Raw genomic sequence first — 72,089 nt, 5'->3', positions numbered from 1 at the left:
ATGGCCCAGCACACTGGTAGCTAGAAATAGATTAGGCAGGAAGACTAGGAATCATTTCAAAACCATGTTGCATCTGGATGTAAACTTACCAGTAATGCTAAAGTGTCAGCCTACTCGTCCCAGAGACCAAAGTAGTACAGGGGAAAGTATATCCCTTCGGAGTTGGAAGCCAAAGGAATGTTTGTACTTGTGTTCCTGCTATATCTTTGAAGTACATATCCCTCTCTAAAAGCTAATTGATGGTAATTAGCTAAATGAGACTAGGGTTGTTGTTGTCCATTCTCAAAGAGGACCAATGACAATACGAAGGTGATGTCTTGACATGCTTGGGGATTGGATTTAAGTGAGGCAGAGCTGCCCAAAAGTCATCAGCCTCACTCTTTCCTCCAGAATCGTTGGAGTCTAGTGGCAAGACAAAAGTCAAGAGGACTGGTGATGGCCCTGGGACTAGGGGTCATTCATGGTTGGCTATCAGTGTGGTAGGGTAGAACACAACTGGTAGCAGTTTGAATCAATAGAATTAGAGAAGAGATACACATTCAGCCCCTTGTGGTACCCCCTCAAATCTTAGGGGGGGAGCATATGTAGCCTCTGAAAATGAAACTCAATTATACTAGCTGCATTAAAAAACAAAACAACACAGAACTTTTTGGGTTGTTCTTAGCTTCTTCTGAGCTTAAGCACTCCTGATACTTTTTTGCAGGTCCCTGATGCATTTTTGTATCCAGCCTCTGTTATCTGTCTTCGTTTTCATCTTCTACGCTTGGCTTTTAAAAATCTGAGTTTGTTGGTGAGTTCCTTGTAGCATCCACAGTTATCTTGAAACAATTTTCCTTTCTTTGCCCTATCAGAATTGTTGTTCTTTGTCTTTGTTCTTAGGAACTTCCCAACCATCATGAGCTAACTTCTCTGTAAAATTTTAGCCCGTGGGATCCTACCTGTCCTGCCTCTGAACCCTTTGAAATTAACAGCTCCCCAAATCTAGGATGTATGTCAGATCTCCTCTATCACAAATTTAAGATGGTATGTTTCCTTCACTGTTCCCATCATTTCCACCCTAGCAACCGGCTCTTTCCTGTGGGTAAGAAACAGATTCAGAATAGAATCTTCCCTTATTGATTCCTTCACAGTTTGAAAGATGAAATTATCATTGAGGAAAGTCAAGAAATTAGTAGCTGCTATGCTTTGGCAGCAGAAAGTGCTCTAGCAGCTGTTCAAATAATTGAAGTTTCCCATCACTACTATCATGACTCTATGCCAAGCTCGTGATCTGTTTCTCAAGCTCATTTATTTCCTTTTTCTGTCCACATATTCTGATAACAATATGGCCTCTTTCCATGCCTCCATTAACAATTACCCAAATTCCCAACACCATTTTAATATGCCATGACACTCCACCCTGCCCTTTTGCCTATCCTATTCCTTTTGAATAAATGATGCCCTCCAGTAGAAAGACATATTCCAATCATGGATCTCATTCCCAAGTCCCAGAGACGTTTTTTTAGGGGAGGAACTTCCTCCATCCAATGCACATCATACTTTCTTTGTAATTTATAGTCTTAGAGAGCTACTTAGGGCAGAGGTGTCAAGCACCTACCCCTTGGACAGTATGAAACCCACAACATTCCCAAGTAGGCCCAAACCAGATTAAAATATAAAATTAAATTAAATTAAAATTCAACAAATCAAATAAATAAATGAATTCAATAAGACATATAATATCACACATCAAAACTGTCAATAATGTGACCCTCAGGGATTCTTATGTATGGATTAGTGATCCAGTTTCTATATGAGTTAGTCAACACTGGCCTAGGGCACAGAGGTTCAAAACAGTCAGAACACGTCAGAGGAAGGACTTGAAACCTGGTCTATCCTTACTCCAAGGCCAGCTCTCTCTCTTCGGGACAATGCTGCTTCTCATTGACTCATAGATCAAATTTGCCTCCTTTCAATAAGATCTTCAGTTATTTATTTTTAACCAAATTTTGTACAATTGCGTATAGACATCTAAGGCTGTGAGTCTCGTCACTAGCTCCTTTCTTGGATTTTGTTTCCAGTGCACATATTGAGTGTATTGCATACTATTTTTCTTTAGACATGATTGCTATTCTAGCTTGTCGGACATACTTAAATACTCAAATGGGTCTATGATCTTCTCATTTATGGAGATTCTTTCCAACAACTCAGATTGCAATCCATTTATATCTGTCCATCCTATGCAATTCTTATCCATATTCTCTTCTAAGTTTACCACAGGGTATCCACACAATGCTTCCTTGATTTCTCTTGAAATGAAGTGCCTAGGAGCAAGTGGACGGAGTTGTTCACTGGGTAAGAAGGTGAGAAGATACTTTCACTACATGAGCAGCCCAACTTCCGGAGCATTGAAATTGACAAACATCCAAAAGGAAGACAGAGAGGGGTGTGGTGGGTGTGAGCAGCTTGCAGCATATTAAAAATAAAGAACTACAAAGAATTATAGTAATATATTAACTATAGTGATATTATCAAAGAAAAGTGTACTCAAAAAAGGACCTTTGCTTCTGAGGCAAGTCTGAGGTTAATGAAAGAAGTTTTGCAGTTTCCTGAAAGTAATCCAGCCCCTTTTCTTCCTTTTTTTTTTTTTTGTCTTGGGTTGAAGTCATTTATCCACTATGTCTTCTGATATTAGAGACCCTTATATTTCCTGTGAGGTGGGGGGAGGGGCTCTTCTCCCCCTTGGCAATCTACAGTAGCTACTCAGCAGTGGCATCAAACCCAGCTGCCCAGGTAAGCTTAAACTTACATCTCAAGGTACTGCCTCTTCTGCTTTGGGTTTCTTTCCCTGAGCATCAGCAACTGAACAGAGACCGTAAGAGGGACCTTCAGCCTTGGAGGCAATCCTTGTTAGTTCAAGAACTGAAGAATATCTGGTTCCTCCTGTTAAACCAGTCAGAGGAGTTTTTTGTAATTATACCCTTCTCAGAGAAAAAGACCAATGACAGAAAATGAGCCCAACCTATGGCCTGTGGCTGAATAGGAGAAATGGACCTTAGAGTGTTGTTTGGACAGTGCAGAGCTAAAGTGAAATAGCTATTCAGAAATCTTGCAAAATGTTTCATGTTTTGATGTTTTAAATATCGTCCTCCTGAGATAGTGTAATAGGAGTTTTATGTCCTGTTTTAAGGCTTTATCAGTACAAATGTGAATATGCTCTGGCCCTCTCTCCCAGAACCAGACAGGCTATAGCTGCCTTTCATGTTCTAGGGCAGTGGTATCAAACTCAACTAGTAATGGATCCCTACTGGCCACACAGTGACTCAGAAAACCACAAATTAACATTATCTATATTTTATTGGATTTTTATCTTGTTAAAAATTTCTCAATTACATTTTAATCTGGTTTCAGGGTACTTGGCAGGCCACATGTGGTTCACAAGTCTGACATTTTTTATTCTGAGAGGTTTGGGGGAATGTCTCTCTACTGCCATTAGCTTAAGTTTTCACCAGCTGTGTTGTCCTCCCACTATTAAATGCCAGTCACTTACTCCCCAGTTCATTTTACCACTTACTAGCTTTTACAAAGTGATATTTATTTCAAAGATATAATAAGAATAACACACACATATTTCCTCCCAGAACCTCACTGACACACTCTTGGCTCAGTTCCTACATAACATTGGTTCATATGCAGATGTGGCCTGACTCCCAATTGAGTCCTCATCTCATCTTCCTTGGCTGGTCTGCATCCAGATGGTCACTCCTGAAGGTCATTCGATTTAGCCCTTTGTGGCATTGATGCTGTATTAGCTATAGAACCCAGATTCTGGAATGCTAGGATGCCAGAGCACTGCTTATTTCTTGGGGCTTCATTGCTTCGATGGGGAAAAGGCCCCAACTCCTCCCCCTTACAGCATTGTGTCTCATCAGTCTCTTCACCAAGTGTTTCGCCAATGCAATATTCCTTTTTTTTTTTTCTGGAGTGGGGAAGGCAGGGTAATTGGGGTTAAGTGACTTACCCAGGGTCACACAGCTAGTGTGTCAAGTGTCTGAGGCTGGATTTGAACTCAGGTCTTCCTGACTCCAGGGCTTTCCATACAGAAGACAAAAGCAAAACATTTATTCAGACACCAGAAAGCCAAATCCCAACACCAGTAAGCTGAATCCATCATAGCAACAAAGAAGTTAATACACATTATCACAGCAGATAGCAATTCTATCCCAAAGCCCTCCCCCCTCTCCGTCCTTCCCTCAAACAAACACTGACAATCCTAACTGCCTTCTTGTCTGCTTCGGCTCTCTCCCAGCGCTGTAACTGCTCTAACTCTCTGACCTCACTTCCTCTTGGCTCTGTGCCACCCTTTCCTGCTCCACTCCCAAGTTCCTCCCACCACATGTGACTTAGGCTTCCATGTGACTTAAGCAGGTCACATGGGCCTATTAATGGATGGGAAAGATCTTCCCGTTAAGCAAAAACACATTAACAGTATACCAAGACCCCAAAAGAGTACTGAGGCAGAGACCAGATCAAAGTTAACTCAGTCTTTTTTGGAAGACTCTCCCAGTGAAGGCCATGTAGCCCAGCACTTCTTAAACTTTTTCCACTCATGACCCCTTTCTGCCTGAGAAACTTTTATCCAACCCCAGGTATATAGGTATATAAAATAGTTATATAAATCAAACATTTACTGATAATAAATCATAAAGAAATTTATTTTAAAACAATTCTTTCGTATACAAATAATTTTACTATTTATTGAAGATGAAAGCAAATTTTCATATTAATGAGATGGATATGGTTGTTTATTTTTACATAAAGAATTAAATCTTGGTAGAATATTTGATACCACAGGTCACAGAGCATCTATGATGTTTTTCAGAGTTGATTGATATTTTGATTTTATAATCATCAATGTGGAGAACACCACTTCATATAAATATGTTGTACAAAATGGCAGAAGTATGTTTAGGGCCATTTCAGAAACTGTTGTAAATTCTGTCCTAATCCCAAGCCAAAATTCATTTAATGATTTTTTTTTTCAGGAAACTCAAGTTTTATACCTGTGTTGCTTGATAATTCAGTAAATTCTTCTTGAACTTTTAATGGCAGACAACTGACATTTTTAATTTCAATTGAGTATTGTTTATGAACCTAACTTAGTTTTTTAGACTTAAATTTCAAAGGGAAGTATTTCTGAAACTGTGTCTCCAGGCACTTCAGATGATCAATTATAACTCATAATTAAATCTTTGGGAAGGTTATTTTCAATTATAAAATCATCTGTAGCTGCAAACATTTCTAAAGAACTATTTTCCACCCTGTTCTTCCATATGTTAACTTTTTTAGTAAAACTTTCAATTTTATCTTTTACCATAAATATGTTACAATTTTTCCTTGAAATCCTTTCCTTTAAATCACTGAGTTTTTTTAAAAATATCCAACAAATAACAGTTTTGAAAGCCATAAGTCATTATGAAAAAAATTAACAAAATCAGATTTCTGCTCAGTTAAAAATATAACAACTTCATTTTCCAGTTTATCTATTTAATACTTTCTATTTAATACAATGTATTTAAACTTTGCCCTCTTGAGAGCCACCTTACCTCTGAAAGTAGTAATAAGCTTTTGTAATTGGAGTCCATGTCTTTCCAAAGGTTTGAAAACAAACAATTGTTAAGGGCACAGCTTTTAATGGAGTTAATGAGTTTGATAGTATCATGAAGCACATCTAACTCTGGTGATTTTTTTTGGCTACAAGTGCTTCCCAATGTATCATGAAGTGAGTAAAAGTGATATGTTCATTGCCACCAGCTTTAACTTTTGCTACATATCCAATATCCTCAGCCATCAGTGCTCCTGCACCCTCTGTATAGACTCCAATGCAATTTTTTCTACTGTAAACCTTCATTTGTGAAAATTTCATCAACTTTAAGATATATATCTTCCTCTCTTGTATGTCCTTCCAAAGGGTGACAAAACAGTAATTCCTCATGTATACTTCATTCATAAACATATCACAACTGTGCCATGTTAGAAATATTAATTGTTTCATCTAGCTGAATTGCAAACTTTGGGCTGCCCTTCAGCCTGGTAATTAGTTGATACAAGTGGTCATTACGAATTTCAGAAATTCTTTTGGAAACAGTATCATTTGATAAAGGAATTTTACGAATTTCATCCCCATCCCCCCCCCCCCCCATGAACTATTTCTGACATTTTAATAGCAGCAGGTAACACAAGATCTTCTCCTATTGCATACTGCTTTTTAGTTTTTGCAATTAAATAAGAAATTTTTAAGATGCAAGTAAATACTTTTCATTGACAGTAACAAATTTCTCAAAACTTTTTTTCTTATTTCGAAGATTTTAAGGGTAATTCAAAATATTCCTTTGGTTTATTGCAGTATGCTACATGCTTGGTATTAAGATGTCATTTTAGTTTGGCTGGTTTCATGCTCGCCACAGCCTAAACTTCATCACAAATTAAACAAAGAGGCTTTTCCACACCATCATCATTATTGGAAGTAAATCCATATTGCAAAAATGATCTGACATTTTCTTTTTTTTGTCAATCTAGGTGTACTACAACCTGGTAGTGAAGACTCTGCTGCATTGTCATCAGTATTTTTACCTCTTCTGCTAAATTTAGCCACTTACCCAGAACTGAAAAATATTTTTGTTCTAAAATATAAATAAATATTGCTAATAGTTTCTCAGATAAATACTAGCTTTAGTTTGTGAAATTACATTTGTTTATGGTTAATTTTAAAAATTGACATTCACACTTACATACACATATAGAGGTGATGGTGGAAAATATCATTAAAGGGCTTTTGTCTTTACTTGCTGAAATTAAACACTCATGTTTCTGTAAAAGAAGGAGATAACAGCAATTCTAAAAATCAAACCTTCTAACATAGTGCAATCCAAAGATATACTAATTTGATACATGCTGAAGAATGATAGTAGGACAATATTAAAAGTCTTCATTTTCCATAGTTAAATTATTATATTTCTGTAAGAGCAGAAAATTTTGTATGTGTAACAGAAGGCAATGATAACAATGTAGATGATAATTGTCAAAATGCCTATGGAGTTATGTACTGCCAAGTATACAAGAGTCTCTACATAGAAGGTAGAAGAAATAAACCATTTATTGAGACACCAGAGAACCATATCCCACAAGCTATTTATCCAGTCAGTCCACTTCATCATAACAGCAAGGAACCCAAAACATTCAATACACAATATAACAACCTGGAGCCTTGCCATCCCAAAACCTCTCTGACCCCCTGCTGGGGTCTTCCCCAAAACAAACTCACAGTACAGCTAAGTCAGCCTGTTCAGTTCTAACAATCATGAGGGTGGCCATTAAAAGCCATTAGTAGCCATAATACCCACCCCCTCTCTCTCTCCCTCTCTCTCTCTCTCTCTCTCTCTGTCTCTCAACATTTCCTGTGACATAACTTCCTTTTCCTGTCAGGAAGCTCCTCCCACCACATATGACATAGGCTTCCTGTGATGTAAGCAGGTCACATAGCCTATTAATGGGTGGGAAAGATCTTCAAATCTAATTGCTACTACAGCATGTACAGTAAAAATGCTATAATTCTTAACATAAAATACTCTTGAATCTGAGCTGAGGTGTTTCTGGCAGCGTTCATTGGGATTGCATGGTGTGATGGCACGTACAGTTCAAAATGTGCATGTTGTGTGTTCAGAACCAAGGCTGCAGTAAAGTTGCATGATGCAACATGGGTAAGCACTGCCAGAAACACCTCGTTACACATTTGTGGATTCAGAAACCTTTTACTGTTGACAACTTTTTCATGACGCCCACATTCAGTTACACAACTACATTTGGGGTCCTGACCCACAGTTTAAGAAGTGCTGAATTGTAGCCAGTCAGAAAAGCCTCCCACTGATCACATGGGTAGCAGAGTGGACCCAGCTATATAATGTTTACATATATTCCATAGTCTACACAAGGCATTTCCAATTCCACATTATTACAACTCTCCCGGAAACAGGCCTTGCAGCTTTTCCACATGGTAAAGACAATGTCCCAGAGGCTCTGAGCATTCTCCAGACCCCATCACAAACTCTTATTTTTGGCATTTTAAACATTTCTTTTGCATAGAGCAAGGATGGGGAACCTGCAGCCTCAAGGCCAGATGGGGCCTTCTAGGTCCTTGGATGAGGCCTTTTGACTAAATCTAAGTTTTATAGAACATATACTCTTGTTAAAGGAATTTGCTCTGTGAAGTTTAGATTCAGCCACAGGTTCCCCAATCCTGGTGTTGGGAAATAAATAGTTGTCCAAATCTCGTGAGAGACATAATCCAAACCTAAGCTTTAAGAGATTTTTCTTAGGGTAGTAGTGTAAGGAGCCAAAATGTGTAACAAAGAGGTTCTAAATCCTCTCTTTAGAGTCTAGGCTCCCCTAGGACTAACCTGGTCCACCTGAGCTCAGAAGGTGGGACCCTTTAGTAAGAGAGTGTGTCTCAGTCCCCTGTTGAGCCAGCAACATTGTCTGTTGTTACATAACATTCTTCAGCTTGGACTCTGCATTGGATTTCCTTTGTGACACTGGCAAACACCCTCAGCACACATATGTGCCCTGCTTTATGTCTCACCTTATGTTTAGAATAAGAATCATAGAACAAGATTATCTTTATTTTTATATGCAGTTGGAATATTGAAAAATTTTTGTGCATAGAATGTTGGAAGAGAATCCTTAAGGTAGCATCTTGTTCTACAGGGTCGAAGATTTTATTATAATCTGTAAATGATAAGCACAATTGGATCCCATGTTCTCTGTATCTTTTAGTCAGTTGTATAATGGTGAAAATGCTATCTACTGTGGAATGTCAATTGTGAAAACCTTCCTGTTCCCTACTAATTCTCTTACCAAAGATTCCCTCAATGTATACATAGATTTTTTATATAAAACCATTATCATGTGAAAATAGGCATATAGATGATTAGTTACTCATGTTCTTTCTATCACTGGTTTCTGGGTTTTTCTTCTTTTGGTATCAATAGGACCTGAGATGTTTTCCATGCCTTTATTATTTTCCCCTGCCTCAGGTGCCTTTTTAACACATTCATCAATGCCTTCCCAGTTGTGTTGCTTCCAGCATGGATCTTCTCTCTGTATTTTTGTTCCAATCCATCCTTTTTTCCTGTTTTTTTTCACTCTGTCGTTTCTACCTCCTCTATAAGCATATCTGGGGCAGCTAAGGAGCCCAGTGAATAGAGAACTGGGTCCAGAGTCAAAAAGACCTTGAGTTAAAATCCAGCTCCAGACATTTACCAGCTGCGTGACCGTGAGCAAATCACATGACCTCTGTTTGCCTCAGTTTCCTCAATGATGATAATAATAGCACCTACAGCCTAGGGTTGCTATGAAGATCAATTATGAAAACTGCTTAACAGTGCCTGGCACATAGTAAGCACCACAAAAATATTAGCTAATATTATTATATGATGTTGGAGTCCAAATATGGTAACTCTGATGTCTTCGATGGTGAAAAGAAATTTCTATAAAAATCTTTGCAGATTTTTTACCTTTCTCTTCTGTATGTTGCTTTCCTTCCATTTTCATCTTTAAATAATGTTAGCATTTATAAAGCACTTTAAGTTTTGCAAAGTATTTTACAAATATTATCTTATCTTTGCAATAACCCTAGGTATTATTATCCCCATTTTATAGATGAGGAAACTAAGGCAAACAGAAGTTTTATGATTTGCTCTAGTCACACAGCTAGTAAGTACCTCAGGCCAGATTTGAACTCAGGTCTTTCTGACTCCAGGTTCAGCCTATGTGTCTTGTGATAGCTTTGCTTAGTTGTATCTCTCAAAAAGTTTTTTTCCTTCAGTTTCTTTTTCTTCTCTTATTACTATAGCTAACATTTCTAGTAAAATATTGAATAATGGCAGTGATAATGGGCATCCTTGCTTTACCACAGATCTTATTGTGAAAGCTTCTAGCTTATCCCCATTACAGATAGTGCTTGCTGTTGGTTTTAGCTAGACACTGCTTATCATTTTAAGGAAAGCTCCATTTATTCTTATGCTCTCTAGTGTTTTTAATAGGAATGGGCATTGTATTTTGTCAAAAGCTTTTTCTACATCTGTTGGGATAATCATATATGATTTCTGTTGTTTTTTTATAGATATGGTGAATTATTCTGATAATTTTCCTAATATTGAACTAGCCCTGCATTCCTGGTATAAATTCAACCTAGTCATAGTGTATGATCTTTGTGATATATTGCTGTAATCTCCTTGCTAGTATTTTATTTAATTTTTTTTGCATCAATATTCATTAGGGAAATTGGTCTGTAGTTTTCTTTTTGTTTTTACTCTTCCTATTTCAAAAAGCTTTAAAAACAGTTTTTACCTTCTACTACTTTACTCTGTTTTATGAAATGATGCTGCTCATAACCTTCCATCATCCTTCTCTGTAACATTTTATAATTAATTTATATTCTAAGCTAAGTCCTAGATTACCACATCTTTCCACTTGGTAATTAAGTCCAATGTTTGATAACTAAGATACTACTTAAGGCTCTTTTGTTCTCCTTTAACTGATTAACAGTGACTAAACTTCTGTAGTTCTGCACAGGCAGTAATGGATAGAGTTCAGGCACTAGCTGTAGGAAAGCCTGAGTTTTAGTCCCACCCATGGCACATATTGGTTTGTGTGACTCTGGGCTTAAACTCTCCATGCCCCAGGCTACTCTCTAAGACCATAAATTGGAGAGTAGGTTCCCATCTGCATTAGTGGAAGGAGTTTCTTCAGCAGGAATTCCCAATTCTAATGAAATCACAGGTCTGAAATTTTTTTTAAATGCATGAAATTATTATAGTTTTTTCCTTCCATTTTTAGCCCATTTTATAAATTTGGTTAAATTGTTTAGGATGGAATAATTTTAATAATATGCCATATCTTTTTCTCATTCATATTCTTCTAGCTTTGCATTGATTTTGATTTTTGTTTTAACAAGTTGGTAGTATGACTGTACACAGATAACCAATTCAGGAATAATTCCTGCACCATCAATGAGTTGTTTTCTCTCTATTGAGATTAAAATTAATTTCATTTGTACCATACTGTTAGTTGTTCCCCACTTGCAGAGACTTCTGATTCTTTTCTTAAAAAAAGTATGCATAGCATATAAGCATACAGTTTCTTTGTAGTCCACAAGCTCTGGTCTCTTTTTTTATTCCTGATCCATATTTACAAACCTATTTTTCACTGTCCTCATTTAGTCCAATCTTTGCATTGAAGTCACTGAGTCTCAAAAAATATGTTCATTTGATTTAGAAGGTCTGATCATGCTCTTTGTAGAATTTCTTTACCTCTTCATCCTCTGGAACAGAGAATAGTGAGTAGCAATTATTTAACAGTGGTCTTTTTGCAACTATTTATCATGAATACTGCAATTCATGATGGACAAATGTCCCATGAAAAGTTGTTAATCTTCACTTTTGACTACATGACAAAACCCATTCTACCTGCTCCTTTATTTGCCTCTCTAAGTAGAACCTATGAATCATCCCTTCCACTGAGAGGCAACTTCTTTATTTTGATTTCATTTAGAGCAAAAATATCAAAATTTATACCATTCAGTTCTTCCCATAGTATGTCTATTCATTAGTGAAGGATCTCATCGTGAGAGTAAAAACAGCTAAGTGAGTGTTGAAAGATGGTCTTAACGTTGTGTGATTCTCAGGACCTTCTGCTTCTTTTCTTTTTACTCTGCTACTATCTCTGTAGAAGGACACATAATTGATGGCCATTTCACATTCTTTGCTTCATGGATTGCCATGGTTAACAATTTCATCACCAAGGCTGAGTTTACTTGTAATGATAGTGAATATGTACGCATTTTTCTAACTCCCTGTAACAACAATGTTGCTTGCAGCTGCTGTGGAGGTGTAAGGCCAATAACCAGCAAACAGGAAGGCTGCTAGCACAAGTTCTTTGATCTGCTTTTCTAAGGAAAGCAAAAACAGAGCAAATAATACAAATCAACAGACAGGACTTCTGTCTGTGCATAGCAATACATACATAGTTACCAGAAAGAGAAGCACCAACATTTGGGTTTTCAAAGCTGGGGGGCTCCTTAACAGCTACCCAGGGTCTTGTCTGGCAAAATCACAGGAACTCTCTTCCAATGAGTGAGCTCCCCAAAGCAAAATGCTAACTTTAGAGTATATATACACTTCCTCAGGGTCAGCCCACAAAGGGTGTCACAACCATGTAACTTTAAGAAAGTTTAAGAAAGTGTAAGTTTAAGAAACTCATGTGACTTAGGCTTTCTTGTGACTTCAGCAGGTCATCAAAGACTCTTGATTCAATCAAAGGCAATGCTCAATTAAAGGCACTTGATTGCCTTAGTGCTGAGAAGCACTCCAAAAGAAAAAAACAGCGAAAAGTCCCACTTTGCTTGCCATTACGCTCCCTTTTCCTTTTCAGTTTTGAGCCTTTTTTATTAGATTTATGATGCCAAAAATGTATTCTTTTTATATTTTCTTTTTTTATTATGAACTTAAGATCAGCAGTTGATGGTAACCAACATTTACAAAGAGTTTCACATAGATTATCTCATTTTGCTTCACACAAGAACCCTGTGATTTAGATGTTATTATTATCATTGCCATTTTGCAGAAGTGTAAACTGAGGCTCAAAGGAGGGAGATGACTTGCCCAGGGTCACAGAGATGCTAAATATTCAAGGCAGGATTCAAACTCAGATCTTTCTGACTTCAAGCCCAGTGTTCTATCCACTGTACTGCCTAGCTTTCTCATCAACAAATACAAATATTTCTACATACACAAATAGAAAAGAAGAAAAAAGGGATGGCATATTAAATCCTGAAACTCTGTTGCGTATGGCTTGTTTTAAAATATACATAAAGTTATAATTCCACCATTGCCCTGCTTGTTGTTCCCTTTTGAACTTCTTTCTGCCACCTTCTGTGTTATTTAAATTTTTTTCATTGACATTTTTTCTTTTCCTTTGAGTCACAATCACTTTCCTCCCCCCAAAAAAGACAAAAACAAAAACAACAGAAAGAAAACCAAGCTTTTTCTTGTAATAAGTATAGTGAAGCAAAAAAAAAAATACATGTTGATTATGTGTAAAAATGAATGTCTCATTATGCATCTCTAGGATCCAGTATCTTTCTGCCGAGGGATGGAAAACATGGTTCAACGTCAGTCTTTTGGAGTCATAATTGCACATTGCATTAATTACAATTCTTAAGTCTTTCCCATTTTTCTTTATAATGTGGTGGCTATTGTTTAAATTGTTCTGGTTCTGCTCACTTCACGCAAATTTTTCCAGGTTTCTCTGAATTCATCCATTTCCTTATTTCTTACGGTAAAATTACATTCTACTATATCATAGTATTCTGTGAATGACTTAGGTAGGTTTCCTGGTTGCTTGCTGCCACCGCCATCCCTGCCCTGGGGCTGGGGCTGAACGGTGCTCTTCTCTCACCCAGCTCTGACAGACCTTTCCTACTGACCTTCTGAGTTGTCTTTGGCATTTGTGGGTTGAGAAGTCTGGAAAATGTCACAGCTGCCAGTGATTCAGTCCCCCGAGGCCTGCTCCAGCCCCATCTGTGCCAGCGTGGCCCTTGCTGGACTGTGTTCCTCTCTCAGACCTGGTGCAGTCTGCATTCAGAAAGAATGAGATTCTCAAAATCGAATAACTAACAACAGGAGGTTTGCTTAGCCATAGCAGGGAAAGATGTTTAGAGTACAGAAGGGATGTTCATCCAGGATAATAATAGGTAACATTTATATAGCACTTACAATGTGCCCGGTGCTTACAATCATTACCTCATTGGATCCTCACAATATCCCTAGGATGCAGGTGCTATGAGTATCCCCATTTTATAGATGAACAAACTGAGGCAGACAAAAATCAAGTGAGTTGCCCAGAGTCACACAGCTAGCGTCTGAGGCTAGCTTTGAACTTAGGTCTTCCTGACTCCAGGGTGATTGCTCTATTCACTGCTCCACCAAAGCATTGATTAAGGTCAATATAGCTTCCCAGTCTTATTCATGCTGCTAGTCTATGGTATGAAGCCTCAAGTTGGGGTTACAATCCCTAACATCCAGGTGTTTTTAAAATTAATTTATTTTTAGTTTTCAACATTCGCTTCTACAAGATTTTGATTTCCAAATTTTCTCCCCATCTCTCTCCTCCCCCCACCCCAGGACAGCATGCATTTTGATTACCCCTTCCTCCAATCTGCCCTCCCTTCTATTACTCCTCCCCCCTTCTCTTATCCCCTTCCCTTCTATTTTCCTGTAGGGCAAGATAGATTTCTACGCACCATTGCTGTATATCTTATTTCCCAGTTGCATGTAAAAACAATTTTTAACATTAGTTTTTAAAATTTTGAGTTCCACATTCTCTTCCTTCTTCCCTCTCCACCCACCCTCATTGAGAAGGCAAGCAATTCGATATTGGTATGACATGTGTAGTCATGCAAAACACTTCTATAACAGTCATGTTGTGAAAGACTATATTTCCCTCCATCCTATCCCACCCACCCCTATTTATTCTATTCTCTCCTTTGACCCTTCCCCTCCTCAAAAGTGTTTGCTTCTTATTACCCCCTCCTCCCATTTGCCCTCCCTTCTATCATCCCCCCCTCTCTTATCCCCTTCCCCTCTACTTTCCTGTAAGGTAAGATAGATGTTCATACCCAATTGGGTGTGTATGTTATTCCCTCCTTAAACCAAATCCAGTGAGAGTAAAGTTCACTCATTCCTTCTCACCTCCCCCCTCTTCCCCTCTATTGCAAAAGCTTTTTCTTGCCTCTTTTATGTGAGATAATTTACCCCATTCTACCTCTCCCTTTCTCCTTCTCCCACTACAATCCTTTCTCACCCCTCAATTTTATTTTTTTGATATCATCCATTCATATTCAACTCACCCTGTGCCCTTTGTTTAAACATACATACATATATATGTACATATAGAGAGAGGAGCTGGGGCCTGACCCTGCTCCTCTCTCATCCAGATCTGACAGACCTTTCCTACTGACCTTCTAAGTTGTCTTTGGCATTTGTGGGTTGAGAAGTCTGGAAACTGCCACAGCTGCAGTGATTCAATTGCATGAGGTCTGCTCTGGTCCCATCTATGCCAGTGCAGCTCTCACTGGCCTGTGCTCTTCTCTCAGACTAGTGCAACAGACCTGTTGACCTTCCAGGTTGTCTTGGGCTGGAAATTTGTTTCACTCTGTCATTTTGTGGGTTCTTTTCCTCTAGAATTTGTTTAGAGTCATTTTTTACAGGTATTTGGAGGGGTTTGGGGGAGAGCTCAAGCAAGTCCCTGCTTTTACTGTGCCATCTTGGCTCTGCCTGGTGGTTTTACAGAACTCAGATGACCAGGAATCAATAACCGATCGTTAATCCCCTGAACCAATCAAATATCAATGACAGTCTCAATACCTTTCATCCATTTGCTTATTCATCCATTTGTATGTTTGTTTATTGAAACTAGGTCTCCTTATTTCATCAAGGTTGGACATTCAGTAGCTACTAGCTCAATCTGAATACAAAAGCACAAAAGCTTTAACTGGCTGTTTTCTATCCTGGGCTGATTCACCCCTTCTTAGGTAGTCCTCTACTCCCAGGGGCTCACCATATTGGTGCTGAACTTAAGTACAGACACCAGACCAGCTTTAGCTCTACTGAAGCTCAGAACTTCCAAATTCAAGCTATCCACCAGCCATAGCTTCCCCTAGTAGCAGGTATTCGCCACCATAGTTTCAACACCTTTTAAAGAAAAACTAGGCTAACTTGCCAGGGGGTGGGAGATAATGTTATTTCTTCTACTACAATATTCATTTAAGGCTATTTGTTCAGTCATTCTGCAATTGATGGACACCTACTATGTTTTAAGTTTTTTGCTAAATGGAAAGTTCTGCTTTAAATATTTTTGTACATATGAGTCATTTTTCTCTATCTTTGATCTCTTTGGGGTATAGGCTTAATAGTCATATCACTGGGTCAAAGCTGTTTACAGTTTAGTGATTTTTGGAGTATTTGTAGTTGTTGGTCAGTCGTTTTGGTTGTGTCCTCCTCTTCATGACCGCATTTGGGGGTTTCTTGGCAAAAACGATGGAGTGGTTCACCATTTCCTTCTCCGGTTCATTTTACAGATGAGGAAACTGAGGCAAACAGGGCTAAGCGACTTGCCCAGGGTCACATGGCTAGTAAGTGTCTGAGGCTGGATATGAACTCAGGAAGATGGGTCTCCCAGACTCCAGGCCTGGCACTCTATGCACTATGGCGCCAACTAGCTGCCCTAATATATATATGCCATATATATGTGTACGTGTGTATGTGCACAGATGTGTGCATCTGTGTGTATGAGATGTTTGCGCATTATGTGTGCATGTGTATACTTAAATATAAGAATACATACATGTATATTATATATGTGAAATTCAAAATAAGACATCTAAGGCTTTATCTCAGTCTAATCAGCAAACATGATAAAAGATGGAAGGAGTTGTAGAAAGACATTAATGGTGGAGCTATGTATTAGTCTAATTATTCTGGAAAAAAGCTGGATTTATGTGGGGAAAAAGATACTTAATTACTCATACCCTTTGACCGACTGATCCCACAATTGGGTATATAGGCCCAAAAGGTCAAAAATAGAAAGTTTTTGTCATTAATAAGAATAGACAAGTATAAAAATGTTGGTAAAGTATTAAACATATACAGTACATGCATTTAAGTTTATGTATATGCAGAAAGTTGTATTTTGAAATCTAAAAATTCTAATAGTACAAATGTGTTACTGAAAATATATTTAGAGCAAAGTACCAAATTTCTTCCAAGAAATTTAATTTGTATCAAAGATGTTATTGGGTAATAGGTTAGACTGTGTAAAGTCATTATTGTGACTTCAACTATCATCACTAGCTGAAATTACTAATTTAAACTGCCTTGAAACTAAAATTTGTGTTTTTTCTAAAGCTCGAGTAAAGCTAATTGTTCTTTTAGAGCACTTCTACAAGTCCTACAATGCTCCCACTTCAATAGGACCTGTGGTCAGGGAGTACCCCCTCCAGCAAAATGCTCTGACTCCAGACACACAGGGCCAAGATTCATCCTGGTGTCCTGACCCCAAAGAGTGGAATCACGCTTTTTCATACTCTCTGGTTTATTATTCCTTTCCTTAGTTAAACTCTTGGAGAAAAAAAAATCTCCACCAGAAAGCTTCACCATAACTCATGAACCCAGGAAGTCTTGAATTCATGAGGTATCACCAAAGGCCAGAAATGTTCATTCCTTCAGATCATCAAGTGACCTAAGCTCAGGGGAAGAAATAAAATGCAGATGAGGCAGCCATGCACTTGAAATCCAGTCTCAGACCTCCTTCCAGGTGCATGCAATTGCCATTGCAATTGGGATTGGGAAGGGAGAGAAATCCCCTGCCTTGCTCCGCTTACTAGAAGTGTAGAGGAGAGCTATCAGAATCCCAAAAGAGGCTGCTGAGAAAGAAAGGATGGAACCTTTCCATACCCCTGAATGCCTACTGAGAGGGAAGACTCCTTCACAATAATTTGTCCCCCAAGATTCTCAGTGATCCACTTTGACATGAGTCCAGTCACAGGAGCCAACCTATGTCATCCCAAGGATCATATCCTTCAGCAAGAGTCCAGAGAATGTCTGTGAGAAGGGGGACAGAGCACATATCCACCTCCGTTGGAGGTGCCCTAGTCTAGATCGGGAGATACACCTGATCATTTCCTATATAGTAGATTATATAACAAATACTGGCAACAAATATTTATCTTCTACTTCTTAAAATGACATTTTCAAGATAGATAAGTACTCAAATGGTTTCTTTCCACTGAAGTCAGGACTGTGTTAGTTAACCTATTTCTTGATCAGGAACCAAAGAGCAGACCTAAGCAAAGGAAATATAAACAGTCATTAATCAATGAAAAATAAATTGGATTTTAAACATCAGGTTTAAATAATGTTTAAATTTCACTGGTGATGCTGGGACAGAAGTCTATAATACTACTTCCCAGGCTACAGTAATCCTGTGTCTACAATGATCCTATCAACCTGACTCCTTTCGTGAACACTAAGTTGCTTTTAATTTACAATAATTCCGACAACAGTGAAAAAATTGTTACTTCTACCAGCCTTGGACACATAATAGCTGCTGAGTTCATAATTCTTTGTGAAAGCAAAGTACCCACTAATGCACTCTGATTTTGTATTTTTAAAGAACTTATAAAAAGTAATTTGCTAGTTATTCATTACAATGTCTTTGTGAATGTCAGTATTATAAATGAAGTTCTCACTCTAAAGGAATATCTCAATGTTTCTTAATCCACATTCTCTACTAGCCCTAAAAAGACAAAACAAAACATATTGCCTCTGTTTTTAACTCAGTTAACCAAGGTATATCTTGTTCATGTAATGGTAATAATAAAAGCTAATATTTCTTAAAATAGTGCTTACTATGTGTCCAGGACTGTGCTAAGCACTTCACAATGATCTCATTTGATCCTTACAACATCTCTAGAATGCAGGTGCTATCATTATTCCCACTTTACAGATGCAAACTGAGACAGACAAGGGACAAGTGATTTGCCCAGGGTCACACAGTTAGTGTCTGAAGCCAAATTTGAATTTAGGTCTTTTTTTTTTTTGAGGACTTAGGTCTTTCTTACTCCAGGCTCTGCGCTCTATGCACTGTGCCACCTTGCTGCCCATATCCAATGTGTATATTTTAGTCATACACCTCTTCTCTGGACAGAAGCAGCTGGTAGCACGGTATACTTACAAGTTATGAGACTTGTTGGCACATCACAGGGTTGCTGTGAAGATTAATGAGATGATATTTGTAAAGCACTTAGCATGGCACCTGGCACATAGTAGGTGCCAGGTAAATCTTTTTCTTCTTTCCTGGAGGACCTGAGAAGGAGTCAGCTGGGCTCATTTGGGGTTCTGGGGAGCCTCTCTTTATACTAGGCACATGGGTGAGGTCTTCCTGATTCCAGACCTGGTAGGTTTAGGCTAACAGTTTTCTGGTTAAAGGATGCTACTTGGACTATTGTCTAGGGGTTTTTTTAAATCTTTCTCTTAGGGCAGGGAGTATGTGGTACAGATCAAGATTTTTTTAATATTTAATTTATTTATTTTCAATTTTCAGCATTCACTTCCATCAGTTTTAAATTTTCTTCCCCTCCCCAAGATGGTATGCAATCCGATATAGGCTCTACACATATATTCCTATTAAACACATTTTCACATTAGTCATGTTGCATAGAAGAATTACAATGAATGGGAGAAACCATGAGAAAGAAAACAAAACAAAAGAGAAAAGAGTCTGCTTCACTCTGCATTCTAACTCTATAGTTCTTTCTCTGGATTGGATCAGATCAAGATTTTAAATGGATTTTTTAGACCTATATGTGCAAAGATATTCAAAGAAACACTTTCTATAGTAGCAAAGAATGGAAACTTAAGGGGAATCCCCATCATTTGGAGAATGGCTAAATAATGTATGGCATATGAATTAATGAAATACTGTAGTGCCATAGGAAATGAAAGTGGTGGTTCCAGGGAAACATGGGAAGATTTGTATGAATTGATGCAGAATGAAGTGAACAGACCAGGAGAAGAATTTATACACTAATAATAACACTGTAAAAACAAAAAGCTTTGAAAAACCTAAGAACCCTGATTAATGGAATTGCCAACCATGATTCCAGAGGACCAATGATTAAGCATGCTACCCACATCTTGACAGAGAGATCATGCACATTTTAAGATACATCTAGTATGCAAATATATTTTGCTTGACTATTAATATTTGTCATGTAACCCCAGTCCCAAAGCTCATTAATGTGGAACTCTTTCCTCCTTGGTGGGGATGAATGCCCTGCCCTGTGTGAGGGTGGGGTGAAGCTTCCAGCAAGGGGACTGCAGAGGATATTTCTCTCCCCAGCCCCAGTGAGTAGGAACTCATGTTTAACTAGTCAAGCCTGAAACTGGATTTCAAGTTCTCTGCTTCCTCTTCTGCTCTGTGTTTCTTTCCCTGAGGTTAGGTCACTCAAGGATGATCTAAAGGAAAAAATGTTTTTGGTCTTCGGTGATACCTCTTGAGTTCAAGACTTCCTGGGTTCCTGCGTACTGACAGCTTCGTTATAGAGATTTTTCCCCCTAAGAGTTTAACTGGGGAGAGGAGTGTGGCAAGGGAGTAATAAACCAGAAAGTAATATTGCCCTCTGTGGGGTCAGGACATTAGGATGGCTTTGTGCTGAGTCTTCTTTGAACTTTCTGTGAGTTGCTGATTCTCTTCAGACTTCAGGCACTTCTGGTTTCCAGCTTTGAGAGAGAAGATGGATGAGGTCAACTCTACTTGACGTTGATGAGGGGAAACATTCTGGGAAGACGTGAGAGGAACGGGCACTCTCCATCATGTATCTCTTCCCAGCTTGCTGTGCTAGAGACTTTCGGAACTTCTCCCTGGGTAAGATCCAGGATTCTCCCTTGGTTGAGCTGAGTTACCTTACTCTCCATGGGAGAGTTCCTTCATTCTGTATTTTCTGGTAAGTATTTCCCTGTGTATAACTTCTCTGATTTCTGTTTTGCTACTGACTTGAATGAATGGGGTTTCTTTGATAATTGTCATGTGTGTTCATTGTGGAACTGGTATTTGCTGGGAAAGGGGGTCAAGCTTTGGATACAGAGTTTGGGGGTTCTACTTCTTCCCAACAATGAAACGGCTATCAGAAATTAGCTTGAACCTGATCATATTCTCTAGACTAACAATATTTAAGGGAGCCGAGAAATATAATGATTCTATATAATATAATTCCAGCAGAGTGGGTTCCTCCCCCAACATCCTGCTTCCCCTCCTGGCAGGAACTCAAATCTCCCTTGGAGGAGGGTGGGAGAAGAGGCTAACATAGAGATACCCTCGCCTCCATGGTACATGAAGGAGACAGGCCTCATAACACAGGGGAACTTGCTACAGTTACAATGGTTTTGTTTTTATTTTTATTTTACGGTAGTGGAGGAAGGTGGGAGGGAGAAAATGGTAAATGCCTGATAATTGAAAAAAAAAACTGAAATTAAAAAAGGATTATTTTCAACTACAGTTGTTACATTCTAAAAGTAGGACTGTCATATTCAAAGTTACAGATAGACCACATTTCTGCAGAAAGTATTGGCAGACTAGTAAATAATTTAACAGAACATATCCATTATGTTAATCTGTTATTAATGAGACAATGCAATGTTTCTCAAATATTCCATTAGTCATGTAGTAATCTTCCATATACCATATTTATTCCACAGGATATAACTTGATGTGGTTGTTCTTAAGTATCTAAAACAATGTCTCTTTGAACTAAACTGAAAACAAAGGTGGGAAGTCAATTTTTAAAAAGCTAACAGTCAACCTATTGTTGAGGTTTGGTCTCTGCCCACCTAGGGCCAAAAACTGTTGAGGTTTCATGATGTGTTGTGGTGGAACCTTCTCAAAGAATTCAATCAGACCACCTCTAATCCAAGTATAGGCATTTATTGAGATTGATGCCTCTCATGAAGCAGCCAAGTTCCAAGAGGAACCAACCACTTCAGAGAAAGCAAGATGGATTTTTATAGGGTAAAGATGCAATTACATAATCAAACTTTACATAGAATATAGGAATATGATTAATATTTAAAAGGCAGGAGGAATTTGTTAAGGGATTAGGTAATGGAGGAGGAGTCCCTTCTATGGTTCGGTGGTTAAACATTCTCCAATTGACTAGCCATTGTGGTCCTGTCTGGTCAAGACAGATAGTTAGATATTGTGGTCCTGTCTTGGGCTAAATGGATGATGTGATTGTGGTTGAGTACATGGACACCTGTTCAAATATGAGGAATGGGTTTGGGGGCAGTAGCTAGGCAGAGGCAGCGGCTGGGTTCCCATCACATGGACATGCCTGCTGTTTCTGTGGGAAACTAAGAGTTCAGGGACACACCTGTTCCAGTGAGCAGTGAAGCACACATGAAGAAGTTAGGACATTAGCAGGGGGCAGGGGTGGGGATCTAGGTAGGTACAGTGGGGCCTATAATGAAGTTAGAATATTGGGGCTAGGGTAGCTTCATTAGGATTCCATCACTATCACTATTTTCCAGGCTAATGATAAGGGTGCTCCTGCTTGTATCTTACTGGTACTACAAAGAAACATTCATTGATGCTCTCCGAATGTTTACAGAAGCTGACATCATTCAAACCTCTAAAGATCAGAGTTAGGCAGAGAAAATCTTGGAAAATACTTAACAGATATCTTAAGGCTGAGAGTAGTAATAAAGAGACTATTTGCACGAAATGTTTTAAATTCAGTTTATTTTTAATTAGAAGAATTTTGTTTTCCTTTTAAATATTTGCATCTATTTATGATTTATGCCCTGGCTTCCGAAAAGGATCTTCTAACTTAAATTATGGAATTTTAGGATAAATCTATTACATCTTTTAAAAATTCCATTATTCATTTCAGATTCATTTACATTATTATAATATGTAGCATCTTTCTGGGTTTCCTCCTAACTCATTCTCAAAGGTTAGGCTGCTCAAAGGACTTATTACCTCTCATTCAAGATACTCTATGGGTATAAATTGCTAAAACCATTGTTCATAAGCCCCCACCAATGTCTGCTTTTCAATAGTCAGCCAGAGAATTCAATTATCTTAAAGCAAAGACATTTGTTAGAATAACATAGTAAGAAGATTTATAATAGGATATTCTCACTCTTTCCAACCCCCGTAAGTTTAGAGAGCATTCTCCTCGGAAACATATATGGGGAGTCTAAGCAAGTATGAATGTCTTGCATGAGTGGGTCACACTTCAGTAACAAATATGAATAGACATATCACTCCTCCAAAGCTATAGGGTTCCTGATACCCTCTTGTGATGTTCTTTCACTGTTCCTTGCTGTTGGTTGGGTGTATTACCTCCCTGGAATCACTGCAATGCAGGTTAGTCTATCGGTTGGCTTAGTCTCAACATCCTCTAGCTCCTGGCTAAGCTGAAATCCTTGTCTAGGGCTATCTATAGTCATATGAAAACATGCTCTAAAAATCACTATTGATTAGAGAAATGCAAATCTAAACAACTCTGAGGTACTACATCACACCTATCATATTGGCTAACATGACAACACAAAGCAGAATCATGTTACCCTTCCTCCTCCTGTTATCTGTCCTCATATCAGGACAATGGGGAAAAGTTCCTTGTTTCAATATCAGGCTGATTATTTGATCAGGGATTTCTCTCATTTATAAAAACACCTATCTTATTATTAAATCTCTTTGACCCAATGACCTGTCAAATATTTTTAAGTTCCAAAATTTTAAGCAATGTATTCACACTTTCCCTCTACTAATTATTAACATTCTTCCAGTAAGTTTTAGAATCATATGTGAAGAGAAATTTTTTTAAAATTTATTTATTTAACATATTTGGTTTTCAGCATTGATTTTCACAACAGTTTGAATTACAAATTTTCTCCCCATTTCTACCCTCCCCCCCACTCCAAGATGGCATATATTCTGGTTGCCCTGTTCCCCAGTCAGCCCTCCCCTCTATCACCCCCCTCCCCTCTCATCCCCTTTTCCCTTCCTTTCTTGTAGGGCAAGATAAATTTCTACGCCCCATTGCCTGTGTATCTTATTTTTAGTTGCATGCAAAAACTTTTTTTTTTGTTTTTGAACATCTGTTTTTTAAAACTTGAGTTCCAAATTCTCTCCCCTCTTCCCTTCCCACCCACCCTCCCTAAGAAGTCGAGCACTTCAACCTAGGCCACACATGTATCATTATGTATAACCCTTCCACAATACTCATGTTGTGAAAGGCTAACTACATTTTGCTCCTTCCCAACCCATCCCACTTTATTGAATTTTCTCCCTTGACCCTGTCCCCTTTCCAAAGTGTTTGTTTTGATTACCTCCACCCCCATCTGCCCTCCCCTCCATCATCCTCCCCCCTTTTATTTTTTTTTATCTTCCTCCCTCTTCTTTCCTGTGGGGTAAGATACCCAACTGAGTATGTATGGTATTCCCTCCTCAGGCCAAATCTGATGAGAGCAAGGTTCACTCATTCCCCCCTCACCTGCCCTCTCCCCTCCTCCCACAGAACTGCTTCCTCTTGCCACCTTTATGCGAGATAATCTACCCCATTCTATCTCTCCCTATCTCCCTCTCTCAGTATGTTGCTCTCTCATCCCTTAATTTCATTTTATTTCTTTTAGATATCTTCCCTTCATCTTCAACTCACCCTGTGTCTGCTCTCTCTCTTTTACATATATATGTATACATATATATATGTAAACACACACACACATATATATATATACATACACATGCATACATATACACATAGATACATACATACATACACATTCACCTATATATATACATAAACATATATATATGCATATTCCCTTCAACTACCCTAATACTGAGGTCTCATGAATCATACACATCATCTTTCCATGTAGGAATGTAAACAAAACAGTTCAACTTTAGTAAGTCCCTTGCAATTTCCGTTACTTGATTACCTTTTCATGCTTCTCTTGATTCTTGTGATTGAAAGTCAAATTTTCTATTCAGTTCTGGTCTTTTCACTGAGAAAGCTTGAAAGTCCTCTACTTTATTGAAAATCCATATTTTGCCTTGCAACATGATACTCAGTTTTGCTGGGTAGGTGATTCTAGGTTTTAATCCTAGCTCCACTGACCTCCAGAATATCGCATTCCAAGCCCTTCGATCTCTTAATGTAGAAGCTGCCAGATCTTGGGTTATTCTGATTGGGTTTCCACAGTACTCAAATTGTTTCTTTCTGGCTGCTTGCAGTATTTTCTCCTTGATCTGAGAGCTCTGGAATTTGATGACAATATTCCTAGGAGATTTCTTTTTGGGATCTATTTGAGGAGGCGATCGATGGATTCTTTCAATTTCTGTTTTGCCCTGTGGCTCTAGAATATCAGGGCAGTTCTCCTTGATAATGTCTTGAAAGATGGTATCTAGGCTCTTTTTTTGATCATGGCTTTCAGGTAGTCCAATAATTTTTAAATTATCTCTCCTGGATCTATTTTCCAGGTCAGTGGTTTTACCAAGGAGATATTTCACATTGTCTTCCATTTTTTCATTCCTTTGTTCAGTTTTATAATATCCTGATTTCTCATAAAGTCACTAGCTTCCACTTGCTCCAATCTAATTTTTAAAGTAGTATTTTCTTCAGTGGTCTTTTGGACCTCCTTTTCCATTCGGCTAATTCTGCCTTTCAAGGCATTCTTCTCCTCATTGGCTTTTTGGAGCTCTTTTGCCATTTGAGTTAGTCTGTTTTTTAAGGTGTTGTTTTCTTCAGTGTATTTTTCAGTATTTTTTTGGGTCTCCTTTAGCAAGTCATTGACTTGTTTTTCATGGTTTTCTCGCATCCTTCTCATTTCTCTTCCCAATTTTTCCTCTACTTCTCTAACTTGCTTTTCCAAATCCTTTTTGAGCTCTTCCATGGCCTGGGACCAGTTCCTGTTTTTCTTGGAGGTTTCTGTTGTGGGCTCTTTGACTTTATTAATTTCTTCTGTCTGTATGTTTTGGTCTTCTTTGTCAACAAAGAAAGAATGCAAAGTCTGAGACTGAATCTGGGTGCGTTTTCGCTGCCTGGCCATATTCCCAACCAACTAACTTGACCCTTGAGTTTTTCAGTGGGGTATGACTGCTTGTTGATTACAGAGTTCTATGTTCCACGTTTGGGGGGGAGGTGCCCGCTCTGCCACACCAACACTGCTCCTTCCCCAAGAACCCCCAACCCGAACTGGACTTAGATCTTCGGCAGGCTGTGCACCCATGCTCTGATCTGCCACTTAATTCCTCCCACCAGGTGGGCCTGGAGCCGGAAGTAACAACAGCTGTAGCTGCCCCACCTCCGCTGCCCCCGGGGCTGGAAGCTGAACCGGGAACTCCTTCCACTCCCGCAGCTTTTCCCACTAACCTTCTCCGCAGTCTTTGGTGTTTGTGGGTTGAGAAGTCTCGTAACTGCCGCAGCTCACTGAATCAGGGCGCTAGGGCCCCCTCCGCCCGACTTCTGGTCTGGATGGTCCATGCCGCTCAGGCTGGGCTCTGCTCCACTCCGTTCCCAGCTCCCAGCTCCCAGCTCTGTGTGGGATAGACCTCATCCAGAGACCATCCAGGCTGTCCTGGGCTGGAACCCTGCTTCCCTCTGCTGTTTTGTGGGTTCTGCTGTTCTAGAATTGGTTCAGAGCCATTTTTTATAAGTTTTTGGAGGGTCTCGGTACAGAGCTCACACTATTCCCTGCTTACCAGCTGCCATCTTGGCTCCGCCCCCGAAGAGAAATTTTTATCTGAATTATTTTTTAATTGTAAATCAGACACAGGCCAGAGTTGCCTGGGGGCACTGAGGAGGTAAGTGACTTGTCTGGGGTCACACAGCTAATGTTATGCAATGCTGCCTCTTCTAAGACTATAAATTACATAGCAGGTCCCCATCTGTACTGGCAAGGGCAGTTCTTCATCGGGAGGTTTCCCACACTACTGAAATCATAGACTAGTCCAAAAAAAAATTCATATTAAAGATTTGCATTTGGTAGCATCTTTGAATATGTAAAAGGTTATCTCCCCTTCCCCTTTAGAATTACCACTTTTAGTATCAGTTTTCTTCCAATTTGATTTTATGGGTTCATCTTTATGAAATTTATGAATATTACATAAGGATATTTTGAACATGAAGTCTAGCAATGGAAATGTAATAAAACAAATCCAATTGATTGCCCATATTGATCCAAGTTAAGGTTAGCTACCATTTCATTTAATGCTAATGGAAGTGGTCTTCCAGAACCAAAGAATCAGTCAGAAGATTTTAGATATAGAACCAGACAGGACCTCAGAAGCAAGACACTGGTGCATCCTGGGCATGGTGAATCCCCTCTTTTTTGGTGTCACTGTTCCCATTACCACAAGAACTATCATCTTCCTCTGCTCTTTTATTCACTGACTACCACCTACCTCCCACACTGCTCCCCACCCCCCCCCCCCCGCCCCCAACAATTTCCCTTGAGTAGACATCTACAATTGGGAGGGAGAGAAGTATTTAAGTGAGTGTAGACTAAAGATATAGGTGAGAAAAGTGTGAACAGGAGAACCATGTTACCTTTTCTCCCCAGCTTGTTATCTATCCCCATATCAGGACAATGGGGAAAAGTTCCTTGTTTCAATTCCCTCCCCTGTAGTCTGGAGCATTACATTAATAATAAACCCATACTAATATCCTTAGCTGTCTCTTCAGACAGTAGAGATGTAAGCTGTATATATTAAAGACTATCAGTGGCAAGAAAAAAGCATTAATGTCTCTTCTCTTTTTGTAGGCCTCCTAATTGCCCACCTCTGGGCAAATGTTCCTTCTACCTAGTGGAAAATACAAGTCTGCCTGTTGCTTAGCAAAAAGTGCTTTACATCTGTAAAGCTCTGGCGCACAGTAGGCATCTAATAAATGGTTATTCCCTTCCCTTTCCCTCTCAGAGGTTTCTGTATGCCAAAGGAAGATTTGGAATTCAGTAAAAAAAGTTAATATTTAGATAATATAGTCAGCTTGGCAGCTTTCATTAAGTCTCAATTCAAGATTAAGTAATAGTTTAAAAAATTAATGAAAAAATTTTAACGTATTTTAATGGGATCCTTAGTCATAAATTGAAAAACATTCCCAAGTTGAAAGATTTCTAAATGAAACTCCCCTTTTATATTTTAGTGCAAAAGTGTGTTTTCCAGCAATTTTCCATTGCCCAGTGATTTTAATACAGGATGACATTGACGGATTATTTCCTTGATCAGAGTTTTCCACAAATGATGAAGTAAAAATGTAATGGAATCATGTTTCTTAAAATGTCTGTTGTCCTTTTAGGGCCATGCTAGGTATTATACATTTATAATCTCCTGTTTGCCCTCCTGGCAGGAATCAAAGTCTCCCTTGGAGAAGGGAGGGTGGAGGCAACTTGAGATATCTATTCATACCTCTTTGTGAGCCATATGCAGACAGGTTACATGGACACACATAAGCTACATATACACACAAAACTATCCAACAACAACTGCTATATACAGCTAGCAGTACTAAGTATTAATTAATAAATTAATAAATTATAATAAATATATATTATAAATATATATATAATAAAAATATATAAATATACAAATATAATAAATTAATAAATTAATAAATAATTAATTAATAATTAATAAATATGTTTCTAGTCAGAAGATTTGAGTTGCTCTGCTAATCCTGGGCAGAGTCATTTCACCTTCATATGCCTCCTTTTTCCTTATCTAAAAAATGGTTCGAATATCTTGCCCTACCTACCTCACGGTATGGTTGTAGAGACTAAATGGGATCATGTGAAAGTACTCTGTACAAAGTCAAAGCCACTGTGGACCTTGGTTATCTGTAGAGACTATACCAAGCCTTAGCCTTCCCTCTAATAATATCAAATTTCCAAAACCCCAGAAGAATAGGGACACTCATGCCAGGTCACTAGGCAGAGTACCAAGGCCTAGGACAATTTCTTGCATATAATAATAAGTAGCTAAGAAAGGTTCATTTAATTGAAGTGACTTGACAGCAGACAGCTATAATGCTGTTCTTCCTCTCTATTCTCCTTTTCTGAAAAGTGTAAATAGTATTGTAACACCGCACACTTCTGAACAAACGCTTGATTGTATTTTCCAATCTTGTTCAGTTTACAACACCTTTATTGTTTTCCCCTTTATCTGATGAATTTGGTTAGGGACTTTTAAAAATAATTATTTTTAGTTTTTAACTCCCGTAAGATTTTGAGTTTTAAATTTTCTCCCCCTACTTCTCCTTCCCCTTCCCCACAATGGTGTGCATCTGATATAGGCACTACTTACATATCCATGCTAAATATATTTCCACCTTAGTCATGATCTAAAGAAGAATGAGAACCAATGGGAGGAACCATGAGACAGAAAAAACAAAACAACAAAAGAAAAGGAGAGCAAATAGTATGCTTCCAACTGCATCCAGACTTCAAAGTTCTTTCTCTGGAGGTGGATAGCATTTTCCATCCTGAGTCTTTTGGAGTTGCCTTAGATCTTTGCATTAATGAGAAGAGCTAAGTCTGTCATGGCACAATGTGGCTGTTACTGTGTACAATGTTCTCCTGGTTCTACTCATTTCACTCCGCATCATTTCCTAGAAGTTAATTAGGGACTTTTAATAGAACCTATATAGAGATGTCATTTATCACAATTACATTTTCTTAAAATAGTCAGGGAGGAAGAAAAAAATCAGAATTTTATAAAGCAAAAACAAATCCTGTCCCAAACAATAAAATATTCTCGATTTTTCAGGTACCGTTGACAAGCTGACATAGTACCTCGATTTCTGCTAATGCTTGCAGTTGCTTTTTTTTTTTTTGGCGGGGGAAAAGCAGGACAATTGGGGTTAAGTGACTTGTCCAAGGTCACACAGTGTGTCAAGCGTCTGAGGCCGGATTTGAACTCTGATCCTCCTGACCCCAAGGCCGGTGCTCTACTCACTGCCCCACTGCAGTTCAAGGTGAAGTAAAGAGAAAAGAGGAAAGAGGGAAGAAATAAGCAACATCTCAGTGAGTCAACTGTGTCTTTTAGAGTCAAGTTTCTGAAGAATCTTGAGGTATAGTTGTTGGGATAGAGAGGTTGGCCGAGGCAAATCAGTTTATTTAGGTTATCACTGCTTGAAAGGGAGTGGTCAAAGGTGAATGGTTTAAAAAGGAAAAGAAGGCGTCAAGAAATGAGGCCATTGGGAATGTGTGGAGTCGGGAACCGACCCGGCAGAAGGTGTAGGTTACAACAAGGTGAAAGGGAGTGGTCAAAGGAGGGTGATTAAGAAACTAAGGCAAGATATTGCCGCAATGGAGAGGTGTGCGGTCAGGAGCTGAGCAGAGGCAAGACCTTGGCAGAAGGTGAAGGATAAGAGGGTAGGTCTCCCCAAGACCACAAGGCAGACGGAGCGGGGTGTGCGAGTCAGGAGAAGGATCGAGGAAGGCGCGCGTGCAGAGCAAGTTTGGGGAAGTGGCAAAGTCTGAAAGGGCAGCGAATCTAGGAGTTGGAGAAGCAGCGGAGAAAGGGAGCAAAGGTCTAATCGAAGCTAGAGGTAGCCCCGGGCGGCTCTGATAGGAGTGAGCCGACCCAGGGAGGCAGGTCTAACAGGGGGCAGGTCCGACCTGGGGCATACATCAATAGAAGCCTACGGAGGGAGGCGGATCAGCACCACGAGGTGCAGCCCAGCAGCCTAAGGACTGCGGCTAGTGGTGGTGCCCTAGGGTGCGTGGGAGGAGGCGGCCGCCGGTACACCTTCCCGCCTACACCGGCGTCTGCACCCGAGGCGAGGCGCTGTCTCACAGCTCGGGGGTGGGCGGAGGGGACGCGCACCACGCCAGCCGGTGGGGTTGGGCTGGGGGCGAGCGAGGCCGGCGATGTGGGGCTGGTGGCGGGTGCTGCCGCGGATAGCGCAGCGCTACCCGTGGCCCACCAACGTGCTACTCTACGGGGCTCTGTATTCGTCCGGGGACGCGGTGCAGCAGGTGCTGCGGGGCTACGGACCCGATTGGCAGCAGACGCGGCGCGTGGCCATCGTGGCCATCGGCTTTCACGCCAACTTCAACTACGTGTGGATGCAGGTCCTGGAGCGCGCGCTGCCGGGCCGGACGCCGCGCGCCGTGCTGAGCAAGGTGCTGTGCGACCAGCTGCTGGGCGGGCCCATCGCGCTGAGCGCCTTCTACACGGGTGAGGGCCCGTCAGGCCGGACAGGCTGGGCCGGGAGCGAGGCGGGACGCGGGGTGGCGCTGCTGGGGCTGGAAGACCGGCCCGGAAGGAGGCGGCCCTTTGGGGCGTCGGGGCGCCGGCCGGCGTGACCCCTCGGACCCTGCCTCCAGGAGGTGCCGGCGCTGCGTGGCTCGCCCCGATGCTCGAAGCGGGAGACAAACTGTCACGCGCACACGCCCATGCACACATCGGCCATATGGTGCCTGCCCCAAAACAGTTAGATCCCTTCAGCTTTCGGGCAGTGGTTGTAGAAAACGGGGAAGCAGAAGGTTTCACGCACGTGAACCCAACACACACACACACACACACACACACACGCACGCACGAACACACTGTGGTGCACACTCGAAAACGTAGCGACCCTCCCTTCTGCTTTTGGGGAACAGTTGCAGAAAACGGGAAAGCAGAAGATTTCAGGTCCACACAAACACAACATGCACACGCACACCCGGGCCTTGCAGTGCACAGTGAACACTCACAGCACGCATAGATTGTGTTTCCACCAGAAAAGGCAGCGACCTCCATCCTGTTCTTGAAAGGGGTGGCATAAAATGGAACGAAAGCTTGAACTCATCCATATGTGGCCATACATATACACGCATGAACGTACACATAGGCGTGCAACCTATTTATCTTTGTGGATCGCATCTGAAAATGTAGGGAGCCGCGTCATTGCAGAAAATAGGGAAACAAAAGATTTTTCACAACGCTCCCAGGCAGAGGGACAGACACAACCAGTTCGTTGTGGTTCTCTCACCGGAAAATGTAGCCACCTGTCTGACACTTGACTTTGACTCTGAGGGAGTGGTTTCAGGAAAAAAAACAGTTATCACACACAAAATATGCATATTTAGCAACCTCTCTTCCTCCCTCTTGACTATCTGGGTTCACCCAGAGTGGTTGCAAAAAATGGAAAACATACAGGCATGCATGCACACACAAAGCTGCTGGATTTTATTGTTCACGGCAGCACCATTAGTGAATTCCCTCCTCCTTCGCTACACTGTTTCACATTGAGGGGTTACAGAATCTTGGTCAGAAGTTGGTCCCAAATGCAAGGCTTTGTCTCTGGGGGAGGGAGCCCTCCTTACAGTCCTCTCTGGTCATTGACTGGCAGTTGAATCACAGGAAAAAGAAACCAGACAAAAATGAGAAAACCTAGGCCTCAGAACTGGAAAGCCTAGGGCTCAGATACTAAAAAAAAAAAAAAAAAAAAAAAGTTGTTTGATCATGTAGCACCGGGTCTATCAAAATGCAATAGATGGGATTTTGAGATGGCCTTCATTTTTTGGCTAAATTATTGTCACTTAAAGGTGTTTCTTAGGCATCTTCATTTTGCCTTAACATGTCTAGATTAAGAATCTGCCCCCAATTTACCCGAAGGCATGCTGTTGGGATTTCATTTTTATTCTTTATAAAATGGAGAAGTCCATTTTCTGGATTGAAGAAGAATAGGGTTTGTAAACAGCCTGTCAAAAGGCAATGTTGATTCCTGGCTTCTAAATTCTGTTTCTAATACTTATGATAATGCAACTTGCAGTTTCTAGGCCACCTCCAACTCCTTTTTTTAAGTCAAAGTATTTACTTCTTGTCAAGAGGTCACTTACCATGTTCGTTGTTGAAAGAAGCAAGTAGCTTTTGTTTCTGTCTCTTCAGCCATGTCTGACTCTTCATAACCTTTTTTTGTGGGCGGCTTGTCTTTCTGACTCCAGGCCTGGCATTCTGTCCACTTCACCACCTAGCCGCCCTTCTTATGCAGTAGGAACATACAATACAGGCTTCTAAACGGCACAGTGGGTAGAGTGCCAGGCCTGGAGTCAGAAAGACTCATCTGCCTGAGTTCAAATCTGGATTCAGGCACTTACTAGCTCTCTGGGCAAATCACTTAGCCCTCTTTACCTCAGTTTCCTCATCTATAAAATGAACTGGAGAAGGAAATGGCAAAACGCTCCAGTATCTTTGCCAAGAAAACCCCAAAAGGGTCATAAAGAGCCGGACATGACTGAACAATAAAAAGTGTAAGGTACGATAAAATCTGTATTAGGTCTTTTAAAATTCCTGTTGTATGTGTTTTTACAAATAGGCATGAGTATACTTCAGGGGAAAGAGGATGTGTTTTTTGACCTGAGGCAGAAATTCTGGAATACTTATAAGGTAAGTACCAACTGGGTCGTACTTTACTCAGCATTAGAGCATTGGGTCTGGTATGGGTCTAGTCATATCACTCCACTGCTCAACAATTTCAGTATATAAAGTTTAAACTCCTTAGCCTGGCTTTCAAGGCCACCCAAGTCTGGTCCTATCCTTTGTTTCCAGGCTTATTTTCATATTACTTCATTTTTCTCACTCCAAGTTGTAATCCAAATTCTGACCCCTAAACACTTCCTGCGCGTTTCCCACCCTCAAATTTTTGCCTGTATACTGTTTGCTATGCTTGTAATATCCTCCCTCCCACCTTTCTTCAGGTCGAAGTAATACTCATAACAATATAGCTACTAACTTTTAAAACCCATCTCAAATGCCATCTCCTCCATCAGTAAAAATCTTCCCCCACTAAATCTTACATTGTACTTTATTTTGCAAGATCTTTTTATGACATTGATATCATGCATATTTTATTATATAATTTATACATATGTATGTGTGTATGCGTATTCTATGCTAGACCCTTAAGTAAGTTCCATGAAGGCAAGGACTGTATTTTATCTAAATTTTGGTATCTATAGCCAGGGTCTTCATATTTACAAAGGGTAATGGTTTAATAAATGTTTTTTGAGTTAATGAATTGACTTGTTAAGCTGGCTATTGTTCTTAAGTAAGCAAGATTTAATTTGTATATTTCATTGAAAATTAAACCAGATCAATGACTCCCAAAGTGTGATCCAGGGACCCTTGTGGGGTCCCCAAAACCCACCAGGTCAAAACTGTTCTCCTAAATAAATTAGCTAATAAAGGATCAAATGTGATAATATTTGTAAGGTGCTTAACATAGTGCCTGACGCATAGTAAATGCTTATTAAACGTTTATTCCCTCCTGCCCCCTCATACTAATACTGACATATTTTAATTTCCAATATGGTAAATATTAATAGATACAACCCACATAAAAGCTCTTTGGGGTCCTCAATAATTTTTAAATCTGTAAAGGAGTCCTGAGACCAAATACAGGGTATTCCTAAAGTCTGGACACATAGGCAAAAATGCATATTTTCAAGAAATGAAATGAATGAAATTTTCAACAACATTTTATTTAATTAGAATATTAACAAATAACATCTTCAACTTCAAATAACATCATATGATTTAATATTCATATTCCAAGGTGAATGTGCTAAAATTGACAGCAATGTGGAGGTATCGTGTTATTGCATCAAGTTCACGTGAATCTTGCAAAGCGCATCAACCTTTGCAACACAAATGATGGAAATCATATTGAAGATGTTATTTGTTAATATTCCCATTAAATAAAATGTTGTTGAAAATTCCATTCATTTCATTTCTTGAAAATATGCATTTTTGCCTATGTGTCCAGACTTCAGGAACACCCTACCCTGTAGTTTGAGAAATTGTACTAGGGTATCACTTTGTCAGTATCACAGAGCAAATTACTCCCCCCTCCCCCACCTGCTTTTTAAAAATCAATATAGAACAATCTAAATATAGGATTTGGTCAGAAGACTGGAATTCAAATCCAGCTCTACCACTTCATATCCATGTGACTTTAGCAAATCAAAATCTCTCTGGCCTTAGTTTGCTCATCTCTAAAATGGAGGGTTGGAATAGGGCTTCCAACATTCCTTCCAATACTAAGGCAATAAAGGGGTTGAGAAATAAGACTTCCTCAGGCATGGGCCAGAGAGGGAAGGATATATCCATACTGTAGCACTTTAATCACAGTCCTTGCAATGGTTTCTGACTTGGTTATGTTGTCCTTTTATCACTCACCATGGTTTATTTAGAATCAGGGTCCAAGAAAGTTCCTGCAAAACCATAATAATGCCGAACTGTGCATGATTTAGTTAACACAACAGTTCCCATCATCACAGCCCATGTTTCCAGGTGTACAATTGTAAAGGCTACCTTTCTGTTAAGTTCCCATGAATGAAACCATTCTCTGTATTAACAAAGATAATTGCGGCTGGGGATTATATTACCCAGGGCTATCCTTAAGGGGTGGCAAACAAACCAGACTGTGTATATTGCCTGCCCTGTAATTTCGTCATATGGATAGAATCTGGTTCCTCCAGATTTAAATCTTATACTAATTCCTCACTGTGGCACGGAAGGAGTGCTCAAATATCAAAGTTTCCACTCTGATTTGGCAGGCTTTACTTAGCAAGATGGAAAGACTTCGCGTGGTTATAGATTATGATAAGCTTAGGAGACCATTATGCCTCTCATCTAAGGCAGTCTAGCTAAATTTGAGAAGAATCTTTACCATAGAGTTGGCTATCGAGTGATGATTATTTTCATTTATTTATCTGGGGGATTACAGTCAGTAGTGGTGAGGGAACTGTCAGCACTGATGAAATCATGGATCCTTGGAATATTAAAGAAGAAATCTGATACAAATAAATACTGCAGAGTAGCCTCCTTCAGTGAAAATAAGAGTGTAAAGATAGGAAGAAGTGTTATCAGGCAAAAGAAGTGGGTAGTGGACAGATATGTACCCTAAGAGGAGTGTGTTGAAGGGGAAAAGGGAATTGGTTTTGCTAGGTGGCCAGCTTCAAGTTGCTTGGATGTCAGTGGAACTGAGGATTGGGTAGTGGATAGGGACTTTACTTGTGATTATTTAAGTGTCTTAGGTTTTTTAACACCACATGGTGGTGTAATCCTTCAGAGAATTCTTATTCATTTCCTCCTTAACATATATTTACCTGTTATCTGATCTTCAGGTATAGTATACCTTCCCCCAAAGATTAGGACTTGGAGTGATGTGATTTGCTTTACCCCAGGGTCAACTGACATTGTTTCCTAAAATGAAAAAAAAAAACCAAACAAACCAAAGAGTATCTACTTTATGTCCACACTAAGTAGAACAACTAGTTTAGGTTTGTATCACTTAGGTCAGAGCTGTTCAAAATACAGCCCTTGGGCCACATGAGGCCCACAGTGCGATTTTATGTGTCCCACTTGTGGGTTTTAATTTTCATTTATTTTCATAATAATTTGCATGGAATGCATATTAGATTTTTTAATTCCATCACTAATAAATAATCTCGTTGATGTTAATTTTCTTTGGTGTTTTTTTTCTGATTGAAATATACTTTTTATTTTCTTTTTAAAATTTTTGTTACATGGGGCAGCTAGGTGGCGCAGTGGATAGAGCACTGGCCCTAGAGTCACGAGGACCTGAGTTCAAATCCGACCTCAGACACTTGACACACTTACTTACTAGCTGTGTGACCTTGGGCAAGTCACTTAACCCCAATTGCCCTGCCTTCCCCCCTCCAAAATTAAAAAAAAAATTTTTTTTGGCACATAATAATATTTAATATTTTTAGTTTTCAACATTGATTTTCACAAGATTTTGAGTTACGAATTTTCTCCCCATTTTCACCCTCCCCCCACTCCAAGATGGCATACATTCTAATTGCCCCTTTCCCTAGTCTGCCCTCCCTTCTGTCACCCCCCACCCTATCCCCTTTTCCCCTACCTTCTTGTAGGGTAAGATAGGTTTCTCTACCCCATTGCCTGTATATCTTATTTCCCAGTTGCATGTAAAAAGCAACCTTTTTTTGAGCATTTGTTTTTAGAACTTTGAGTTCCAAATTCTCCCCCTTCTTCCTTCCCCACCCACCCTCCCTGAGAAGGCAAGCAATTCAACAGAGGCCACACATGTATGTATCATTATGCAAAACACTTCCATAACAGTCATGTTGTGAAAGACTATTTCCCTCCATCCTATCCTGTCCCCTTTTATTCATTTTTCTCCCTTGACCCTGTCTCTTTTCAAAAGTGTTTGCTTTTGACTACCTCCTCCCCCACTCTGTCTTTCCTTCTATCATCCTCCCTCTCTTATCCCCTTCCCCCCTACTTTTCTATGGGGTAAGATACCCAATTGAATGTGTATATTATTCCCTCCTTAAGTCAGATCTCATAAGAGCAAGATTCACTCCTTACCTTTCACCTGCTGGTCTACCCTTCCAATAGAACAGCTTTTTCTTGCCACTTTTATGTGAGATAATTTACCCCATTCTATCTCTCTCCCATTCTCCTTCTTCCAATATATTCCTCTCTCATCCCTTGATTTGATTTTATTTTTTTAGATAACATCCCTTCATATTCAACTCATCCTGTGCCCTTTGTCTATATATATATATATCTATATACCTATATAGAGATATATATATATCTATATCTATATACATATATATTCCCTTCAACTACCCTAATACTTAGAAAGGTTTCATGATTTACAAATATCATCTTTCCATGAACAAAACAGTTCAACTTTAGTAAGTCCCTTATGATTTCTCTTTCTTGTTTACCTTTTCATGTTTCTCTTGATTCTTGTATTTGAAAGTCAGATTTTCTATTCAGCTCTGGTCTTTTCATTGAGGAAGCTTGAAAGTCCTCTATTTTATTGAAAGTCTATATTTTGCCCTGGAGTATTATACTCAGTTTTGCTGGGTAGGTGATTCTTGGTTTTAACCCTAGCTCCTTTGACTTCCAGAATATCATATTCCAAGCCCTTTGATCCCTTAATGTAGAAGCTGCTAGATCTTTTGTTATCCTGATTGTGTTTCCACAATAATCAAATTGTTTCTTTCTGGCTGCTTGCAATGTTTTCTCCTTGACCTGGGAACTCTGGAATTTGGCTACAATATTCCTAGGAGTTTTCTTCTTGGGATCTTTTTCAAAAGGCGATCAGTGGATTCTTTCAATTTCTATTTTACCCTCTGGTTCTAGAATATCAGGGCAGTTTTCCCAGATAATGTCTTGAAAGATGATATCTAGGCTCTTTTTTTATCATGGCTTTCAGGTAGTCCAATAATTTTTAAATTATCTTTCCTGGATCTATTTTCCAGGTCAGTGGTTTTTCCAGTGAGATATTTCACATTGTCTTTCATTTTTTCATTCTTTTGGTTCTGTTTTATATCTTGATTTCTCATAAAGTCACTAGCTTCCACTTGCTCCATTCTGATTTTTAAGGTGGTATTTTCTTCAGTAGTCTTTTGGACTTCCTCTCCCATTTGGCTAATTCTGCCTTTTAAGGCATTCTTCTCCTCATTGGCTTTTTGGAGCTCTTTTGACATTTGGGTTAGTCTGTTTTTTAAGATATTATTTTCTTCAGTATTTTTTGGGTCTCCTTTAGCAAGTTGTTGACTTTTCATGATTTTCTTGCATCACTCTCATTTCTCTTCCCATTTTTTCCTCTACTTCTCTTACTTGCTTTTCCAAATCCTTTTTTGAGCTCTTCCATGGCCTGAGACCAATTGATATTTTTTCTTGGAGGCTTTTGATGTGGGCTCTTTGACTTTGTTGACTTCTTCTGGCTGTATGTTTTTTTATTTAATTTGTTTAATATTTTTAGTTTTCAGCATTGATTTTCACAAGAGTTTGAATTAAAAATTTTCTCCCCATTTCTACCCTCCCCCTCACTCCAATGTGGCATATATTCTGGTTGCCCTGTTCCCTAGTCAGCCTTCCCTTCTGTCACCCCACTGCCCCCCATCCCCTTTTCCCTTACTTTCTTGTAGGGCAAGATAAATTTCTATGCCCCATTGCCTGTATATCTTATTTCCTAGTTGCATGCAAAACCTTTTTTTTTGAACATCTGTTTTTAAAACTTTGAGTTCCAAATTCTCTCCCTTCTTCCTTCCCCACCCACCCTCCCTAAGAAGGCAAGCAATTCAACATAGGCCACAGATGTATCATTATGTAAAACCCTTCCACAATACTCATGTTGTAAAAGACTAACTATATTTTGCTCCTTCCTATCCTATCCCTTTATTCAATTTTCTCTCTTGACCCTGTGTGTTGGTAACCAAAAATGGGCTCCTTAGCACTTAGTTCAACAAGTGCCCTTGAATAGTTTGGCTTTTGTTCTCTTTGAGTAATTCATTGAGCCTTACTAGGTGCTAAGCCCCAGGCCCAAACCCCTATTAGGTGTAAAACCTTAGTGGGTGTGGATTGGCAACTAAGGTGGGACCCAAGGTGGGGCTAACTCCAGGGAGGGCCTAATTTACATGTCTGGGAGAGCAGAGGCTTTTAGACCATGTGGGTTTAAGTCTGCCTCTTTGTGAGGATTCTAGGTCATGTGGGTAAGTCTCATGTGTAACTCACCTCTGATGCTGAAAAAGATATAAAAACCAGGGTTTGGCTGTCTGTTCTTTGGAGCTCATTCTCGCAGCAGTGGTGGCGCGTGTGACTCTGGGCCAGCCCTTGTTCTGAGCTCCCGGGCTAAACCTAGATGTTGGTAACTATGAATCTGTATTGGGTCTGTCAGTTGATGTTTGTACTTTGTTTGTAATTTGCTTTGAAGTTCAGGGTCCTGGCTTTTTCCTCTGAACTAAGTGAATGATATTTGTATGCTGAATTGAAGTAAGCTTGTCAAACCCCTTCACCTTGCTTTCCTTAGTTAAGCAGATCAAAAGAACCTGTGCTGTTGGCAGCTTTCTGGGTGCTGGCTGTGGGTGGATCTTACACCCCCACAGAAGCTGTTAGCTGGATTGTTGAAACACCCTGTCCCTTTTTGAAAGTGTTTGTTTTTGATTACCTCCTCCCCCTATCTGCCCTCCTTTCTATCATCCCACCTTTTTTATCTCCTTCCTCCTTCTTTCCTGGGGGGTAAGATCCCCACTTGAGTGTGTATGGTATTCCCTCCTCAGGTCAAATCCAGTGAGGGCAAGATTCACTTATTTCCCCTCACCTACCCCCTCTTCCCTTCCTACAGAATTGCTTTTTCTTGCCAGTTTTATGCAACATAATTTACCCCATTCTATCTCTTCCTTTCTCCCTCTCTCAATATATTCCTATCTCATCCCTTAATTTTATTTTAATTTTTTAGATATTATCCCTTCATATTCAACTCACCCTGTGCCCTCTGTCTATATATATGTATAAATGTATATATATATATATATATATATATATATATATATATATATAAATGTATATATATATATATATATGTATATACACACACACACACACACACACACACATATATATATGTATATTCTCTTCAGCTACCCTAAAGCTGAGGTCTCATGAATTATACACATCCTCTTTCCATGTAGGAATGTAAACAAAATAGTTCAACTTTAGTAAGTCCCTTATGATTTCTCTTTCTTGTTTACCTTTTCATGTTTCTCTTGATTCTTGTGTTTGAAAGTCAAATTTTCTATTCAGCTCTGGTCTTTTCACTGAGAAAGCTTGAAAGTCCTCTATTTTATTGAAAATCCATATTTTGCCTTGGAGCATGATACTCAGTTTTGCTGGGTAGGTGATTCTTAGTTTTAATCCTAGCTCCATTGACCTCCATAATATTATATTCCAAGCCCTGTGATCCCTTAATGTAGAAGATGCTAGATCTTGTGTCATCCTGATTGTGTTTCCACAATACTCAAATTGTTTCTTTCTGACTGCTTGCAGTATTTTCTCCTTGATCTGAGAGCTCTGGAATTTGGCAACAATATTCCCAGTTTTCTTTTTGGGATCTTTTTGAGGAGGCGATCTGTGGATTCTTTCAAATTCTATTTTACCCTCTGGCTCTAGAATATCAGGGCAGTTCTCCTTGACAATTTCTTGAAAGATGATATCTATGCTCTTTTTTTGATCATGGCTTTCAGGTAGTCCAATAATTTTAAAATTATCTCTCCTGGATCTATTTGCCAGGTCAGTGGTTTTTCCAATGAGATATTTGACATTGTCTTCCATTTTTTCGTTCCTTTGGTTCTGTTTTATAATATCTTGATTTCTCATAAAATCACTAGCTTCCACTTGCTCCAATCTAATTTTTAAGGTAGTATTTTCTTCAGTGGTCTTTTGGACCTCCTTTTCCATTTGGCTAATTCTGCCTTTCGAGACATTCTTCTCCTCATTGGCTTTTTGGAGCTCTTTTGCCATTTGAGTTAGCCTATTTTTTAAGGTATTACTTTCTTCAGTATTTTTTTGGGTCTCCTTTAGCCAGTCATTGACTTGTTTTTCATGATTTTCTTGCATCACTCTCATTTCTCTTCCCAATTTTTCCTCTACTTCTCTAACTTGCTTTTCCACATCCTTTTTGAGCTCTTCCATGGCCTGAGACCAGTTCTGGTTTTTCTTGGAGGCTTTTGATGTGGGCTCTTTGACTTTGTTGACTTATTCTGGCTGTATGTTTTGGTCTTCTTTGTCACCAAAGAAAGATTCCAAAGTCTGAGTCTGAATCTGAGACTGTTTTTGCTGCCTGGCCATGTTCCCAGCCAACTTACTTGACCCTTGAATTTTTCATCAGGGTATGACTGCTTGTAGAGTAGAGAGTACTTTGTCCCAAGCTTGAGGGACTGTGCTGTTGTTTTCAGAGCTATTTCTACACAGCAAGCTCTGCCACACCAGCACTGCTCCTCCCCCAAGAACTGTCAACCCTAACCTGACTCAGATCTAAGCAGGCTCTGTACTCCCACTCAGATCCACCACTTAATTCCTCCCACCAAGTGGGCCTGGGGCCTGAAGCAACTGCAGCTCTGTAAGCAGTCTCAGAGCTGCATCACCTTGCTGCCCCCGGGGCCGAACCACGAACTTCTTTCACTCTGTCCTGGCAGCTTTTCCCACTAACCTTCTCTGTTGTCTTTGGTGTTTGTGGGTTGAGAAGTCTGGTAACTGCCACAACTCACTGATTCAGGGCGCTAGGGCTTGTTCTGCCCAGCTCCCAGTCTGGTTGGTCCAGGTGCGGTCACGCTGGGCTCTGCTCCACTACACTCCCGGTTCCGTGCAATAGACCTTACCCCACGACCATCCAGGCTGTCCTGGGCTGGAGCCCTGCTTCCCCCTGCTATTTTGTGGGTTCTGCAGTTCTAGGATTTATTCAGAGCCATTTTTTATAGGTGTTTGGAGGGACCTGGCGGGGAGCTCATGCAAGTCCCTGCTTTCCAGCTGCCATCTGGGCTCTGCCCCCCTGGCTGTATGTTTTGATCTTCTTTGTTACCAGAAAAAGATTCTATAGTCTGAGTCCTTTTTAGCTGCTTGTGCATGTTCCCAGCCAACTATTTGGCCCTTGAGCTTTTGGTCAGGGTGTGACTGCCTTCAGAGTGGAGAGTACTTTTTCTCAAGCTTTAGGTGCCTTGCACTCCTGTTTTCAGAGCTACTTCTGCACAGCAAACTCTGCTACACCAGCACTCCTCCTCCCCCAAGAACTGCCAAGCAGGACCATGACCCAGATCCAAGCAGGGAAAAGCAAGAGAACCCTGCCTCTGTGCCAGCAAAGTGCTCCCTGCACTCCTGCTCTGATCCACCACTTGATTCCTTCCACTGGGTGGGTCTGGGGCTGGAAGTAGCCACAGGTGGAGCTCTGGAAGCAGCTGCAGGACTTCCTGCTGCTGCCGCTGCCACCACCGAGCCACCTCCGCCGCCTTGGGGCTGGGGCTGGACCGCGCACTTCTCTCACCCAGATCCAGAAGTTTTCCCACTGACCTGCTAAGGCAATTGTGGGTTGAGAAGTCTGGTAACTACTACAGCTCAGTGATTCATGGCCCTAAGGCCTGCTCTGCTTGATCTCCTCAGAGCCTGGTCTGTCCTGGTGTAGCCCACACTGGGCTGTGCTCCGCTCCCAGCATGGTGCAATAAACCTTTCCCAGCGACCATCCAGGCTGTCCTGGGCTGGAGACCTGCTTGCTTTTGTTATTTCTTGGGGTTCTGTAGCCCTAGAAATTGTTCACAGCCATTTTTTACAGATGTTTGGAGGGATTTGGGGGAGAGCTTAAGCAAGTCCCTGTTTTCCAGCCACCATCTTGGCTCCTCCCCCTTCTTTGGTGTTTTTAAGCAGTATTACAGATGGAACATATCACACAGAATTTTCAATCGATCTGTAGGATGTATTCCATCTGTACAATGCAGACTAGTCAGTATGCACCTACCTCTATACTGTGGTGTTGTCACTGTTGTTTTGTGCTTGCTTTCGCACTTCACGCCTTTGCCTGTCATATTGATGATGTGCGTTACTCCACTTTTTGTTAATGCACTGTATTTTTTATTCTGGGTGTGGCTCTTGAATAACTATTTTATTTTAATGCGGCCCTAAGATAACCTAAGGTTGGACAGTCCTGATTTAAGTCATACAAGTTTGTCTTAGAAGTTCAATGCTTTCTTCTATAAAAATTAGAAAGCCTTTATTTTTTTTTAGAGGGTGATGAAATTATTTATTACTTCTGCTAATCATCAGTTTTCTTTTTAAAAAATGAATTTAGTGAGAAGAATCTTTGCATTAAATATCTCTGATAAAAGTCTATTATCTAAGACTTATAATGAATTGACATAAATATATAAAATCAAGAACTCCAATAGATAAGTGGTCAGAAAATACAGAGTTTTAAATAGAAGTCCAAATAATCAACAACCATATTAAAAATCATCCAAATTACCAATAGTAAAATAAACACAAATTTAAACCACTCTGAGGTTTTACCTCATGATCAACCATCAAAGTGTTGAAGATGACAAAAAATGGAAATAACTAATGTTGTAGAAGATTTGGGAACACTGACACACTAATACATTCTTGGCCTAGTTGTGAATAGGTCAACCATTCTGGAAATCAGCTTTGATTAGGCAAAAAAGTTAGAAAACTTCCCATCCTTGATCCAGTGATCTCATTACTTATAGATCAGGGAAGTCAAAGACACAAAGAAAAGCAATATATGTATTTTTACATGTAGATATGTGTATATGTAAACATTCATAGCAAAATTTTTTGTGATAGCAAAAAGCTGAGAACAAAGTGGATGCCTTTTGATTGGCAAATCACTGAACAAATTGTGGTAAATGAATGTAATGCAATACTATTGTGTCTTCAGAAATTACTAATATGAGGAAGTTAGAGAAACATAGGAAGAGTTGAATGAACATGATGCAGAATGAAATAAGCAGAACCCAATGTTGATCCCACACGTACTACTACTAGATATATTGCCCCCAAATTAAAAAAGAGGTAAAGAATGTATATGTGCAAAAATATAGAGAGTAACAATTTGTTGTAGTAAAGAATCTAAAGGGATACTTATCAATTGGGGGATGGTTGAACAAATTATGGCATGTGAATCTAATAGAATATGATTGCAATGACGAGTGAAGACTCCAGAGGACTGATGTTAAAGCATACACCAGATCTGGGATTCTTAACCTTTTGTGACATGGTCCCCTTGGGCAGTCTAGTTGAGCTTATAGACCTCTTATTAGAACAACTTTTTTAAATATATAAAATAATATAGAATTACAGAGGAAGTTAATTATATTGAAATATAGCTATCACAGTTTGTTTTTTAGAAGTTCACAATCTCAGCTTCAAGGACAGAATGTTACATTCATTTTTTATTTTTTTAAGTTAAATTGCATTTTTCTCTCCTTTTCAAACCACTCCCCAAAAAGAAAAAAAAATACCTTTTAACAAATAAGCTTAGTTAAGCCAAACCAAATACCTTTATTGACCATGTCCAAAAGTGTGGTGTGTCTCACTGTATATTAGTCTATTTGTCAGGAGGTGGGTAGCATTCTTCACCATCGATCCCTTGAAATCAGTTATGTGCATTTTCAGTAAGGCCAAGGTATGGATTTATTTTGCTTGACTGTGCTTGTTTGTTGCAAAGGAGGGTCTAAAAAATTGAGGAAAGGGCAGTGATAATTGGTGAAAACAAAAGAGTGCCATTTAAACTTTTTTAAAAATGACAGCATACAACAGAAGGAAGTTAAGAGGAAGATGTAGACAGGACAGCTTTGAAACTAATGTGCCGAATTTATTATATACTTAGAAAACAAGATATATAGTATAGAGATTCACTATATATACATACATACATGTTCCTCTTTTTCTATTTTTTGTATATGGAAGTGTTAGTGTTTGTTGGTGTTAGTCAAGTTCAGAATTACAAAAAAAGTTGTTAAAAACAAACAGAACCGGAACAATATAAACAATGAGAATTAAAACCATACTAAAAGGTAGCCAAATTCAGATTAATTATATGACCAATATTGATTTCAGTGAACTGTTGAAACACAAGTACCTCTTTTCAGTCGAGAGAAGAGGAACCACCAGTTCAAAATGTTTCATTCATGGTTGCTGTGACAGGTTTTGCCCAACTGTTTTTCTGTTAGAAGATGGATTAACAAGGTAATATATCAGGAAATAACTGGGGTGTAAAAACACAAGACATAAATGAAAGTTTAAAAAATGGATTGATACATTTCATTTTAACAGAACAGACAGTTCCCAATAAACACACAAACAACACCCCTTTAAAAAGTCCTCCATTGGGTAAAAAAAGTCTATCGATCACTGAAGACTCTGCCTTTTCTGTCTGACACTATGTTAACATTAACTGTTTATATGCCTGGGGTTTTGTCACTTCTCCATGTTGATTTTATTTACATTGTTTCAGTTGCTGTGTATATTGTCTGGGCCGTGTATTATTTCTTACATTGTTTCTCTGAATACTTCATATTTGCACAAATATATTCCGTAATTTGTTCAGCTGTTCCTTAGTAGCTGTCCATGTTTTTTTTTTCCTAGCTTTTCCAGCTCTCTACTGAAAAGAGGGACTTCCAAGATCTGTTCTCTGGAACCATATAATTAATCTGAATGTGGCTGTCTTTTAGTGTTGTTTTAATTTTCATTATTGTTGTTGTTATGAACATTGTCTTGATTCTGTTTTGTTTTTAATAATTTAATGCTGCTGTGGACACGTTAATATACAGCAAGGTTTAGGGAACTGACCACACAACCTATAGGTAACTTCTCATCACTGGACATGTGATGTGTTTCTATATTTCATCTTATCCCTAGTTCTAGAATGAAACTGCGGTATGTTTCGGTATTCCTTATTAATTAATAAACTTGCAGCCTCTCTCCTATTAATCAGTTGGCTCAATCTTCCACCAGTTCATTAAATGTTGTTTACTGAATAAACCAGAGAAACTGCTTTTCCCAACAGCAGTTACTCATATATCTCTGCATATTAAATCCCGTAATCTGCTATGATTAATAAATATTAAGGTTACCAAAGTATATAATTCATTAGTAAATGAAATCAACACTAAAAGTAATATATAATTATTTACAATATTTTGTCCCTATTAAAGATCACAGCCAGAGTCACTTCAAACCCTCACTAGAACAAGAGATGATGGTTTTTCACTTCTGGAAACAATTCCGTCCTTTAAAATATCTATTGAAGTCTCTTAAGACTCCTCTTAATATTTCTCCTAATGATGAGTTAATTTCAGCGTCTCCAGAAATAAATCATGTTAGCCCCTTTTCTTCCCCTTCTATTCACAAATAATGTCTCTGGAGCACCCTAGTTCCTTATAGATGCTTTGTTGTACTTCATAAAATAATTAAATTTCAATTTAACGTAGTTTTAATTTCTTCTTAAAGCATTATATTTGTATCAAAGAATTATTTGATAGTCTTACACAGAGTGGCAGTTCCTTTTGTTTCCAAAATATTTTCCTATGATTTGATGTCATATTTCATAAGTACTTTCTTGACTCGGTTGAACTGTGTGATAAGATATTACAGTGTAACATCACAATATCTATTTTAGTGTATATTTAAAAAATGTTTGTCTTACATGTTCATTGTTGACACTGGCTAGCATTCTATTCTCAGTGTATAAGTATGACTAACAAAATTTAACCTTTTCTACTGTGTTTATTTCATTCTCTAGTTAATGAGTGAGATCTAATTTGAGCAGCTTAGCCTAAACCCAATACCACATGATTAGCCTCTGCCATGTACTTTCCAGCCTTTTGTAAACTGAGCGATGAAATTAATCCATGTAATTCAAAATCATAATAATGAAATTTTCCTTTGTTGCAGACTGGTCTCATGTACTGGCCTTTTGTGCAGGTGAGTTTCAAACCTACTTTCTGTGCTCACTTTTTAGTGTAGTTTACACAGAACACTAATAACAAACTCTTTTTCCTTCTGCCACAGCTTACCAACTTCAGTTTTGTTCCTGTTTACTTGAGAACAGCGTATGTGGGACTCTGTGGCTTTATCTGGGCTGCCTTCCTTTGCTACTCACAACAAAGCGGTGATGGCACAGTGTCATCGGCTTTTTCATGGTTTAAGAAAAAGGAGGCCAGTGAAGTTGAAAGGTCCCCAGAGAAATGATTGCTTTTAAACAAATTGTTCTCATCAAGTGGCCAGAATTTATTTCCTAAAATGCAATGAGTTGAACCAAGGAAATATTATGTTATTTAATAATTCCTATTTCTAAATGTAGCATGTTTCATTATGAAGTATTATTGTACCATAGAGAAAAAGAAATTTTGGTATTAATAGTTTTGTATATATTTTATTATCAAAATGTCTTTTCATTTTTGTTTGAGAGAACAAAAGGGATAGGGCTATTGTCAATTTTATTTATCTGATTTAGTTAATATCAATTAAAAAGTGTCATTGCAATACACGTCACTTTTTACCATTCTTGTAATTGGATTAAAAAATACTATGAAAATACAAAAACTAGATTTCAAAAACTATTATTTTTGTTATTGTTTTAAGAAAAACAGTAGTAGGGACTCAAATATACACACACATATACATATATATGTGTGTATATATATACATATACATATATATATATATATATATACATATATATATATATACCAAATAACCAGAAAGATAAAATAACTGATTTTTTCCAGAGTACCTTAGATAATTAATAATTATGATGAACTAAAGCACTCCAATATTTTAATCATCAGAGAAAGATTATGAAGTAACTTTAGTGTCAAGTGTATTTTACTATGTTTTACTTCCTTGACTCTGATAATTCTTGCTTTACACTTTAACTTTCACTTAAAATTTGAATATTCAATTATAACTAGAACTTATGTTTTCCATTTCAAGTAAATGGAAGTTTTACTTTCGACATATATTTTACTGAATTTCAAGAATGTGTTGAATAAATTTTCCCTTTTTTGGTCAAGAAGAAATGGTTTAGGGGTTTCAGTAAAAACATCCCAAATACTGGTATTAAATTTATGTTTAAGAACATCAGTGGTTTCAAATAAACTTTAATAGTTTTGATTCAGATACTTTAAAATTATTCAAGGTTCATCTACATTGAAAGCTTATAGTTTACAAATTGTGTGTTTATCAAATGAACCTCAAAAAGATTAACCAAAATTCACATAAGAATGAAACCATAAACTTCTTCCTTTCATTGGGGTTTTTCTGGAATTGGAAAATGTGAGGCATTGAGTTTTTGTGAAAAATGTTTTTGCCTTCTCCTACAGAGGTGGGATTCAGCCAGTTCCCACTGGTTCAGCAGAACCAATACCTAATTTTATGTTGAGTTTGCAAACCAGATGTTAAAATGGCACTTGTAATCAGGGTTCTCTCTAAGGTGGGCCCAAATTTACATTCCTTACTCTTTTTTTTTTGTTTTGTATCCAATGTTGTGTTCATTTATTCCATTCTTAGAAAAAGAATTGCCTACCTTGTCACTTCCCGGAAAAAACGGTCTCTTTTACAAACATTTAAAAATTAAAAACCAAATGAAGACAGGTTAATTTTGGTACAATTATTGAGCAACGGAGCTATCATAATTAGAGTTGCGATGTCCTGTGGGTGACAAGTGTCCATGTGCCCATAGGGAAATCCTAATTAGTGGCCAAGCAAAGTCCTCTCTCACAGGTGAGCAGATTGCTATGGAAAGCCTGCCTGTCAGGGAGCGCAGCCTTCCTCTGGGCAGGGAGTTTCTCGGCTGCTTGTGCCTTCCTGTGGGAGAGCGGGTGGCCTTCTGCATGGCAGGGCTCCAAGCCCACTGAGCTCATGGGTCCCCAGGGCTGCCTGCTGTCGCTCATGCTGTGCTTGTCGCAGGGCAGCAGACGGCCCGCTCCCTCCTCCTCCCTAACCCCTGGTGGCAAGTCCCCTGGAGCACATGAGGAGGCCTCCTGGCCCCGTGGAGCTGCAGCTCCCCGCAGTCCCAGGACCTTGCTCTGGAGAGGGAGGTCCTTCTAGGAAGGAGGGCCAGGTCTGGCCGTGTCTGGATGTCGCACATCCTGTGCTGTGTTCTCCTTGGACAAAAACAAGCCCCCTTTGGGAGGGCAGGGCAGCCATCTGTTCATCAGGAACTGTGTCGGTGGTCAGTGCAGAGAAGCAGTGTTCCTCCTAGAGCAGGTCACTTCCAGAAAGCCGGAGGATGCTGTTTGTCCCTCAGGATGTCCAGCTGCTCCTGGTACTCTGTGAACAGTTGTTGGAAGGGCAGGTTCTGCTGGATGACCAGAAGCAGCTCTTTGAGGAGTTCTCACTTTCATAAGCCCACCATTATCAATTCCCACTGACTTCTAGTAGATTGGATGGACTGGCCCTAGCAAATCCTTGCATAATTCTTGAAGCCAATATTCAAACCCTTCATCAACTAGGTACCATGCATAGATGAGGAGCCAGTGGTGATATTCATGGCTGGATTGCTGCCATCTGGCTCTCCAGGTACGCCAATGTGGTCTCTTGCTGGACCAAATAAGGCACAGAGAGCAAGTGAGTGGCTTGTCTTCCTGAATTGGACATGGGTGCCTGGATGGTGGTGAGGGGTCCAGAGCTCAGCATGGCCTCCTGGGATGGTGAGCTCCTCCTGTAGTCTGCACACTGGGCCAAGGAATCCTGTTCGTCAGAAACCAGATTCCACGTGTTAAGGGCAGGGTTGAAACAGCAGGCTTTCGGGTCAGACATATTCATCACAGGGATGCCATGCTGAGTCAGCAATATCTGTGAAGCAGTCATATCACTTCTGATAGGATAGTCTGCTGAGACTCGTCTTTGATGATAACTACCTGTTTATGGACGTCCCACACAGACAAGGTGGCAGCAGAAGTGAGGGCCATGGTGTGGGGCCCCGTGCAATATGGTACGGAGACAGGGGAGTGTAGCACTATTGGAGGGAGTTGGCAGAGGACATGGACAGGATCCTCTTCTCACAGGCTGCGCAGACCACGTCACAGCTGCCTGCTGCGGTGAGAATCTGGCTCATCAGGACTGGCTCCCACTCTTTTCCTTCCCACGTACACTTTAACAGGCTCAGATTCAAGCTTCCCACTGTGGTTACATCATTCTCCACTTCAATGTACGGGGAAGGGTCAGAACTCACTTCTGCAGGGCTGATGTTGGCAGCTTAAGAGCTAGTTGGGGGCCAGACATCCAGAGGGCGTCCTTGTTGGCTGTCAGTGGGGACTTTAGGGACAGTGCCGCAGGATGAATTGGAGGGAAGGAGGTGGGAGAAAAAACTAGCCTGGGAGACTAATGGGGAGAGAGCTTTACTTCTATCTATGATGGAGAATGGCTCAAGCATCTGCTTCTGGTGGGACTTCTATGTTTTTTGTTATATTCTCAAGGCATCCAGATTAGCCAGCCACTGAGGTACCTACTAATTCTGAAATTCTGTGAAGTGAGTGTCAGAGCCCAGGTGATATCAAATATGGGATCTGCTCACATGATTAGTGACTTATGCATGATTTGGACTGAGGTTGTGCAGTACTTAATAAATGCTTACTAAGTGACTGATTCCAAAAAACAAAAACCCCAGTCATTAGGGCCTAGAACCAGTTGTTAATTTATTTGAATCCCACCACTGCCTTAGGAGTGTAGTTTGTATCATCTAACCTACCTAAATACAGTGTCTCTTTTTAAAAGCTGTTGAAAAATGTAGTAGTAGTTAATATAATTTGTGTTCTTGGGAAAGCAAAAAGGTAATTCACGGACTATTGAATTCTGAAATTGCTCTTTGCTTTCCAAATTTTGGCTTGTTGGTAGTGTTTTTCAGTAGCAGTTATTTAAGGTGTAAAGCTATTTTTCAATATGAAATGTAAAAAAACTTAAATAAGTATTTTCAAAGTGACGACTTCTTGAGAAAAAATATTATTAATATTTTTAGACTTAGCTCTTTAATTATTTTTTATGATGGAAGAATAGTACTTACATTTCCTTGATTAAAAATTTGGGAAAAATCCTACAGGGTGTCCCTAAAGTCTTGACACATAGAAAATCTCATTAATATCTTATTAACCACTTCACCGAAGACTCTTCGTTGTTCAGCGACTTCTCTTTCTGGGGTATGCTAAAGGAGAGGGTGTACTCAATGAAAATCACAGATGCAACATGCTTGATTGAATGCATAAAGAGTGAATGTGCTAAAATTGACGGCGGTGTGGTTATTTCATTGAGTTCACATGAATCTGACAAAGTGCATCAACCTTTGCATCACAAATGATGGAAATCATATTGAAGATGTTATTTGTTAATATTCCAATTAAATAAGATGTTGTTGAAAATTTTATTCATTTCATTTCTTGAAGATATGCATTTTTGCCTTTGTGTCCAGACTTTAGGAATAAAAAGTTTTTCTACACTGACAAATTGAAGCATACTATTTGCAAAAATTCTAAAAGGGTATAGAGCTTTCTTTACTAAAAGAGTGGATTAGTCATTAAAACTTTATACTCACCTGGATTTTTGCAAACAATATAATTTAGTTGCTAGTTGAAGAATATGTTTATGTTACAAGGGAAAGCTGAAATTAGTTCATTTAAGATGCCATGTCAACCAATTTAATTTTATTTTATTAAGGGCCTATTCCATTAAGGGCATTGTGCATTGTGGGTGATAAGAAGAAATAAAAGACATAGTCCCTACCTTTAAAGAGCTTACAACTTAATTGTAAAACATACCTTCGTGAAAAGTTAAATAACTGTGAAAGAAATGTCACAGAGTAATACAAGATCAGTTGCCAAATGAACATAGAGACAATAAATGCTATGAATTTACAGGAGAAAAAGCTCGTTGTAGACTGGAGTGATCTGGGAAAGCTTCCTAGAGGAAGAGGGTTTCGTAGGTAACAGGATTTGGCTATCCAAAGAACTAAGGGCATCTTGGACAATTTTTCCGACCTCGGCTTCTCATTAATGATAATAATTTCATATTTTTCTTAGCTTTGTGTAGAAATTGGCTTTTGGTCCTTTTGCTTCGCACACTGACATTTTTAGCTCAAATGGATCAGCTTGCAGATTTAAGACTATTATTTGATTGCAACTATTCTGGCTGAATTGACCAAATTGACATGTTGTTGACGTAGCCTTAATCATTTTTAACAGTTTTTACTAGGGCTGATTATTTACCAGGTCAGACTAAACGCTGTAACTTCTAACTTATTCAGATTTTCTAAATGATGTTATTCTATTAAAATGAGTACTTTTTAAAAATATAGCTGAAATTTCACTCCTTTTGACCATTGTATGCATTAAAAAAATTATCACCTCTTTGCAGTCCATTTGAAGGTACGACAAAATCTTGTCTGTTTTCTGTAATGAACCTTTTAGTGAAGTTGAACACTGAGTTTTAATGGTAGAGCATTTGGAAAAATATAACATACCATTCTTTATACTAACAACTTGTATTGAGAAATAAATGGTTTAGCCACGTGTGTGTTCTGTAAGTGGTTTTCTTGTACTACTAATTGGATTCATCTGATAATATTACCAAGTAAACCATCTTGGTGCCCACAGATGTGGACCTTGTGATGGCTGCATCTACTTTGTGTTCATAAATAACAAGTGTTTGGAATCAGAAAGGCACTAAATACAAATCAGTAAAAGTCTGTCTCTAAAAAAGTATTCCTATAAAACTTCTAAAGGAAGAGTGACCCAGAGATGGGGAGACACTGACTCTTTGATTTGATCTGGCTGATCAAGTTGTATTGTGCTGGTCACTGCTGCCAAAGCCAGGAGAATAATTTCTCCCCTGGTGGGCAGTTGTGATTAATCCATTCACGTTAAAACTTCTGAAGAATTAAAGATGAAAAATAGTTGAAATTTGTAAATAATAGAGCATGACATAGTATTTTTTACCAGACTAACATTTCAAAATTTACATAGATCGGGGGTTCTTAACCTGGGGTCCGTGAGCTTGTTTCTTTTTTTAAAAAAGTTGATAATTGTATTTTAATATAATTGGTTTTCCTTGTAATCCTATATATTTTATGCATTTAACAATATTATTCTAAGAAGGGGTCTATAGGTTTCACAAGACTGTTAAAGAAGTCCATGATATGATTAAGAACCCTTCACTTTGACACTTCCTTTTTCTTTCCCTTTCTATTTGTCTGTTTTTCTCTTTTCTACTTTCTTCTCTCCCCACCCCAAGTTAATTAGCCATAATGAGGATTTGAAATATATTTTAAATTATTTATTATATTTACCAAATAAAGTTTTATTTTCCCTATTCTTAATTTTAAAATTGTGACCTTAATTTCTGTTGTGTGTATATCTTTTTTAAAAGCCTAACTGTATTGTTGCTTTTTACTAATATAAAGCCTTCTAATGATTTTTTTCCATATTTTAACATTACTGTCCTGTTCCTATTTCCTTCTCTCCAATATGCCCAAATTACTTCTCTTTTTTTTTCTCTTTTTATTTCTCTTTTTTTCACTGCCTTCAAAATACCCATCTTCTTAGTGAGGCTAATCTCAGATTAATCTACTGAAAATTGTGGTTGAATTTCTCATCTGTAAAGTGAATAGGGTTGGAATATCTATGCAATCTCTAAAATCCTTTATATCTCTAAATGTATAATCCTATGAGTCCCAGAGCTGTGCTGGAGCCAGCTCAAACCAGTCTAGGAGAGTGGATTGCTAAATTTTTAGTGTATTGACACCTCAAAAATTGGCAATTGCCACAAGTCAGGGCTTAATTTATTGTTTTACTGATTATCTAAATTTGAGAAAGTGAGAGAGAAAATGTTAATAATGCATATTAAATTAAAAGTGTGTAATACATCGATATAGTAATATATTTTATCCTTGGAGAGCCAGTTATTAAACATTTACCAGCCCACCGTTGCCTATGCCTGATAGATAACCAACTCCCAGCCCTTCTTTCAACATTCTCTTTTGTATGTTCTTGTTAACCCAAACAGCTATCTTGTTGAAGGACTATGCTATAATATGGGGAAGATATTTTGGTGAGGTGTACCTTTATGCCATCCCTTGGAACATACCACTTGCTTTCTCTGCCCTGTGTATAAGACCTGCTCTAGATGGAAGGAAGTAGCAACCATTGTTGTATTTTCCTATCTGATTTTGAGGCTGGGGTGACCTTGAGCTTGACCACTCTCAATAAATATGAGGAGGTCTAGTTTTAAAGAAGATAGGGTTACTCTACCCTAACCCAAGAACAACTTTGTACTCTGTCATGTCCTGGGAATGTACAGGAGATCCAGCTTTCAGAAGAACCAGACTGTGACCACCTCCTGCTTTTTAAAAAAGGAAAGCCTTGAGTTCTTTGATTTGTGGGACCTGGAATGTTCACATATGATCCAGTAGGTCCTTGCTTCTTTTGTCTCCTATAAACTGATGCCTCCATGCCCTTTCCCCATCTCAGCTTTTGCTGTCTCAAAGCCCATTCACTTCTTTATCTCATTTTCCTGGGGGTTAGGCTGAAACTCATTAAGTTATCTTAGCTGCCCTAAGCTACTGTGCAACCAGGACCCAGATCCCAAGAAAATCACTTCCAATCTCAGGGATATCTTAGGTCCAGAGGTCCAAAGATTTTCTTCTTTCTTAGGAGATGGGGATCAGGGGAACTGGCCAAAAGCATAACTAGCTAACCCCACTCTCAGACTGCTGACCAACTTCATGTGTGACCATTCAGCATGATTTATTTTGTCATATGGTCCCGAGTTTGTGGAATGTGATCATCTATTCACAACTTAAAATAATAAAAGGAATGCTTTTCCCCCCTCCCTCAAATCATACATGGGGGATCATTTCTTCTACTTCTATATGAGGCCAGCCGTGGCTCTGTCTCTGGCAGCTAAACTCCATATAAAAATTTAAATTCAGGTAGATATCTAGACATTTCCAAACAACATGATAGTTGAGTTTTTGTTTTTGTTTTTAGGTGGATTAAATACTTTTATGTCCTTTTCTGGATACAAATTCAAAATTGATTCTCAGTTAGATTTTAAGCTCCTCTAGGGCAGAGATAATATCTAATTCTTTTGAGCCAATACTCAGCACCTAGTACTGTGCCTGGCAAATATTAAACAACTAATTCTCTACCTCTTGATTGATTTCAGTTGTCTCCTGTAGGGCTAAGTACCTGATATGAGGCTTAAGTACTGACTTCTCAGTATTAGAGATAAAATGTCATATTTGATCATGGGTATAATATTTACCAGAACAGTGAAAGGGAAGAATACAATTTTCAAAACATCTTGAACAGAAAATGTCATTGTGTATGTGAAATGCTAAGTTGATTGCACTTTAAAGATTGAATTGTACATGTATAAAATCTGTAAATTAAAATCACATTTTATTATGTCTCCATGAAAAATAAAATTTAATCATAAGTATAGCAACTGATTTGTGAAGTTATCATTTTTATTGCCATTCTAAATGTTTTAGGAAATAGAACAAAAGAATTGGTTAGACTTCCATGACAAATGGAAATCTTTATTAATCTCCTTTATTTTAACATAATGTAGTTTATTCTTTTAGATTGCCTTGCCTCTGTGATCTGATATAGTCTTCAATAAGAAGTTTTCCTTGTCTCATCACTTGTCCTTATCACTTAACAATTCTTCCAAATGTTGTCAAATTAAATCTTAGGCCATGATTCTAAATAGCTTCTCAAAATACTATTCCTTGTGTAATAGAAAAATGGAAAAACACATTGCAAATGCATTGCATGGGTTATAGCACTGAGCAGTGCTTTTTCAGCTTTGCCTACAGCTCTCTGACTCTCTGATGCTCAGTCCAGTCTCTGATGGCTCTCTCAGTCAGTCAGTCAACAAGCATTTATTAAGCATTTACTATGTGCCAGACACTGTGCTAAGTGGTAGGAAAACAAACACAAATAAAGTGAAAAACAGTCCCCATCCTCAAGAAGCTTACATTCTAATGGAGAAGACAGCACATAGAAGGAAGCTGAAAATGAGAGAGGGGAAGGAGGAAGGTCCCCTGCAAGGGGACATAATGACTCCAGAATTCAGGTTGGTGAAAAATGAAAAACAAAACAAAACAACCAACTTTGGCCTAGGAGTCCTCTGTAAGTGGAGGCTGAGGGAGGAACCCTCCCTCTCATAAGAGGGAGTGGCCTCAGGGGACGAAGGGTACTAAAAGTTGTGAAATCCTAGGCTGAAGTGATCTCCCAAGATGAAGAAGTTTCTGGAGAAGCCTGGAGTGCAGCCTAGTAAGAAATGAAAAGATAAATGCATCTCCTTGTATTTTAAGATGGATAGGTTTTTGTTTTTTCCTTTAATTGCTTTAACTTCCTGTATGTGGATGGTAGAAAGAGCACTTGCTTTGGGGTCAAAGGACCCGGGTTCAAATCCACCCTCTGATGCTTATTACTGTGTGACCTTGAAACAAATTATTTTATTTTTCTAGGCTTTGTTTTTCTCAAGTGTAAAATGAGTAGTTTGTACTAAATCGTCTCTGAGCTCCCTTCTAACTCTAAATCTATGATCCAGTGTCTTGAAATAGATTTCCTTAGGTGCATTCAATGAAGGAAATGATTATATATGTACATATATAATATTCACCAATAATGGGTATATAAACACATGTGCATGTATTTAACATGTATATGCCCATATACACATGAATATATAACATGTACATATTCTACATGTATAACATACATATCCATGTGCAACACACACATAACTATATGTACTTTTATATACAGATATTTTATGTATATATGTGTACTTTTGTGTATATACGGACATGTATAATTTTGCATCGATATGCACAGACATGTATATATTAATATATAGACTTTGTGTGTATGTAGACATGTATCCTTTTATGTCGATGTAAATACATATACTTTTATGTGTATATAGAGATAGGTATACGTTTGTACATATAGATATGTATAGTTTTGTGCATATTGTATATAGATATGTATACTTTTAAGTTGTGTGGATACATATGTATGTTTTTATGTGTGTGTGTATATATATATATTTTATAACATGTATTCCATGTATATGTTTATATGTATACTTTTATGTATGTATAGATATGCACATTTTTGTGTGTACATACACACATAGATATGTTGGATGTTAGTTATTTCAGTCCTGTCTGACTCTTTGTGACCCCATTTGGGGTTTTCTTGACACAGATACTGGAGTGATTTGCCATTTCCTTCTGCAACTCATTTTACAGATGAGCAAACTGAGGCAGACAACATTGAAATGATTTGCCCAGGGTCACACAACTAGCAAGTGTGTGAGGCCAGATTTGAGCTCAGGGAGATGAGTTTTTCCTGACTTAAGGCCCAGCACTCTATCTGCTGCACCACCTGTGTTTGCACGTGTGTACACACACACACACACACACACACACACACACACTTATACTTTTATGTGTCCGTGCATATATTATATGTGTGTATATGCACCCACATGTATACCTTTATGTATATACATTTTATGTAAAGATCAATTTTTATGTGTAGATGTATACTTTTATATATAGATATGTATACTTTTATGTAGATATAGATGTATATATAAATATATCAATTTTCTATATATGTGTACTTTTATGTAGATATAGGTATGTATAGTTTTATTTGTATATTATGTGTATATATTTTGTTGTTGTTCAGTTATTTCAGTCATGTTTGACTCTTCATGAACCTATTTGGGGTTTTCTTGGCAAAGATATTGGAGTGGTTTGCCATTTCCTTCTCCAGCCCATTTTAAAGAAACTGAGGCAGACAGCATTGAAATGATTTGCCTGGGGTTTGTTGCAACAATCTGCTATCAGCTGCTGTAGGGGTGTGAGACCCACCAATAACCAGCACACGGAAAGCTGCCAACACATGTTCTTTTGATCTGCTTTACTAAGGAAAACAATGTTAAGGGGTTAACAATCTTACTTTAATCCAGCATACAAATATCATTCACTTAGTTCAGGGGAAAAAACCAGCACCCTGAACTTCAGAGCAAACACAAACAAATTACAAACATCAACAGACAGACCTTGTCTGATTCAAATCTCAATGCATAGTTACCAGAGTTTAACAAAGTCTGAACATCCGGGTTTACAAGCTGGAGGGCTCTTAACAACAGCTGCCCAGAGTCTCTACGTCAACACACCTCCAAGAGTGAGAGCCCTCACAAATATCTCTGTTCTAGCTTTTTATACCCTCTTTAGTTGTCATCAATTGTCATCTGAGCGACCACAACTTAGGCTCCTACTATTGACTCTGGTCTTAGCCACTCCCCTTAGGACCTTGAGGGCTTCATGCCCACATAGGCTTAAGCACCTAGTAGATAGGGGTTTGGGCCTGGGGCTTTGCAACTAGTAAGGTTCAAAGACAATTAATCATTTTAAAATAGTAAGAAAGTCCCACCTTAATTGATATTACAGGGTTACATAGCTAGCAAGTGTCTGAGGCGAGATTTGAACTCAGGGAAATGAGTCTTCCTAACTTCAGGACAACCACTGCCCATCATACCATCTAGCTACCCTTATAAATATATATATATATATATATATATACATACATACACACACACACACACACACACACATATATATACATATATATATGTATTATATATTACACCTGCATACACATATATGCTTATGTATATAGATAGGTATAGATTTTATGTATATATGTATATAGATAAGTTATTTATGTGCATGAATATATACTTTATATATTTACATATCAATAGCTATGTTTATATATACCTGTACATTGCAATAGATATGTATATCTCTATAATACAGTAACATTAATTTTAATTTTTCTGAAACCAGTTTGCCATTGGAATTATTGTTGTTTGCTACATTTGCCCCTGAATTACAAACTTTTTTCATAATCTACAATTTAAGAGGGTATGAACCAAGGAGAAGAAAATAACAGAGATGTTTGGATTTCAGGTTTGTTAAACATTTCTATCATCCTGTGTGTGCAAATGTGTCTCGCTCAAGGGTTGCATTTTAGGAAGTGAAAGGGAAGTATGAGCTAGAGTGGAAATAGTCCTTGTTCATCTCATTTCCTCAATACCTAGGCTAAATTTCAGGATAAAACCCCATTGTTGTGAGGGAGGGGGAGTAGAGGTGGGGAAGGAAAATGTGTGCTAAAAAAAATTTGCTGATTTTAGTTGATTTCTCTTTTCTGTTAAAGGTTAAGTCAGGGGAAAGTTGAGGATTATTTTTTTCCACAGATATACAGAGCAAGGAAGGAGCAAGGAAACTGAAATAAAACCATCCCAATTCTCCAGCCTTATTTTCCATAAAGGAAATTCTCTTTTTAAAAAAAATTAATTTTATATGTCACCTACATTTCCCACTGTATAGAACTATCCTTTACAATAAAGAATGAAAAAGAAGTAAAATAAATTCATCAAAACTAACATATTGAAAAAAAATCTAAATATGTACTGTTTCCTTCTCTTCCTTTCTGACAATGTTCATTAGTTCTAGGAACACATGTAATTAGATGAAATAACATTACAGGGGGCATTTAATCCCATAAAAATGATACTATAAATAGATGGTTGGCTGAATGATGTTAACAGCATGGTTTTGTGCTTTTAGAGTGAGGTTTTTGTTGTTCAGTCATTTCAATCATGTCCAACTCTTTGTGTTCCCATTTGAGATATTTGTGGCAAAAATACTAGAGTGGTTTGCCGTTTCCTTCTCCAGATCATTTTATAGATGAGGAAACTGAGGCAAACAGGGTTAAGTGATTTGCCCAAGGTCACATAGCTAATAAGTGTCTGAGGTCAAATTTGAACTCAGATCTTCCTGACTCTAGTTCTGTGTCCACTGTGTCACCTAGCTGCCCTTGGAGGGAGGTTTAGTTATTATTTAATAATAGCAAGTATATATACCCTACCCTATTTTACAGATGAGGGAACTGAGGCAAACAAATCACCCAGTATCACACGGTACCACCTCACTGCTTCTTAATTAGTTGTATTATTTCAAAATGATGTTTAAGGGGGCAGAGCCAAGATGGCACTGTGAAAGGAGGGAACTATTGGAGCTCTCTCACAATTTCTGTCAGATACGTCTAAAAAATCTGAGCAGATTTGAGAGTTAGAAGCCACTAGTAGACTGAGAGGGGCAAGAGTGCTGGGCACATAGAACAGCGCCACACCACACCAACCAGGAGCAGCAGAGGAACCCAACCAGCATGCTGGTCTGGGAGAGGGCTGGGTGAGTGAAATGCCAGAGCAGAAACAGACTCAGGGCAGAAGTACTGGCTACAGCAACGATCGAGCCCCAGGCCTCTCAGGCCAGGACAGGAGTTACAGGAGACACCAGTGTAGAGCCTGTGGCCGCAGAAGCAGCTACCCCGGAGGCCTCCATCCCACAGCCTAAAGGTTTGAAACTCGCTTTCTTGAATTTCCGGGAGCCATAATGGACAGGTAAATTGGCTCTCCCTCCCTCCCTCACCCAGAGAATACTCCCACAGGAGAAACAGAGGAGCCAGAAGTGGGGCTTCAGTAATCTTTTAATGAGAGAAGTTGGGGAGAGAGCCCTTCTCATGGTGGCGGAAGGAGACTAGTGCAGGAAGAGAGGTGTCCCAGCAGGCCCCACCTCAACAGAACATGAGAGTTACTGAGCCCCAGGGGGGTGGAGCTAACATACATCAACACCAGGACCCCAGACGTGCCTTTGCACAGCCAGGGGAAGTGGCAGACACCAGCACAGACAATATCTGAGACCACCCGTGCTGTAGAGCAGCCACAGGAGAAGAGGAGACTTCCAGCAGCCAGACCACCCCTCCCCCACACTTCACAAAACCAGAGGCCATAGCACACAAAGCCAGTGAGCAGGCCTACAGATCCCAACACAAGAAGCTTGGGACAGAGCCACCTGACCCCCAGAAGCAGAGATCCACTTTAGAAGCCAGGAGGAAAAAAAGAAAAAGCACACTAAAAAGCCAAAGACCATTGATTCCTATTATGGGAGACAGAGAAGATCAAAATATCAGTTCAGAAGAGGACAGCATAGACACTATACTCACATCTGAAACCTCAAAAGGGAATGTGAACTGGTCTCCAGCCCAAAAAGCATTCCTAGAAGAACTCAAGGAGAATTTTAAAAACCAAATTAGAGAGGTAAAAGAAAAAATGGAAAAAATGGAAGAAAAATTCACTGATGAAAACAAATCTTTAAAAAGTAAAATCGGTGAAACGGTTAAGGAGATTCAGAATATAAATGGAGAAAATGTCTCATTGAAAAGTAAAATCAACCAAATGGAAAAGGAGATAGAGAAACTAAATGAAGAAAACAATACATTAAAAATTAGAAGTGGGCAAGTTAGAAGCTTATGACTCTATGAGATATCAGGAACCAGTCAAACAAAATCTAGAGAATGAAAAAAATAGAAGAAAATGTGAAATATCTGATTGGAAAAACAACTGATCTGGAAAATAGATCCGGGAGAGACAATCCAAGAATTATTGGTCTACCTGAAAGCCATAATGAAAAAAGAGCCTGGACGGTATATTCCAAGAAATCATCAAGGATAATATCCTCGAGGTCCTAGGCCTGAAGGGTAAAATAGTCATTGAAAGAATCCACCAATTACCTCCGAAAGAGATCCCAAATTGAAAACCCCAAGAAATATTATAGCCAAATTCCAGAATTATCAGTCAGGGAGAAAGTACTGCGAGCAGCCAGAAAGAAACAATTCAAATATTGTGGAACTACATTTTGGGATGACACAGGACCTTTCAACTTCTACATTAAATGACAGAAGAAATTGGAATATGATATTCTGAAAGGCAAAGGACCTTGGATAACAATCAAGGATCAACCACCCAGCAAAATTGAGCATAATTTTTCAGGCAAGGAGATGGACATTCACTGACATAAGAGAATTCCAGACCTTCCTGATGAAAAGGCTAGAGCTCAATGGAAAATTTCATCTTCAAATACAAAACTCAAGGGAGACATAAAAAGGTAAATGGGGGGAAAAACCCTTGTCAATCAATAAGGCAAATTATTTAATCCTTATATAGGATTATATATATATATATATATATATATATATATATATATATATATGTCAACCTTGAGAATGGTACAGTTATTATGATAATTGAAAGGGGTATACATAGACTGTGGATGTCAGTATAAAATAACTGACATAATGATAAAAAACATAATTAAGAGATATAAAGGGATGGTTCTGGGAGAAGAGGTAAGGAGGTAGTAGAAAAGAGTAAATTATATCACATGAAGAGGCACAAAAACATTATAGTAGAGAGAAAGAAGGGAGGGAGGGAGAAGAGCAGTATTTGAGCTTTACTCTTATTGGATTTTGTTCAAGAAGGGAATACTCTGATAAGAATAGGAATCAAACTTGCCCCACAGGCAGTAGGAGAGTAAAGGGGAAAGAAAAGGGAAGGGGGTGGTAAGAAGGGAGGGAAGAAGTAGCAAGGGGAAAAAGGTAAGATAAAGGAGGGGAATCAAGAGAGAAGGTAAACTGAGGAAGGTGGTGGTCAAAAGTAAAACTTCTGAGGAGTGGAAGGGAGAAATAAAAGCATAAACAGGGGGGAAATGGGATGGAGAAGAAGACACAGATAGTAATCATAACTGTGAATGTGAATGGGATGAACTCTTCCATAAAATGGAAGCGAATAGCAGAATGGATTAAAAACCATAATCCTACAATATGTTGCTTACAAGAAACACATTTGAAACAGGGGAATACACACCGGGTAAAGTTAAAAGGCTGGAGTAGAATATATTGTGCTTCAGCTAAAGTAAAAAAAAAACAGGGGTAGCAATCCTAATCTCAGACAAAGCAAAAGCAAAGATAGATCTAATTAAAAGACATAAGGAAGGACACTATATCCTGCTAAAAGGGACCAAAGACAATGAAGCATTATCATTATTTAACATATATGCACCAAGTGGTAAAGCATGCACATACTTAGAGGAGCAGTTAAGGGAGTTACAGGAAGAAATAGACAGCAAAACCATACTAGTGGGGGACCTCAACCTCCCCCTCTCTGAACTTGATAAATCTAACCTCAAAATAAACAAGAAAGAAGTTAAGGAGGTGAATAGAACTTTAGAAAAAGGCAGATATGATAGAACTCTGGAGAAAACTGAATGGGGATAAAAAAGAATATACTTTTTTCTCAGTGGTACAGGGCACATACTCAAAAATTGACCATGTACTAGGGCATAAAAACCTCACAATCCAGTGCAGAAAGGCAGAAGTAGTCAAAGCATCCATTTCAGATTATGATGCAATAAAAATTATTTGTAATAAAGGACCAAGGAAAACTAAACTAAAAATTAAATAGAAACTAAATAATCTAATCCTAAAGAATGAGTGGACCAAAGAACAAATCATAGAAACAATAACTTCATTCAAGAGAATGCCAATAATGAGACAACATACCAAAACTTATGGGATGCAGCAAAACCAGTTCTTGGGGGAAGTTTTATATCTCTAAATGCTTACATGAATAAAATAGAGGAAAAGGAGATCAATGAATTGGGCATGCAACTGAAAAAGCTAGAAAAAGAACAAATTGAAAATCCCCATTTAAATACCAAATTAGAAATACTGAACATCAAAGGAGAGATTAATAAAATTGAAATCAAGAAAACTATTAAATTCATAAATAAAACTGAGCTGGTTTTATGAAAAAACCAATAAAATTGATAAACAATTTGATTAAAAAAAAGAAAAAAGAAAACCAAATTACCAGTATCAAAAATGAAAAGGGTAAATTCACCTCCAATGAGAAGGAAATTAAAACAATAATTAGGAATTATTTTGCCCAATTGTATGCCAATAAATTTGACGACCTTAGGGAAATGGATGAATATTTACAAAAGTATAAATTGCCCAGGTTAACAGAATAGGAAGTAAAATACCTAAATAACCCCATCTCAGAAAAAAGAAATTGCGCAAACCATCAATGAACTCCCTAGGAAAAAATCTCCAGGGCCAGATGGTTTTACATGTGAATTCTCTCAAACATTTAAAGAACAATTAATTCCTATGCTTTATAGACTATCTGGGAAAATAGGTGAAGAGGGAGTCCTACCAAATTCTTTTTATGACACAAATATGGTGCTAATACCCAAACCAGGAAGAGTCAAAACAGAGAAAGAAAATTATAGACCAACTTCCCTAATAAATATTGGTGCAAAAATTTTAAATAAAATATTAGCAAAAATTTTGCAGCAACTTATCACAAGAATAATACAGTATGACCAGGTAGGATTTATTCCAGGAATGCAAGGCTGGTTCAATATTAGGAAAACTATCAGCATAATTGATTATATTAACAACAAAGCTAGCAGAAACCATATGATCATCTCAATAGATGCAGAAAAAGCCTTTGACAAAATACAACACCCATTCCTATTAAAAACATTAGAAGCATAGGAATAAATGGAGCCTTCCTTAAAATTATAAATAGCATCTACCTAAAACCATCAGCAAGCATTATGTGTAGTGGGAATAAGCTAGATGCATTCCCAATAAGATCCAGGGTGAAACAAGGATGTTAATTATCACCTCTACTATTCAATTTGGTACTAGAAACGTTAGCTGTAGCAATAAGAGAAGAAAAAGAAATTGAAGGAATTAGAATAGGCAAAGAAGAAATGAAATTATCACTTTTTGCAGATGATATGATGATTTACTTAGAGAATCCTAGAGAATCAAGTAAAAAAACTACTTGAAATAATAAACAACTTTAGCAAAGTTGCAAGATATAAAATAAACCCACACAAATCCTTGGCATTCCTATATATTACTAACAAAGCCCAACAGCAAGAGATAGAAAGTGAAATTCCATTTAAAGTTACTGTAGACACTATAAAATATTTGGGAGTCTACCTTCCCAGACAAACCCAGGATCTATATGAACACAATTACAAAACACTTTTAACAGAAATAAAGTCAGATTTAAATAAATGGAAAAACATCAGTTGCTCATGGTTAGGCCAAGCTAATATAATAACAATGACAATTTAACCTAAATTAATTTACTTATTCAGTGCCATACCAATCAAGCTACCAAAAATTATTTTACAGAGCTGGATAAAATAATAACAAAATTCATCTGGAAGAAGAACAGGTCCAGAATATCTAGGGAATTATTGAAAAGAAGTGGTAAGGAAGGTGGCCTAGCTAAACCAGATATTAAACTACTATAAAGCAGCAGTCATCAAAACTACTTGGTACTGACTAAGAAACAGAGTGGTGGATCAGTCGAATAGGTTAGGTACACAAGACACAATAGTCAATGACTATAGCAATCCACTCTTTGATAAACCCAAACAATCCAGCTTCTGGGCTAAGAATTCACTATTTCACAAAAACTGCTGAGAAAATTGGAAAATGGTAGGGCAGAAACTGGGCACAGACCAATGTCTTACACCATATACCAAAATAAAATCAAAATGGGTTCATGATTTATGAATAAAAGCTGATACCATAAGCAATTTGGAAGAGTAAGGAATAGTTTACCTATCAGATTTATGGGAAAGGAAGGAATTCATGACCCAACAGGAGATAGAGAGCATTTCAAAATGCAAAATGGGTAATTTTGATTATGTTAAATTGAAAAGTTTTGTATAAAAAAAGCCAACGCAACAAAGATTAGGAGGGAAACAGAAAATTGGGAGAAAATCTTTACAAACAGTGTCTCTCATAAAGGCCTCATCTCTAAAATATACAGGGAACTGAGCCAAATTTATAGGAATACAAGTCATTCCCCAACTGAGAAATGGTCAAAGGATACAAACAGGCAGTTTTCAGAGGAAGAAATTAAAGATATCTATAAGCATATGAAAAAATGCTCTAACTCACTATTGATTAAAGAAATGCAAATCAAAACAGTTCTTAGGTACCACATCTCTCCCGTCACATTGACTAACATGACAAAACAGGAAAATCATAAATGCTGATTGGGAGAAAATTGGAACACTGTTACATTGTTGGTGGAGTTGTGAAGTGATCCAGCCATTCTGAAGAGCAATTTGTAACTATGCCCAAAGGGCTATAGAAATGTGCATACCCTTTGACCCAGCAATACCACTTCTAGGGCTGTATCCCAAAGAGATCACACAAGTGGGAAAGGGACCTGTATGTACGAAAATATTTATAGCAGCTCTTTTTTGGTAGCAAAGAATTGGAAATCAAGGGGATGCCCATCAATTGGGGAATGGCTAAACAAGTTGTGGTATATGAATGTAATGGAATACTATTGTGCTGTAAGAAATGGGGAAGATACGGACTTCATAATAACCTGGAAAGACCTACATGATATAAGACTGAGTGAGCAGAGCAGAACCAGGAGAACATTGTACACAACCACAGATATATTGATTCTGTGATGACTAACCTTGATGGACTTGGCTCTTCTCAGCAATACAAGGTTCAAAGACAACTCCAGAGGACTCATAATGGAAAGAGCTATCTACATCCAGAGAAAGAACTATGGAGTCTGAATGCAGATTGAGGCAAACTATTTGCTCTCTTTTTTTGTGGTTTTGTTTCTTCTTTCTCCTGATTCATTCCATTGGTCATAATTCTTCTTTACAACTTGACTATTGTGTAAATAAGTTTAATGCGAAAGTATATGTAGAAGTTATATTGGATTCCATGCCATCTTGGGGCTGAAGGGGGAAGGGGAGAGTGGGGAAAAACATGCAGAACTGAGTGTTGTAAACTAAAAATAAAAAAATCTTAATTTAAAAAAAATGATGTTTAAACTATGCAAGGTGTTCCTGCACTGCCTAAGCAGTGGCATAGTTCCTATCGGTTTAGTGCCTTCACTTATGTTGTTCATCTGGAATGTCTCCAACTCTCCCTACCAACTTAGACTAGGTTGTTGTGTTTGTCCTTCATTCTCAAAGAGGACCATGACATCAGGGAAATGACGACATGACTTGCAGTTGACTTTGATTTGAGTGAAGGATGATTGTGCAAAGTTACCAGCCTCACCTTTTCCTCCAGAGCCAAATTAGACTAAATTCATTCTTCAAGGCCCAGCTCAAATCCCACCATCTCTGTGAAGTCTTGCCTAAGTGATCCAACCCTCATTTTCCTCATCCCTCTGAAATCCCACAGCACTATACTATCCATTTTAGTACTTATTAATGTAATAGTTGTCTCATGAAAAAGTAAGACTTGGTTTACAATCCCCATCCAGGGAACTAGGGGAAAGGGATGCATAGTACACTCTACTCCCAGTATATTTAGACCAACTTTCTATTCACATAAGTTCACAGTATTAAAAGGAGGAAGACCAAAATCCTTGAATGATTGACCATTTGTCCCAAGACATAAACAAACCTCAGTCACTTGCAGTCACAAATATGAGTTCTTGCCAGTCAAAAGGTGGTCATTGAGGAGTTGCACAGGACAATGCCTTTAATTTTCTCTCTTCCCTATTTCTGGATTGTTCCTCATGACACTCCCAGCTCAGTAGCACTGCCAAGATGACCCACCAGTTTCTCAGGCAAGATGATGATGAGTCTCATATTTCTGTGCCTTCTTCTCAGAACAAAATGAGGGCAACACTCACCATGACTTAGAGAAACATAGGAAGTGTTGAATGAACATGATGCAGAATGAAATAAGCAGAATTGTTGACCCCACAAATACCACTACTAGATAAATAGCCCCCAAAAAGAAGAATGTATATGTGCAAAAAATACAGAGTAGCAATTTTTGTTGTGGTAAAGAAATTAAAGGGATACTTATCAATTGGGGGATGGTTGAACAAATTATGGCATATGAATCTAACAGAATATGATTGCAGTGACCAGTGAAGACTCCAGAGGACCATGTATACCTTGGGGTAGAAACCCTTGGCTTTTCCATAGTTATTCAAATGAATGAGGAAGGAGGAGAATATCCTAGCATTTGTTACATTTTCCTCTGGCCAAAATATTCAGTTCCTGCAAATCATATCATATAACACATATAATAATCATATAAAATATATTTATTTCCATGCATTATATGATACCAATTCTACAATGTTCACTTTGTAAATTCAACTCAGAGGAGCTTGGAATTCATGTACATTATTCATGAACTAATTTGGGGGCTGAGCAGTTACATATATGCCTGCTTTTATCATGTGTTTATGAGAGAATGAGGGAGTATTGGAGGGAAAGAGTACCTCCTAGCTCATTTTATGTAGATCATGAAGAGTCTAGTTCCTCTTATTTTTAGTTATCAATCATCTTAGAGGCACCCCTAGCCACTGGGAGCCAAAAGAGGAATTTCCTGTGTTCTCTAAAAGAGATGCCAGTGTGCATGTTTATCTCATTGAGATGTGCCCTCCCAATGCATCCATGCCCTGTAATCACACCAAATTGATTAGGGAATTCATTAAATTGATCAGCATTTTGGCTGATAACTCCTCTTCATCCCCTTACACTAATAAGAAAGAAGTAATTTGCCTCCACTTGTCTCATCTCTCAAATTCCTAGCCCTTGGAAGCCCAGAGAGGATATCAAAGCTGGTTTAAAAAAAATGCTTAAGATTATCCAGGCAAATGTGGTCCCAAGAAATAGGTGTTAGTTCTTGGCATCTACATTTGTTTTTCTCCATTTTATTTGAAGAAGATTACCATTCCACCCTGCCCCTTCTACCTTGTGAGTTTCAAAAGGTCAAGAGGATACCTTTTGGCAATTCAGAGTTCATGAAAGAGGATGTCCTAAGGAACAATCATTGATCTTTGATCAGACCTTCAAGATTCTAGTCCAGTGGTAGCTGAGACAAGTACTCATTCAGCATTAGTACCACCTCTGGATATGGACCTCGGTGGTATTAATGTTACGGTGGAACAGGACCTACTCCCCCTAGAAACTGAGGTGGTATAAGAGAGAATATATCCCTGAGGTAAGAGAGGAAATATTTGTATTTTTCTTGCTTTATCTTTGAAATAAACATTCCTTTGTAAAAAGTTTAATTTTTTTCCCCAGACAACTAACTCTCCAAAGACTATAAGTTGCAAAACAGTTGCCAATCTGCATTAATGGATAGAGTTTTTTCATTGAGATTTTTCTACATTAATGAACTCTAACAACGACAACAAAATCAAAGATTATCCATTATCTCCACCAGAAGGGTCTAAATTCCTTGCAAATCTCTCTGTCTCTGCCTCTCTATCTCTGTCTATTTCTCTCTGCCTAGGTCCTTTTTTCTTTAAATCAGTGCTTTTAAAATCCCATTTAAACAGTAGACAACTATGTTTCAAAACAAAAATATGCAAGGTTTCCCAAAAGTCTTAGTGCATTTTTAAGCTTTAACAGCATAAATAACTTATTAGCTTGAATTGCTAATATATTAAAATATAATAACTATAATAGCTTAAATCTTCACTAAGACTTTGAGGACACCCTGTATATTGGGTTTCTCTATAATAGACAAGGGCATCCTTAGAATCCTTTGCTAGTTTCGTGATTCCCTTTTTTGAAGCTTGTAAAAGCAGACTCTATTATTGTAATTTTAGGACAGCGTTGAATAGCAGTCATCTTACAGTCAGGATTTGGGAACCGTGTGTGTGTGTGTGTGTGTGTGTGTGTGTGTAATTCAGGATCAGGTAGAATCAGATATTTGTAGCCTTGACTCTTTCGGACTCCCTGATTGTTTATCAAGCTTACTTTGGCCAAATCTCTGAGGCTGAGTTGAATTAAAAAACTATTGTGGGTTAGAACAAATGCCCATATCTGACCATTGTACCCTGTGGAGATAAGGGAAGGGTCTTAATTTTCACCCAGGCAGGAGGATTCAAGAAAAAAGTCACAGTCAAGAGCTGGGCAGACCCTAATACCACTGAGTAAATTAACTGGATATATGACAAAAACTATTCTTGATTTTGTTTTATGTCAACATAGCCTGACAGACTCACTTTAAAGAGTTCTTTTTTTTCTATTTCTACTAGGGTAAAAGTGTATGGGCAATGTGTGAGAAGCTGGTCTTTCCCCTCACCCCATCCCACCTCAGTCAATTGTTTAAGTGTAATTTTGTGTGCTAGCGAGACAATATCTCATTTTCTAAAGCAAGGACTACATCTATTTATCTGTCTATAAGCCATGCCTGGCTGCTTCTATTTTTTGCCCCACATACTTTTATTTTCATGGCTAAACAATGAAATTGCTAGTTATATTGTTCAGAGATGGCTCGGTAGGTTGATGACATTGATTGAAGTATTTCACATTAATCTTGTGTTCCCAATTGACCATAATCACAATGCACTGTGATAACATGGTATTGTAATGCCATTTCTTGCATCCTTCTACAGGTATAATTTGGAGCATGGGTCTATTGGTCAGGCATTATATCTAATTCTATATCTTGTACTCTGTTTAGCCCATAATGCATTAATAATAGTAACATTTTATTTCGTACAGTATGATTCATAACCTGATCTATTTTGTACCTCATTGCAACTAACAAATGTTCTCCTTCTGAATCAGCATTATCCAGATGGTATTACTGACCAAAATTAGACCACATATTCCTCTTTTTAGCCCCAAAAGCATTGAATAATATTAATATTTCTTAAAATGGATTGCATATACAGGCCATGCAATAAGTTCAAATTGGCGTTTGTGTGGTGTGTGCATAGTATGAAATCAGAGGGGAAAATCAGCAATATTTAAGTTGTTATGCAAATGTTTTCTTATAATGAATTGGTAACATTAATTTGAGTTGAAGAATCATATTACAATTATACAGCTCTCTCTTGTAAAGTCCCTGAAGCTCATAAAAGAAAATATTTTTTTAATTGGAGAATATAGTTCTGAGCTGACTCTCAACATTTTGGCAGGCTTGCATTTATATATCTCCATTCCAATCAGTACAGATTCTTTAGATGAACAAAACTATAGGATATCATATATCACCCTTTAGCTTCTCTGGTTAACACATTTTCTCTGCAGAATGGGGAATTTTCAGAGGGATGCTTGATATTTAAAACATCTAATATAGTCTGTGGAAAGACTTTAGTGATTAACAAAAAGAAAAAACATTAGTTTTTTGCTTCTATTGCAGGTAAAGAAGACTGATGCATTCTACAATATAATACAATACAAAGAATAAACATTTATTAAGGGCATACTATGTACCAAGAACTGTGGTAAGCACTGTGGGTATAAGTAAGAAACAGACAGTCCCTGTCCTTGGGGAGTTTACAATCTAAAGGGGGATGGGAACAATATGCAAAAGGAAGTTGAAAAGAGGGAGCTGCACAGCCAAAGGGTACCTGACTGGGGGGTAGGGCAGGGCACCCACAATGATGAGGATGGAGTTCAATCCAAGCAGAGCATCTAGAGACAAAGGAAGGAATGACTAGGATTCTGAGCCATCTATAAAGGGAAGGCTTTGGGAAGAGGTTTTTTTGTTTGTTTTTGTTTTTGTTTCACATACCAGTTTGAGGGGCAGAAGCAACTGAGGTTACTGATGGGGTGTGAGTACCAAAGTGGAAAACACTTCCATGATGATGAGTTTTCTGGTAATGAGCTTATTTGGGCTGGGAGTCGGGGGCTGGGGACAATGAAGATTTGCTCAGTTATATCCAACTCTTTGTGACCCCATTTGGGGTTTCCTTGGCAAAGACAGTGGAGTGGTTTGCCATTTCCTTCTCCAGCTCGCTTTTACAGATGAGGAAACTGAAGCAAAAGGGATTAAATGACTTTCCCAGGGTCACATAGCTAGCAAGTGTCTGAGGTCAGATTTGAATTTAGGTCTTCATAACTCCAGGCCTGGCACTCTATTCACTGTACCACCTCGCTGCCCACAATGCTAATAGCAGAGTTGAAACCAAGTAGAGCATCTGGTGGCAAAGGAGGAGATTGAGCTAAAATCTTCCTCCTTCCTACTTCTAGTTCTCTCCTCTGAAGCAACAGAAAGTGAAAAAGTACATTTCCAAATTCAAATTTTCTATTTCTGAGTTTCAAAGATAGCAGTTAAGGTGACTAGTCTAGCACTGGGCTTAGAGTCAGAAAGACCTAGGTACAAAGCATGCTTCA

At 38.6% G+C, this 72,089-nt stretch overlaps 1 protein-coding gene across 1 annotated transcript; it reads left to right on the top strand.

Moving 5' to 3' along the window:
- Nucleotides 1–30,501: 30,501 nt before the first annotated feature.
- On the top strand, nt 30,502–47,534 carry MPV17L (MPV17 mitochondrial inner membrane protein like). Its single transcript, XM_036738873.1, has 4 exons — nt 30,502–30,837; nt 32,960–33,030; nt 46,889–46,918; nt 47,006–47,534. The coding sequence occupies exons 1-4, from the start codon at nt 30,528–30,530 to the stop codon at nt 47,183–47,185; spliced, it is 591 nt and encodes a 196-aa protein (XP_036594768.1). The 5' UTR covers nt 30,502–30,527; the 3' UTR covers nt 47,186–47,534.
- Nucleotides 47,535–72,089: the final 24,555 nt, after the last annotated feature.

Source organism: Trichosurus vulpecula, chromosome 9, assembly GCF_011100635.1.
Source record: "Trichosurus vulpecula isolate mTriVul1 chromosome 9, mTriVul1.pri, whole genome shotgun sequence".
Classification (NCBI taxonomy): Eukaryota; Metazoa; Chordata; class Mammalia; order Diprotodontia; family Phalangeridae; genus Trichosurus; species Trichosurus vulpecula.
This window is presented reverse-complemented; position numbering and strand designations above follow the sequence as displayed.

Excerpts from the sequence above, each read along its gene's own strand:
- MPV17L (XM_036738873.1), top strand. The coding sequence starts at position 30,528 with ATGTGGGGCTGGTGGCGGGTGCTGCCGCGGATAGCGCAGCGCTACCCG. Across the intron at positions 30,838-32,959 it reads GCTGAGCGCCTTCTACACGG|GCATGAGTATACTTCAGGGG; the intron begins GTGAGGGCCCGT and ends TTTTACAAATAG. Across the intron at positions 33,031-46,888 it reads AATTCTGGAATACTTATAAG|ACTGGTCTCATGTACTGGCC; the intron begins GTAAGTACCAAC and ends CCTTTGTTGCAG.